The sequence below is a fragment of the Xiphophorus couchianus genome, chromosome 7 (assembly GCF_001444195.1).
Source record: "Xiphophorus couchianus chromosome 7, X_couchianus-1.0, whole genome shotgun sequence".
NCBI lineage: Eukaryota > Metazoa > Chordata > Actinopteri > Cyprinodontiformes > Poeciliidae > Xiphophorus > Xiphophorus couchianus.
In genome coordinates, this window is record NC_040234.1 from 1,821,448 (window position 1) to 1,891,622 (window position 70,175).

Genomic DNA, 70,175 nt, shown 5'->3' on the forward strand with positions numbered 1-70,175 from the left:
TCACACAAACAACAAAAATCTGGTTCTCAGTTTCTTGCTTCTGCTTTCAGAAGTTGTTACTTTCATCAACTCCTATCTTCTGACTGAACATCAAATTGCTACATTTCTACAACAGCTCTGTGTAACAACGAGAAGAAAAGACAGTACAAGAGGATGTGCTTTATGGGATTACTGTTAACATTTAGACAAACATCACTGGGCAGAACATTATACATCCTGTTAGGGTAGAGAACAGGTTCAAGGTGATCAGGTTATGGGATTTTAGCAGGCACATTCTTATGATTTGATTAAATGCAGTAGTTACTGTGTTTTGCAGGAGGGACTGCCGTCGCTCTTCATTTTAATGGCAGTCAACTAGTTTGTTGTTTCCTAGATTATCTGTCTCTTCAGACTTGATGTTCTGATTCCATGAAATGTTTGGTTTGAAACTTTTGCCCATTCTTAAAATTGTTTTGAATTTTAAACACTTCTCCAAAAGTCAAACTAACTGTAAACAAGTTTTTAGTTTATGTTCAGTTCAAAACACAGTTATTATGCTCAGTGACATTAAATCCCAGCTGCCACAATTCTTAAACACTGCTTTTAAAATGAAACCACAAGTTGGTTGTTTCAGCAATCCCTGATCTGGTAAATGTATCAGAAATTAAATCAGACCAAGTTTTTCTAGTTTTAGATCAGTTAGAATTATCAAAATTATTTGAATTTGCTAAATGCTGCAAAAATGGGAGAAGGAATAAGAAGTTTACATACACAATCATTACTTTCTGTCTAAGCAATGAGGAGACGTCCAGAAGTTGTCTAAAAAGGATTTCCATAGACAATGTTACCAAATATTGACTTTTTTTTTTAGTTTGATTATTATTATGAATTTTTTTGTTTTCTCCTTATTTATTTTTTCTGACATTTTACTTGTTCAAATAAAGAGAAGTGTTGACTGATTTAACTTCAGAAAAAATATGTATTTTTATTTGGTGTATGTAAACTTCTAGTTTCAACTGTATGGAAAAGAGAGCTTTAGAGAGTATTTGAGGCCAATTCTGTCAGAGTAGAATAGAGCCAGCAGGTTTACAGGGCTGCCAAGAGCAAAAGACCAAATATATTATCACTAAAATTACAGCCAGAACATGATATCATCTAGTAAAGTCTGAAGTTTTGATCTAATGTAAGGAATGGTTATTGGTGCACAACTGTGACAGGGAAAAGATCAGACTGCTTACATCACTCATGATACTGAAAACACACACATGAAAAATATACTAACTGCTTAGGTTGTAGTGGATTTCTTTAAAATTTTAATCAAGGCAGGGCTGGAAGTGAACAGTCGTCAACTGCAGTAAAAGCAGAAATATCCAACACCAACCCAAACTGATCCATAGACGGTTCCAGCCATGATAATTTCTGCTGCTGTTTGAAGGTCATTGTTCTTCATCTGTGCATTTGGGGTTCTAAGAAGTCTGATTGTGGTCACATCAAGCAGTAGCAGGAACGACCATGCAAATAAAATCAGATTTCAAGAAAAAAATTACTGAGCGTCAAAACATGCTGTGTAGACATAGCCTTAGTGTTCTATCTACAGCCCAGATCACATTACTGATATTTAGCTTGTATACCTGAGTGTATAATGTTATTATTAATTCTATCAGAGCCAATAAATACCTGTGACTTCTAGATACTCATTTCACTGAACTCACATTAGTCAGACTAATATTTAATTCAAAATGTTCATATTATTGTGTGAAAGTTGTTTTCTGGTGTAAATACCAATATACAGTATATACTGTATATAAAGCTCTGTGAAAAAATTAAGACATCACTTAAAATGATCAGTTTCTCGGATTTTGCTTTTTATAGGTATATTTTTTGAGCAAAATGAACATTGTTTTTTATTCTATGAACTACTGACAACATGTCTCCAAAATCCCAAGCAAAAATCTAGTATTTATTTGCAGAAAAAGAGAAATGGTCAAAATAACAGGAAATACACAGTGCTTTCAGACCTCAAATAAGGCCTGCACAAACAGTTCATGTCCATTTAGAAACAACAATAATGTTTTAACTCAGGAAGAGTTCAGAAATTAATATTTGGTGGAATAACCATGAGGTTTTCATTGGGCTTCAGTGCAGTGGTCTCTTAATTTTTTCCAGTGCTGTATATAGGGAACTGAAATTACTGTAAAACCTCTGTAAAGAATAAAACTAATAATGTTTTTGTTTTATTAATTGTCCACAGTCACTATGTAAATACATATAGTTTAGTTTTTTTTACTTTGTCTGTCTTTTTAAGAGAAGAAATTCTGAGCAATCAGAAGAAAGTCATGGTGGTCAGCTGACACAACAATTTAAAAGTTAGATTTAAAAAGATGTGAACAGGATTCAGAGGCAGATTAAAATAAGATCATGAGAGGACACCGGTGTTCGGATAAAAATAGGCCGATGATTGGATCTAAAATGTTAAAGTGCCTATGAGACGTGTTGTACACAAACACACACTCTGACCATAATGTAAGCTGGTGCTGGCCCTTGAGATAGGCTGTCCTTTTGCTGAACTCGTGAACACACACTCACACACACACACACACAGATCACATGGTGTTCAGAGCTTCCCACTGAGATGACTAGACTCATGTCATAAAATGAACACACAGCAGTGTCTAACACAGTTAAACTGAAGTTTTAACAAGCATAAGCCTCCCAAACCAAAATACACAGACACACCCCGTGGCAAACATACACTGGAGATAAAACATCCATGCCTGTCCTGTTTGGATAAGTCTGTTGGTGTCTCTCAGTTGGTCCTCCCATGCTTCTGATACCACAGAGCAGTCGGCAGGTTCTGGCAGCCCTGATACTCTCGCTGCAGCTCACTGTCTGTAAGAGGGGGGGTCGCATTACACGGAGCTCCTGCCAACGTCACGTTTAACAGGCCGGCCCACGGCTCCAAGAGCCGAGACATCCCATCAACCTGAAAATAACAGTACCAGTTTAAGATCAGATCAGTGGAATACCAGAGAAACAAAAAATAAAGCAAATGCATGAAAACTTGCCTTCTGCAGGTGGTCTAACAGGCAAGTGGCAGCACTGATAGAAGACCAGCTGTTATCATCCCAGCCTGGGAACAGCCTCTGGGTCTGGTGGGACTGATGCTGGATCAACACCACATTATGGTGTTTCTGGGAACTTCTTAGCCTTTTGGACAAGACCCCACTGTAGCTCTGATCTACAAACAGGAGAACACGAGTGGCCCTGCAGCCGGCCAGGTCAGCCAGCAGTTCGCTCACTGAGTAGCGCTCCTTCAGGTCAGCCTGCTCGGGAAGAGGACAGGTAGAGCCATCAAAGCAACAAAACTGAAACGTCTGTACTGTAGCATGCTCTGTCAGTAGCATTAGTTTCAGAATAATGACTAAAAACAGCAAGTACATAAGTAAATGTGGGTTTGACGTGTCAGAGTCCATAAACAGAGGGAATATTTGACTAGAACTCTTATTTGACTGAAAACACAATTTTCCTGTTCAGGTTCAGCATAAAGTTGATCACCTTAGATGTAAAAATAAATTTTCTGTCTCCAACAGACTGTAAACTGTTTTAAATTATAAGACACCTGTCGCAGTAAACCTCAGTGTAAGGCTGGATTGAAGTATTAGATTTGGTGCACAGGTTAGCTCAGTTGTCAAATCCAGCTTTTTTTTATTTAAAGACAACCAACCAAAGTAAAACCTTTTCTTTCTCTGCATCACTATTCATGCTTTTATCTGAATTTGCTTAGATCATGCTAAACTGAGCTTTATATCGGCCTCAGTCACAAGTCACTTTCTAGCCTCCAGTTGGTTTAAAATGCTGCTGCTCAGTTTTTAACCAGTACTGGGAATCAAGAGCACATTACTCCTGTTTTAGCATCTCCTCTCTGACTTCCAGAACATTTTAGGGTTGATTTAAATTTTTTTAAATCTCTGCATGTGTCTGTATGTATGTGTCTGACGTGCACCAGCTGCATGTACCCTCACTGGCTTAGGTCATATCAGTTGATGTTAGTTGTCCCGAAAGTTGAGAGGTGACAGGTTCTGTTACTGTGGAACGGTAACAGAACTGTTCCACAGTAACAGAACCGTTCTACAGTTCTGTTACTGCCCCAGAACTGTGGAATGAGTTAACATCACATATCAGACAAACTGAGTCTCTTCATGTTTTTAAGTCTTCTTTAAAGATTGTTGGTTTTTTTCTCCCTGGCTTTTAACTCAGCTTGAAGTGTAGGTGTTTACAGTTATTGTCATTGTATTTGTATTCTTTGTCTTCATTTCCAGTTGTGGAAATCAACTCAATCAGTTGACCAAAGTCAATCAGTTGACCAAAGTAGACTTTGGCTCAAAGTCTAGACCAACTGTGGTCACAGTAGACTTTGGTCAACTGTGTTGTTTTTAAATGCTTTATAAATAAAGCTGGAATGGAATGAATGGAAAATGACATTTTAAATTATGTAGGTTATGTAAAGGATCTTTGTCTCTTTTGATTTAATGGAATTTGAGGTTTTCAATATGTTTCTTTGAATTTCATGCATGGATGCAGGAGCCAGGAAGAGTGTGCCTTGTAAAAGCTTGCAGTAATTAGTTCTGACATGAACAGCTAGAAAACAGCTAGTCAGCAGGATTCAGATGTTTGATAGTGTGTATTTTCCTGGTACATAGTGCCACTTTATACCACAATCAGATAACTATGCTACTTTCCAGAGGTGGGGACTCGAGTCGTTAAAATCACGACTTGAGACTTGACTTGAAAAAATGCTCAAAGACTCGGACTTGACTTTGACTTTCATGCCATTGACTTGGGACTTGACTCGACTTGAAGCTGTTTACTTGAAAAGACTTGATATTTTTTACTCAAAGTCTTAAAATTTAAAACACATTATTTATAAAGTGGCGTCATTAATTAATGTCACTCATTCCGCATCAATATGCGCAGACCGTCACTATGGTTTTCCTCTCTCCTTATGTATGTTTGTGTACGTAGCTGCAGCACAACCAATCAAATTAACAGGATTTGGACGTTTAAAAAAACGCGGCAAAGCTACAGAGCTCAGGGAACGAAATACGAAATAACCGCTCGAATATGCTTCCGCGAGTAATTTCTTTTGGCTACGTAGGTTATGAACTTTCGACTAAAAAACGAACTGCAACTTGTAAAACATGCAAGAAGAGAATATCGGATGGAGATGCCACGACGTCCAACTTTGTCCGGCATTTGAAGCTTCACAAAGATCGGTAGGTGGCGCTTTTCTTTTGCTGTAAGATAGTTGACTTTAGCTAACTTTGTGTTAGCATGTGTACTCCGGGTTAAATTGGTGATTGTTTACCATAAATCCGGTCCTTCAAATGCCTCCACAAATAATGTGCACCGTGTTAGCTCAGGAAGCCGGTGGATAGTGAGTGGGGCTCCGGAACAGAAAGCAGATTCTGGACCTGAACACAGGGAACAGAGTCTCTCTGTCCCATCATGATGATGAGCCGGGTCTAGTATCATCTAAGGATGGTTGGTGTATTTGAAGACATCTACGTTGGGAAATTATATTGACAATATATTGTTTTGACAGGTCAGAGAAAAGAGGAAAAAAACTGCTGTTATGGTTCTTTGTATTGTGCTGTGGAAATGTCAGCATTTTCCTCTTTTTTTATTGAATATCAAGTTTAACAGAACTGGGCAATAAAGTGGTCCAATTTAAAAATGTTTTTTAATACTTTGTGTTCAGCTACACATGTTCTATCATTTGAGATAAATACATATTTTAAAACGAACAAATGGTATTTGAATTTTTTGTATAATTGCAAATTATAAAAATAAAATAAAATAAAAACGACTCGAAATGACTTGAAATTAAAAGTTCCTGACTTGAGACTTGACTCGACTTTTGCCTGTCTTTACTTGAGACTTGACTCGGACTTGAGGACAAAGACTTGAGACTTACTTGAGACTTGCAACACAGTGACTTGGTCACACCTCTGCTACTTTCTATTATTATAGAATTGCTATATGTATCAAATATGACTTAAAAGAAATGAGACTTTATGATTTAACGCTTTTATATTGGGCCTCTCTCTTTAAAAACTCCTGCTCTTTCTGAAACTCCACCTTCAGGAAGTCATCACAACATGGCTCCTCTATTAACCCTTTAACAACGTTTTTACCAGCGTTTCACTGAGAAGTAGCTAATATAATGAGCTCAGCAGATGCTCAGTTCCACCAGGTGCTTGCTAACTGCTGCTGGCTAGTCTGAAGGAGCTGAGTGAGTAAAAAGAAATATTTTAGATAATAGTACTGCCCCTCAGAAACATATATTTCTGTATTACATTGCCCTGAAAGCAATACAGTATGTTTTATTTTAATTTCATTTGTATTACAATCCCCTGTTCTTTTATAAGAATATGTTTGTATGTGTATTTTCAGTTTTCACAGTGATCCAGAAGATCTATTGCATGTGATGCAATCTGCTGTAATAAAGAACTTTACAATCACTTGTCGAGGCTGAACTTTCTTAAAAAGCTGCTGGGCTGCTTCATTTTTGATTTAGGAGCAGAAATGCTTATTTAATAACAGAACACAATAATCTTGTACAATAATCAGCAGCAAAGTAAAAGGCAAGAGCAGCACTCAGGTACTACGAACTGTTACATGTTGCAGTAATAAGCTCATATCCTTGCATTCAGCTGTCAGTAAATCCTGGGATGTCAAAACAGATTAAAACTTGGACAGCGCACATCATCCCATAGCAGACCAGTCTGTTTGATATCTGAAGCAGCCAAATCATTCAATGTAGAGGGTCAAAGTGGCTCTCACCACAGTAACATTTACATTAATATTTATGTGTCTCCTTCTAATGATGTTTTTTTTTCTTATTATTGGCAGCAACCATTGGCTGCTCACAATCCTCCCTCACTATAGTGAGCAATGTGTGTGTTTTGTTTCAGTGTTTCTCTTACGATGCCGTTCAGGTTGGCGTCCCACAGCAGCATGGTTCCATCAGTGCGTGTTGGTGAGTTCAGATACAGAACCAGAGTGTCGGCACAATGCTGCTTCCGGCAAATGTATGACACATGGTTACGGATCACTGCCTTCTCTGTTGCTGAGTAGACGCCCTCTACATCTTCGGTGCACATAGAAAAGAAAGAAGAGGTTCAGCTCTAGTACAATTTTATGAGGTTTTGCTGTGCATTGTGTAATTTATTGCATTTAGTAGAATCTTTATCAGAGATTCTTCCTGTTTCCATCCAGACAGGGTGAAAAGAAAATACATCTTCTGTTTTTGAACTGCTTCGTTGCTGAAATGTCCTACGCAAATAAACTTGATTTCTATGAGTTCTAGTATTTTAACATATGATTCTAGAATTCTTTTTCAGAATATTTTTCTAGAATTATACCGCTAATGACTGCAGGATGTTGGAGTAGCTCTGTTGCCCTATTTCTGATTTATTCTTTTGTAGACTTTTGTTCAGGATTTCTTTGTCATGGACACAGCAACACCAACCACGACTCTTTGCAGATACTCAGGTATGAGTTGTGACAACATTTATTTTCCATTTAAGGTAAATAAACTATTTTTGAATTGAATTACTTTGAATATAAAAGACAAATGGAAATATACAGGTTTGAATGCTCTTGGGCCTAAATCCATCCCAGAATTTCTTTCAGCTATCAACAGTAGGCGAGCGGTGTACAAACTTTTCTCATGTGGGCCAAAATTGTCAAGTCAAAAGTGCTTGCAGATCAAAAAAATGTTGTTCTGTTTAGTGCTGCAGGATCAGCACTAAACATTTAGATTCTCTGTTTCCAGGTTCTGGAAGAGCTTCCTGAAAACATACGAGGTGCAGAAATTGTTCAGTCAATTAAATCAGGATTGAAATTTTTATTGTTCACGGATGCTTCCAAGAAAAGGCAAAAGCCTACTTAATCAGATTGTCACTTTTCTTATTTATATTATTACTATTTTGTGATAAAGTATTATTTGTCCCTGTTTTGTGCTGCGTAACTTTTACTGTAATTCCTGACTAGTTCTACAACCATTAAACTTTTAATTACAGGATTCTGAGTCTCTGCATAAACTTTGACATAGCTTTCTGTATCATAGAGCTTGTTCATTTCCTACCTAGAAGCTGTCCACTGCTGGCGAAGAAAGTGTTGATGTGATTTTTATGGAAACCATTGTTTCTGAGCATTTTGTAAAACTTCTGAAGATTCTGAGCGTGATGCTGAAAGGTCATCTGAGGCTGCCAACCGCCTGTACACACACACACCCATGCACACACATATATAGATACATAAATACACAGGCAGGTGATTAGAGTTACACTTCTCCTGTAAATAACACATTTATGACATTGAAAAAAATGAGCAGAATCCAATTTGCCTTTGGTGTCCGTTTCAGGTTTTGTCTTGTGTGAAACAGTCCATTGATGTCTTTATCTAATGTATGTTGATACTTTTTTGTAATGTTTTGATACTTTATAGTTTGTGATGTTTTGTTCAAGATAAACTATGAACTAAACTGTTATTAACATGGTGTAAGTCTATGATTGTGAAGTCCTTGAAGGTACTGAACAGCTTCCTCTGCTGTCACTGCTAAAACAGGCCGACTACAATTCTAAAACAGTGCAGAAAAGCAACGTTGTCGTTCCGAATTTCTCCTCCTGTCCACTGATTGGCCCAGTTGAATGTTTACCAGACAGAATCCGAGCAAGGGGGAGAAACCCCAGACTGTGTTGGATACCAGACGGTTTTTGAGTGGAATTGCATGGCTACTTTTTAATGTGCCTCTCAGTGAAAGTTGTCTTTGCATCTTGACTTTGACTCCAACCTGTGTTTGTGCCCAAAATGCTGAAATAAGTTAAAAATACATAAGAACTTAATCAAAACTCGAACAACTTCAGTACCCAGAAGTTGTTGAAGTTATTTCCGATTGTGTCTAAAGATGTTTTAATCATCTGACATATTGATGACTGGGACAGAAGAAACATATAAATGGTCCAACCTGAGATGAGAACAGCATGGTCACAGGTCTGATAGAGGCGACAGGACAGGTGAGTGGCCAGTGGCTGCTGGTGGCAGCGCCTGGTGTTTTTATTGAGCTCACAGCTTGATACGGGCAGACTGGGAGAGCTCATGGGAAGCTGCTGGGGACACCTGGCAAACTCTGGGTTGTCTGTCGGAGGAGAAAGAAGAAAAGCTCAGAACAGGAAAACCATCACAGGGAAAGGTTGTCAAGCTCCAAAACAACTGGGCTCCCCATGAGGTCAGATCAGGTTTAACGTGCCCAGCTACAAACTTTTATTTCTTTGAATCTTTAACAACTGCTTTGGGAGCCAATGGCCAGCTTGTTATATATAAATGCAATCATTTCATATAAATTGAAATCATTTCATATAAATTGAAATGATTGCATTAAAGTATAATTTTGTGCTTTCTATTTAATAAGTGTTATTGGTTTATAAATGTTGTGTTGTTATATGTTGACATAAACATTCCTAAAAATATTTTCCTAAAATAACTGATTATTAACAAAACCAAATAAACAAACAATTACTTATTTCAATGGGAAGTCAAACTTACAGTACTTTGACTTACCATTCAAAGTAAGTTTGAGGCTGGAAAAATACAGAAAAACAAAAATACAAAAAATGACAAACAAATATGCAAAACTTTAACAGAACAGAAAGTGACTACAAAAAAATAAAAAAAATATTTGAAAAACTACAGAACTTGGAAGAGTTTAAGCAATAGTGTTGGTTGCTTAAATGTTTCCATACATTGACAATGAACATGTGGATTTGGTCATTGTAATATCTTAAGACCTATTAATAATACAATGCTGTGGATAAAATAGAGATCATATCGAAATCAAGTGTTAGTTTTTATTCTCTTTGCTTTAAAGTTATAGTTCAGCTATAAAATCTAACCTCAAGTGTACACACAGCATCTATTCCACACAGAAATTATATATTAGTCCTTGGATGTGCTGTGGTGGTGCAGGAGTTAAGCACAACCCACATATGGAGGCCTTGGTCCTCGGCGCGGCTGTCACAGGTTGGATTACCGGCCTGGCAACCTTTGCCGCATGTCTTCCCCTTCTCTCATTACCCACTTTCCTGTCAATTAACTGTCCAATAAAGGCCACAAGAGCCAATAAAACCTTTTAAAAACAATAAACTATATATTAATCCAAAATGAAGCAATGTGGACAACATGTGGAAAATCTCAGCTCAACCCATCTGCATTCTTTGAATTTAAGAGAGAAAGTAGAATCTTTATTTAAATGCACTTGATCACCAGAACCTCATCAGCGTGAAGTGAGAGGTCAAAACCTTTCCTATGAAAACCAAAGTTTTGTCAGTTCTGTGTTAATACCAGGGAAGAAAGGCATCAGTAATGAAAGCAGCTGTTGTTTCTCGTCAGTCTAAAAGAGTTGAAAATCCACGTCTAAAATAAAACAGAGGTCAAACTGAATGGGGAGACACATCCGAGGAAAATCTCCCTGATGTCAGATTGTATAAGGCTCAGAGAAACTGCAAAAAAAATAATGAGCTCCATCTAAGCCTCTGCTGGACTCAGTTAGCACCTCTGCTAACTGAGTTAACATTCATGGCAATAAAATTCAAATGAATTACATGAATTCCTCTGTATCTAAAATAATTCTTGAGCCAAACGTGAGCCCATTTGTCCAAGAGTGGTAGCTTGACTTTAATTGTCATCAACAGGACCATGAGCCCAAACGCTGCAGCAAGTCTGGAACAGAAAGGCTCTGTTTTTATACATTATGTGAAAGGCAGACACAGTGGAATCTGTTGGCTGTTTGTGTAAACTTAAAGTTAGTTTATAATATTTACAACTTGATGACCATTTTATTATATGCACACTGTATTTTGCTGCATATGTATCTTCTTAATGAAGTTTGACAAACACTAACAAGTCTGTGATACATCAGACAGGGTTGTCATTAAATCTGAGTCTTAGCCTTTTTATTACACTGGGACAAAATGAAGCAAAGTGATAGCATGCTGATTACAGACATACATATTGAAACTGAGCGCATGTTTCCTCTGGTGCTTCACTTCCCAGGGCTCAGTTGGTTTTGAGAACATGTGGTGTACTTTTTCAATGCCAGGGTGCAATGTGACGAAGGAACAAGGTGATCCAGAAACCCCTCAGAAAGTAAAGTCAGTTTACCAAAACCAGGAGCAACATTTTAGAAAAGACATAAGTGGTATTTGGTTTCAGAATTCCCATAATGCATTCCATGCTATCAGACTACATAAAACAGAAAAACATAAATGCTGATATGAACAAACGAAAACACAACAAGGAGAAACTAAGTAGAAAAAGCCATTAGAAATGTGTTGGCTGTATGGCGGAGTGCAGACCTACCAACACATTTGAGTTTCTGCGTCCAACTGCTGTCTCCGACGGCAACCACCAGTGGCAGAAAGTGAACCTCACAGAAACCTCCGATGGTTCGTTCCAGCAGGCGGCTGCCAGCGGTGCTTCCACCCAGCGTCCCACCTGCCACCCGTCTGCTGCCAAACAGCCTCTGTGGACCCGTCTGGCGGCGCTTCAGCTGGTTCTGGCAGCGACCCTTCAAAGCCAGAGTCAAACACTCATCTCCTACAGGTGGGGAAACATCTTCCAGACTGAATAGTTTCTCACTGATTCCTGCAGTCAAAAAATATGATTTGAACCTTCCAAAGATTTGAGTAACAGGGATCTATCCTTGATGGAAGGGTTACAAGAGTGTTGAACGGTTCTAAGAAATCCATCCAGTATGCCGTATCGTTGGCATCATAGCCCTGATGAAACTGGAACATTTTGGCCCACTATAAACGAGAAAATAATTTTGTGCTGATGAAATTCACATTCAAATCTTTCCATATTTTTTGTAAATTGCAACCACAAATTTCTACAATTTATATGTTTTAGAAACAAAAATCTGAAAACTGTGCCATGCATTTGTAAGCATAAATATACTGTACATATAAATTGCAGAAATTTGTGGTTGCAATTTACAAAAAATTTGGAAAGATTTGAATGTGAATTTCATCAGCACAAAATTATTTTCTCGTTTATAGTTCTATATTTTTCAGTAAATTTATGTGGCGTTTTGTCAGATATTGTGAAAGTCATGCAAACTCATTCACCGCAGCCAGCCCAGCAGGAGGTACTTTGCAGCATGAGCAGACATGAATAATTGACAGAAGAATGTTCGTGTGACACTGGGGCAAAGTGACCTTAACATCTGGCCTTAACGTTTCTCACAGCAGGAGCTCAGAATCTTTGACACACCTCTGTGTCCCTTCAGATATCTTCTACAGGAATGGGTCCATAGTTTGTCTTCTGTTAACTCTCAAGTTTTCTGCATAGATCAGCTGGTTTCTATGGGAAAAAAAACTGAGCCTAGAAATATCAAGAAGATTATTACTACTATACCATATGTTGGAAAGATCTGTAATGCATCTTTCTGGGAGGCCATCTGCATAGAACTTTTACTTTCTTTTCCATGTAACTAAAGCAGGGCTTTACAATTTGATTAGGAATTTATTCATACTACGTACACAAAGCATGTAGTTTTGCAAAATTAGCAACAATTGAATGTCATGCTGGAACAGTCACAGCTACACTTACACCTTTCAGATGCTTTGAGTGCTCTCACTTGCTGTTGACCTTGAATGTTCAATCAAAACATTCTTTTACCTCACTGAACTGTGTACCTTCACAAGGAGGTATGTCTACAGTCTGGTCTTTATAAACTGGCTTTTTGTGGCTGGCAGAATACTGAAGGCTCACCTCTCAGCTTAAATGTGTATGAGACCATCTATAAAGAACCCTTACAGGCGTCACTAGAAAAAAAAATTGCTGAATTATGAAAAAAGCTCAACCACAGATCTATGAAGACATGATATCTGGATTTAGGGTCTAAACTGGAAGTGATTGTGTTTTAGGATAGACAACTATGCAACTTTTAGATGCAGTCCCTGGTCCAACCCACCTAAATTAAATGACTGAATTAGCTAGTCACCACGTAGTTAACTTCTATATTACTGACATCAGACTTCATTTAGAATGTTTTTCTGGACACACCACAAAAACATTATATCAGCCATTCCCATTCACGTTCACACACAGTGTCAAGCTGCAGAACCGTCTGCCCTTTCTACCACCATCAGCAGGCGAAGTGTGTGATGTGTCTTTACACAAGCACAGAAATGGACAGAGCAGGGGCTCAAACCGGCAACCACCGAATACAAGACAAACTCCTACCACCACTGAGTGACTGAACACAAATGCACATTTTTAAGATTTTGATTTGAAAACATATTTGAAAACCTTTTATAGTTTCCTTCCACTTTGAAGTTCTGCATAACTTTGTGTCGCTCAAGCACACAAAAGCTCAATAAAACACAATTAACTTTTAGAATTTAATGCAACCAGATGTGGAAAAAAAAAGAAAAAAACTTTTTGCAGGGCATTGTACTGAAACACAAGTTAAATTCTGTCACAGCTTTAATTGCACAGTATGTCTAACTGTTCAACTAAAGCTGCGCTAAAACACGTTTCACCACAGGACTTAATACAGTAGGTATTAAGTCCTGTATTAACACCAAAATACCAAAGGTATTAACACCAAAATATGCTACAAACAGAAAACAACAACATTTTATTGTCAGAGAAGAAGACCAGGATATTCAACACTCACCCAAGTAAATCCCATCCAGGTGGGAACATTTCTTCTTCGTCACGTTCATGTCCACATAAAAGAGGACCACAGGGTGTCCAAAGTTCTCCTCTGGTGATGGATCCAGAACCAGAACAACATCATGGGCAGAGGAACTGTAGAGGGGCTGGTGATGTCTGTTCAGCATCCGCCCAACACTGAAGCTTCCCCTCAGCTTGGAGCTCAGCATGCCACTGGAAAAGTCAGGCAGGATAGCCAGGACTTTGTTTGAGGGACCTGGAAGAGCAGAACGTTGCTACTGAGTTGTCTGACTTATTGAAAAGGAGTCAGTCATATGAGGATCAGTGAAATATGTGGAAGAAGAAAATACAAAACAAGTCCATTACATCGGATCTTTAAATGCAGCAGACAAATCAGACTGAGGTTCACTGTGCATAACATGGCCACCATCCATAAAGATTAAATAAATATGATATGAATATATGTATTGGAATTCTTAATGCATCTGTTATTATCTCATGGGAGTACACAGCTCCGGTCCTGCTCCAATGTCCAAATAGCTGCTGCACCTGCTGCTTTACAATAAAAGGAGTACAGCTTTCCAAAATAAGACTCAGGTCAGATAAATAAATCTGCCAGTAGAAAGTAGAAGCTCCCTGTTCTCTGGCTCTGGAGGGCTGAACTGGAGCCATGAATACTTTTACAAACCAATTAAAATCTCTCAAAATCAGTTCTAAAGCGTAGTATTGCTTTACTCTGCTCAGATAGACCAAGAATTTGAATAGTGAACTATAATCAGTTCAACATGTTAAAAAACACATACTACAGTCTCTGCATTGGACTGGAAGAAAAACAGTAAAGGTTGGTGATGTTCTTAAGATGATGAACTATATTACCGGTATTTGTAACAATTGTAGCATCATGTTAAAAAATCAGATTAGGATAATAAAAAAAATCCAGATTTTTCACTTTTTTTCTTTAGACTTTTTTTTCTTTATTGGCACAAACACTGTGCCAATAAATAAATCAGTTTGATTGGTAGATTGAATTGATGTATTTTCTACATAGACAACAACATAGCATTTAAAATACATTTAACAAGTTTATAAATTGTCTTATGGCATCAGGAGGCAGAAAATACAAGCATAACAGAAGAGATAAAAAGGATGGTCAAATTTCATTGGCCAACATTAAATCATAAATTTGTATAACTTTTTTTATTCAAAAATGTTGTCTTTTAATTATTTTGTTGTCCAAATATCCAAACTCTTAACATTTTTTGCACAGACGTAAATGTAGTTTTTGGCTTTACAGTTTTACAAATTCTTTAAAAGTTGTTTTTTATTTAAAACAAAAAAACAAAAAAGAAAGCAATTGATATAAATGAAAAGACTTACCACTGTGTTCAAATACACTGATAAATAAATTTTTTTTTTACTTTTTTTTTTTTTGCTCAGCTCCCCTATTTTGAGCAGCAGTTTCTTGTATATCCATTATGGATGATAAAAAGATCATTTTAATTTGTTAACACAGATAGAACTACTGCCAAACATTCCGCTTCTCAGATTGACAAGAGTGTTTTCAATTGGAGTTTGCTTCACTTAATATATTAACTGTAATTAAATTAAGTTAGTTGATCATTTCTGAAATAAACTTTCAAAACTAATATCTGGTTTACCGTAAGGGCAGTAAATACACATCTGATCACTCTGCAGAATGCTGTAAACGTGAGCAGCTGTTTGAACGATGCCAGCTGTCTGGTACAGTGCGATGCTTCCATCTGGTCCTACCTGCAGCGCTGCGCTGCTCCGACATGTACACGGCCACAGAGGACAGCGGCAGGTGGCTGAGCCGTCTGCAGTCTGCCTCAGACATGGAGGACATGCGCAGGCAGCGCTCCAGCTGGTCCCACTGCAGCACCTGGAGCCCCGAGCGGACCCAGCGGTCCAGCCGGCTGAGGGCCACGCTGGCCGCAGGGGCCAGAGAGGGAGCAGGGTGGAGGATGGAGGAGAGAGCAGCAAGGAGCGTGAGGAGCTGCATGATCAGGCTCAACTGTTTCTGTTTATCCTTAATGGGTTTTCTTCTTTTTTTTGCTTTGTTTTTTTCACTAATGCTTTGCTTCTGTCATTTCTTCATTTTTTTACAATTTCTTCTTAAGCAGTTCCAGAGAAATTTTTTTCACTTGTTGTGGAATCTTCTCTTTTCTTCTTTATGTTTTCTCTTTTCACGTTCTGTTCCTTCAGCTTCTGAATTCTGATCTTTTATTTCCTTCTTGTTTTTTTATTAAGAAAATCTCAAATGAGAAATGGATTTGGATTCTCTTCTAAGTTGAAATTCTTCCTTTGCTACTCGCTTGTTTTATTTTTACCTTTATTTCATCAGATCTGATCTGAATTACAAATGTCCAGCAGCATGGTTGGGTGGCAGTAACTGTCCTTCTCCTGTTGTGTCTTTGTTTAAGCCTTCTGTTCTTAGCTTTTATTCATTCTTGAAAAAAAAATGTTTTGTAGTTTGTGACCAGATTTCTTCTCTCAGTTGTGTTGTATTTGGTTTGGAACCAAAGACAACCAAAGAATTGTTCCTCTTTTCCCCTTCAATGCTGTTTTCTTCTTGTTGTTTAAAAGAAAAAAGATCCCAGATTGCCTGCAAATGTCAAAATGAAAACTTTTTTGGTTTGGTCCACTGGTTCTGTACCTCCTGGTCTTTCTTTGGACTTGGAGAAGCTTCAGGACCAGAGCTAGTTCAGAAGAAGTCAGAAAGTCCTTGGCTTTTAGAAAGGAGAGTTGTCTGTCCTGCAGGTTGTCCACAGCTGCCTCTACTGCTCACAGTAAGTTTGTCTATAGTTTGCTGCTCTCTTTAGCTCTCTCTCTTTGTCCCTCTCTTTCAAAAACACACACACATACACGCACTTCTCTCCTCCTCTGTCTGTGAGGTTTGACATGCGACAAAGATGGGAAGGAGGACTGATGAGATAACACGATGAAAAAGTCAGAGGGAGGGAGGAATAGGAAAGAGGAGGAAGGGTTAGACAGAGGGCTGGAAAATAGGTTAAAACATGAGGTAAGTAACCCAAGTGACATGAAGATGTGCAAAGACAGGAAAGATGGGGAGGAAGAGGGGATGGGTGAAGAATTAAGTTGAAAGATGGACAATGAAACAAGGTTTTGACAAAGAGGGAGAAAAATCATTTACTGAAAGTTTGACAATCAGTGCAAGTAATGAGAAAGGCAAGCATAAAGAAATGAAGAAAAGTCTTTAACCATGAACGAAATAACAATAACCAAGGAGTACAAAGGATTAAAATGATGCTAAGTATCAGTACTATTAATAATTTGAAAAGAAAACAGAATCATCAGGTTCCTTCTGTCAGCTATATTAATGATTTGGATCTCAGTTGGTGATAGACTGATACCTGAAAAATGGGAAAGGACCTGCTGAGAATAAACAAGATGCATAAAATAAATATAATTAAAATATCCATTCATACCCATATATGGCCTGTGACATCACCGAATGAAGAATGACAGAGGCTGGCAGACAGAAACACACAAGAACAAATAATTACTAGTTTTTCAGGAAATAACATTAATAGACTACGGTGTGTCAACACTGAAAGTCATCACACTTCATTTTCCAGATGTTGTTATGTCTAAGGAATGGCTTCCATGATGTTTGGAAGACATAGCAAAGCAAACATGGTGATTGAATGATGGAATGAGAAAAATAAACCAAGTGTGCTTGAATGCTTTTGTGCCGTCATTGTTAACAGTAAACTAAAGAGACAGAGGAAAAGGAAAATAATCAAGGAGTGAAAAAAACACACACGATGGAAAGAAACAAGAGAACAAACAAGAAACACAACTCAGTGAAAGGAAGGTAAAAAGTTCATATGAAAAAAGGGAGAGATAAGGGAAAGGATGCTTTAAATAAAATAGTGACTAGAACTAAAGAAAGCTAAAAATATGAGAAAGTTAAACAAAGATTTGGGGAATGAAACCTGGGTACAAGAGGAAGGAGAGGGTAGATTTTTTATAAAAATAAAATAGTGAGATGAAAAGAAAGAGCAAGAAAAAAACAGGAACGTTAAAATGAGGAATGTTCATATGCAGTACTGCCATCTAGTGGTGGAATCTAAGAATTACAAAAGCAGAAAAAAGTCTTTGATGTTTGGTATCTGCCCAGCACAGAAAAGCGTCGTGTTTAGTGGCCAAAAAGCTCCATTGGTCTCTTCAGACCAAGGATTTTTTTCCCCCACTTGTAATGGAGTCTCCCGTATGCCTTCTGGTAGACTCTAGTTGCACCTTGATCTGAGTGGTTATCAAATTTTCCATTTTGCATTTTAAAAGAAAATTAAACGTTCACATTTTTTTTTTTTTTTTTTTGGTTTTTCATTTAGGCTTTCAAATTACCACTCTTTACCAGTGGGTGGCAGTATTGTAACATTTCAGAACGAAGAAGGAGCGGGTGTTTTTTAAGCACAATAAACGATCTTTGGCTGCGGTGCTGCACTCACAGCTCTTTTATGCTGTTAAGCGAACTCCAGCTAGTTACCTCTTGCCAAAGAAACGAACCAAAATGCCGGGAAACACCGCTGGACATAAAGTCGGTAAGGAGGGGATTTTGTTAACCACCTGAAACGCTGTTGTTTTATATTTTTGAGAAGCCGAGCAATAATTGGAATATCTCGTCTCTGCGTTCAATTGTTGCTAAGCTAACTTCCCGGCGAAGCGGTAAACACAGCCAGATATCGAAGCTGCTCTGTTAACCGATAATGACTCGGTGGTTGAGTCGTCGTCTTAGTTTATTTTATTAAGAGGTAAGGCCTCACTGACTTGGGCTTGTGTTATTTCAACGTGGGAAGTGTTGTTTACTAGCTCATTTGAAACTAGCGGTGAGGACGCACGTGAGAGTGTTCCCTCCCTCGACACGAGTCGGTGACAGCTGAGAGACAAACGAGAGGTCTGAACATGGGAGATGGATCATAGACTTTAGGACCCGGGCTCAGCCATCTGCAACCACTAGCAGTGAGCTCTAGGCTGGTCTCTGTGTACTACAAGGGGAAAGGGAAGGTACACGACATATTTTGGAGTTGGTGGTAAAATAAAGAAAGTAGAGCTGAAGATGTGAGAATTCCTGTCGAGGAGGATAAAGAGTTGCATGATTAGTGGTGAGGAAATCACAGGAGCAGCTTGGAGATAAAAAATCAGAAGGAACGGTTGACTAAAAGCAAATATCCCTCGATATATTGGAGAATATACAGATTGTTGATGAGGCAGAGGAAGACACTATAATAATTCTTACTTGAAGAACTATAATAATTCTTCTTACTTGAAGAATTATTATAGTTGTTAAACAACCATTGGTAAGTTGTTAAACAATGGCCATTGGAGCTCAGATCCTCTGTCTAACTCTATTCAGTAGTTTCTCTGTGTTTTGCAGTGAAAGTTATCTATTCATAGTTCACTTTGTGGCCATGTGTCCATTTCATCTGCATCATTTCATACTACTTTCTTATCCTTTGGATTGTTTCAGGGCAGAAGCTGTGCATCTAAATGCCTCCCTGGCTTCTATAAACTTACCGGTCAACTATTGATAACCCACACACCACTTCCAGTTTGCAGTCTAACACTCTCGACAGGATTTGAGAAGATTTGTCTCGATTCAGCCTGTGTGAGAGCTTAGACTTTGCTCTGAATCCTGGGTGAAATTTTGGTGCCAGTGATGAGTGCCGTTGGTGAGGGTTCATCAAGAAATTGTTGGAGCTGACGTTGCCAAGTTCTTTCAGCTGAAGAAGACTCTGATCAGGGAGTCCTCGGCATCTACCTGTGCTTCTAACGGCGCGTAGAACATCTGGAGGCGCTTTGCAACACGCCGCCATGCCCACCAACCAGTCATCGCCGTGGGGCGGAGGGAATCTCAGGGCATGTTCCAACACTCATAATGCCCCCACTGCTGCCTTGGTTTCAGGTGCAACCTTTAAATCATCTTTCAGGCACACTCCACCGGAGCTCCCCAAGTCTACCAGCATCTACAAACATCTGCCATCTACCGGTGCTTTATCCATGATGTCATCTGTGTGTTCTGTGTGGGAGAAAGACAGTGGAAACAGTTCAAACACCAGAAGTCACCACCTTGGATCAGAGAAGTCAGTGAAGCAGTCAGAACACCAGAACTGGACTCAGAGACCAAATCAGAACCTGGCAGCGTCAGAACCGAATCGACCTAACGGCAGGATCATGGCACAGGAGGTCCAGCTGAGAGGAGTCACTGAGGGCTGTTTACCAACCCAGATCCTTCAGTCTGGAGACGGATTGGTACGTAGTCAGGATTCCACTGACCATGTGCCACTAGAGTCTTCACCAGGTTGTCATGGAGACCTGTTCATCAAAGGACATGCCACTGTGCCACGAAGCGCCAAGCTGATGGTGAGTGGGTTCATCTCCTGCACTGAGGCCAGAGCAGCAGATATACAGCAGATGTACAGAAAATATACAACAGGGGCCAGTAGTGCTTGCTTCCCCTCTGGCTGAAAGCATGACTAGTGGTGTTCCTATTCTCCATTGTTACTGCTCAACCAACAGAACAGCAGTTTTATGGTGGCAACACAACCGGAGATTACATCCACTTTATCACTCAGGAATCCATGCAGACTGTCTGCCATGGCTGCACTTGTCTATTACCCATGAAATGAATAACAAGCATTGAAACATTAGTGAATACAACTCCAAAAATTCAGTTAGACACTGTATGGTAGTCAGACATTTTCATATTTTGTCATGCTAGAAATATCAATTTATTCATTTTTATTTTAGATTTTATGCAAGGAAGACTCTTTAGTTTTCTTTCTTTTTTTAATAAAAAATGTGGCAAGCATAATTCACTCCCTTATTAATTGAAGGTCTAGACTTTGACTAGGAAAGTGGTACCCAAAGTCAGTCCTCAGGTGTCGGCTTCCTGCACATTCTAGTTCTCTCCCTGGATGTAGCAACAAGCGTTTCAGAATGTCAATGTTCTTCTTAGGGCCTCTAATGAGCCATCATTTGATCCAGTTGTGTTAAACCAGAGCTAAAACATGCAGGATGCCGACCCTGGAGGACCCACTTTGGGCACCACTGAAGTGGGTCCCTGAAGTGGGTTTAAATCGGAACATAAAAATGTTCCGATTTAAACCATATCATTGCAACTCTGGCTGAATGTTTGGGGTTGTTGTCTTTCAAGATGAATATCAGCCTGTAATAGTTTTCTTGCCCTTTATTTAGGTCCTGCCATCACCTCTAACTCACGTTTTTGACCCTGATGGGGAGAATCTTTCCCACAGCATGATGCTGGCACATCTATATATTTTTTTCTTTCCTTTTATTGCATGTAAGCCGGAAATGTTCCTGACCTGTCTGCCGTGGTCCTTGGGATCTTCATGTTCTCTAACAAACCTCTGAGGCCTTCATAGAGCAGCTGCCTTTACACTGAGATTTAATCCCACACACTTAGATTCTATTCAAGTCTATCTTTAAAATCTCAATGAAATACAAAAAGTTTAAGCAGTATAAATACTTTCATGTCACATGTTTTGTGACTGCGGTTATCTGGTGACACTTTTTCTGTTTTATTCCTCAGCCTAAGACTATAGACTGTTCCTCTTCACCACCAGTGCCTCACCTGAGCTTGAAGCTGTCCAAACATCAGGGAACAAAGTTATGGAAGAATACCTCTGGCCACAACAGCACAAAGCAAGAAACGAGAAGCACAAAGTGGCAGCTGAACGCTCCACGAAGGGGCCATTCGACTAAGGCGCCAACAAAACACACTAAGACTCAAAATGGCCGTGCAACACGGTCGCCTTCAAGGAATCAGCAGCTAGATAAATTTGGTCCTGCAGGTGTTCTGGTTGCAGCTGCGAACCGCAAATCCCACAGTGCACCATTGCCCCGGCTATCTACATGCAGAGGACTGGATTCATCTCTCTGCAGCAATGTGCCAGCTGTTCAGTGTGGCGATCAGCGTCTGCAGCCCACAGGGCTCCATGCTGGTGAAGGTGTAGCTCCATGTCTTGCTGGAGCTTTGGTGGGCTCAGTGACCAATCAGATTTCAGCCATTCACCTCACCAAGGAACAACAGTCTTCCTCCACTTCAACTCAGTCCCTGTACTCATCCTCATCAGTGACAGAGGAGCATTTGATGAGGTGAGTCAGTGGTTTTAATCATTGTTTTTTTTTATCCACTTAACTTGGAGTGTCTCATTCTCACCTTGTTTTCCAGCTTGGAATGTGTGATGCAGGTGGATGGAATGGAGGAGGAACTTCTAGATGAGCTGGAAAATGCCTTCAGTGATGATGGTGAGTTCATTAAAAGTATATTTTATTACCTGATTTATTGTTTAGACAGTTAAGCAGGGTTTACCCCAAAAAACTTCCTAAGCCCGGTGGTCGGGGTGCCGAGGTGGTCCATCGTGTTTTTGTATTAAAGATGTTAAGTTGACAGGAAATGTAAAAGTATTACTGGGTAATTATATGTTATGGGAAAACATCTCCAGTGAAACGCTATTGAAACCCACAACTATAGAGTCTTAAAACAACAAATCAAAAAATACAACTAAAATGAATATCAATTATTTGCACTTCTGTTTAATCCAAATTAAGTCAGCGCCTCCATAAGGTCCCATAAATGCTAATATTTTAACACAGACCACAGATACATAAATGTAACATTTGTTTATTGAGATGATCAATGGCTTTAGCATACTAAAATTAAAATATTTTAAATTGTTTCACATCTAAATGTAAGATTTTAAGGAGCTGGCAAGTTAACTTGGTGAAAGTTCAAAGAACAATATTTATAGTTAGATTGTTTTGTTACCATAGCTACAATCTGATGCTATGAGTTTAATCTTTGAGTTTGAGCTCTGTTTGTTCACAAATACAAATTAGTAAACTGCAGTTATAACTGATTGCTTTTTAGGCTGGCCATTTAAACTGCTCCCCTTCTCCCAGATTTCACTAAATCTAACAAAGAAGCTGTTAGAGGTGCTGATGTTTTTAGCAGCAAGAGGGGCCCCTAAGTCAGATTCTGCTCAAGGCGTAAAACAGCCTTGGACCGGCCCTACATGATGAGTTAAATCCACTGCACTGCACAGAAATGTGCAACAAACGGGAGATTTAATTTAATGCTGCTGATGTGGCTTTAGTAGCTCTTCCATTTTGTGACTGTTGAGTTTTTAATAAGCGTCACAGAAACTACGTGGCCATGCACACTGACTCTGGCTGACTAAGTGGACAAAGCATTTGGTAACCGGTATAACCGGAAAAATAATGCTTAAAATAATATAAAATCAGCGTGATGCCTGACTACAAGGTGAGCGCGAAAGCTGCTCCGTGGGCTGAACCTGCATGATGAGGTTAGCGCTAGTTCGTTAAACACTAGTGCACCGGCCAACCGGGAACTCATACATAAACTTTACAGGGAAGACAGAGCCACACGCTGGGCAGCGTGTTGAAATGGAAAACACTGATGGTAAATCCAGATTTTTTTATTCAACTGGAACTCTGGACAATATGGAGATGAGACATAATAATTCTCTCTGTTTCCATTTTCAGATGATTCAGAATGTTATTCCATCATTCGTTCTTCTTCTTCTGATGCATCAATTCCTTGCATCTCTAGGTAACACACACCCCCACAGCACACACACACAGCAATGTTATAAGCCTGGTGGACCACCAGGCTTATAATACACTGAAGACTATTGCTTTCAGGCCCTACTCCTAACTATAACCCTAACCCTAATCCTGCTTCATGCTTCTCCACACCGTTCTGCCTGACCTGTCTGCTGGGGTACTTGGTTTCATGACGCTGGTTGCTCTATAAAAGGCTCCTGCATACTTCATCTGAAGCCGAACAGCTGACTGCTGGTGGTTTTGGCACGTTCGTATTTGCACACACCTTTCATAAAACGGCGCAGACCACCTGGGCGACACCCTTCCTCCATCTACACCCTTCCTCCGCCTCTACCAGCAACGCTCTCTCTCCCTGAATCCTCAGTTTTGCTTTTCGGCCAATGTCACAAACAGAGCGCCACAATTTTCTGCAGGCAGCCTCCTTCGTGAACGACGACATTACAGTTTCCATCCAGGAGTTATTAACCATTTACCAGTTATTTAGTGAAGAATCTTAAAAATGTACATAAGAATAGAATAGAATAGATAGCATTTATTGTCATTGAACAGAATTCAACGAAATTTCCATTGCAGCTCCCGTGCAAAAGGTCAAATATATACAGTATAAATAAGCAAACACACAATAATAATAATAACAATACATACAACTAAATTAACTAAAGGCACTCAACCACACCAAAGAAGTAACAGCAGGTCCAATTATGGCAAAGTACAGATAATGTGACAGTGCAAAGTGCAGAACAATATGGCTGTGTGGGGGTGGGGGATAATTCCTCATTGCGCAAGTTAAATGTTCCTCAAAGGTATCCATGTCGCCTGTGAATGCAGAAACCGGATAGTGGAAGTAGACTAGTTGAAGAGAAATATCAACATTGCTGTCTGAGCGCATAAAGCACAGCAACAAACTTCTGACCAAGCAGACAATACTTCATACAGAGCTCTGTAGAAATAGTTTAACTAGGGTCTGGAGTCAAGTTTGCAATTTTCATCATGCATCTGCGTCAATGAGAACCGATTTTAGTACTTTAAATGAGGTATGTTGGGGTCATAAGGGTCTAACACACCTGTTAGAGAGCATGGTGTCAGTTAAGTGTTGGTTAAGATTGGGAATGTACTAGTTAGGGTTAGGTTTTTAAAGAATCTGTAGTCAGGAAAATGATTGGTCGTGCACGCCACAGGTCTGGCCTTACTGGAAGTGTGACAAGAAGATAACAATAAAAAGTCCTGTTAGTTGTTTACTCTGCTCAGATGAGCCCAAGCAGAGCTTTTAAGCCTGAAAGTAAAACACTGTGTTTTTTAAAAAGAACCACACTGCACTTTACTCTGAACACGTCGTCCCCTTGGTGACACATGCCAGATGGTGGCAACAGCATTCTGTGTGGATGCTTTTCTTTAGCTGAACAGGTAATCTGGTCAGAGTTGATGAATATAAGGAGGAAAGAGAAACACTTACGGACGATGAAAGACATGAATATATTTTATCTCATTAAAATACTTTGCTTGTAATGTAACAAATATCTGAAAAAGTTTAAAGGTACTGATCCCTGATAATAAATCCAAATCCATATGTGCTCACAAAGGTTTTAGTTTTTTCAGAAACAAAATATTCAACATCTTCCTTTTGCCTTCACTTAGAAAGGAAGCTGCAACCCAGACTCCCTTCCTGATTGGTCCTCCTGGCCCTCAATCAAACATCTTCCCAGCTGATCTGGTCTCCCTGTTGTCCTCTCAGTTTGTTGTTGGACAGGCTGAAAGCAGCAGATGATGGTGGAAAGCTCTGCTGTATTGTCTCTGGACAGCTGATTCTCTGCTAAAACAACCCAGATCAGGAGCACTATTGTTTCCTTCCCCAACTGGTTTGTTCCTCAGCTCTTTCACTGAGCTCACTGACACCCTGAACTCTCCACATCTCCACCTGAGAGCTCCACCTGTTTATATTCCATATAGTTAGAAACCTGTGTGTAATTCCAAAGTAACCTGTCAGAAGTTTAGCTGAATCTGGAAATCTCAACTTGTCTTCTATATGACTGTCATGTGAGTATGTCTGAGCTTCTGTTGTTCTTAAAGAAATGAAGTTTAGCCGGTATCAATCCTCCACTAAATGACCGTAGAACAGTCGGATCAGAATTGCTGTCCTTTGTGTGTAAAGGCCTCTGCCACCTAATCCTACCTGGCATCATGTTACGCACATGTAGAGCACCTTGTGTTACAAAATGAATCTGTGACCTGATGCCAAATGGTGTTAGTTAAATGTCACTGAGTTCGCCTGTGGCTGCATTACTTTTTAATTTGCTCAGGTTGTGGTTTGCTGTGTTAATTACAAGCTCTACTGTTTAGATCCCATTGATAAATCTACATTTAAAATGTTAAATAATGCTGGCCAGTGTGCTGTTTGTTTTCTTTGGCTGCACATATCGAATCAGAGGTTTTTCTAAAGCTCTGAGTTACACTGTTGTCTCTCTGTGGATCACTGGAAATCTACAATTACAAGAAAATATTTGCTTATTTTCATTCATGGTTTCTGTTGATTTTGATCAAATTTTCTTCCACTCTTCTCTGTTAGATAGCTCGGCTTTCTCCCTAGGCTGGAGGATATGGCTGAAAAACACATCTTAATATAAGTTGATATAGATAGTTATTGATGTTTTTTTTTTTTCTTTTAATATTTGAAATACCACCAGCTGGTGATGTGACCTTTTCTGTTTTATCCACACGCTATTGTTGATTTTTAACCAGTTATGAGCCACGGTGGGGAAACCTCAAGCTGCTGCGCAACTAACAGGTTGTTGCTAGTTAACCAAAGAGTGAGTTAGTTGATGTCACACACCTTGCTTCCCTGGCTGTGAGGGGTTGAGCAGTCCTACCTACATCCCCCAGGATGCTGTGTGGTTCTAGATTAGAGAACCACACAGCATTCTGGTGCTGTGTGGGTTTTCAGTAAAATTATTGAATATTTGGTCAATAGTATTATCTATTGATATTGATCACATGTCTATCGTGATGTATTGTTTCATTGTCCTTCTACTCGAGTCCTGGATTATTCCACAAAAATGAAGCAACAATTCTCAGAAAACAGAAATGTAATCATCATCAGCGATGCCAGTCATTTAAAAATAACTCTCTGTTAACACTGTTGACAGAAGTCCTGGGTCAACCATCCAAAGCACTAAATTCAGGTGCTGTGATTATGTCCATGGTCACATTTGTGTAAAACCCACATAGGCATACAGACTAGTAACAATTTAGGAACGCTCCTTCTCTATTCCAACATGGCTGTGCTCAGGTTTGCAGACCAAGGTCCATAAAAACATGGATGAATGAGTTTCATGTAGAAGAATCTGACTAGTCTTGCATAAATACCTGATCTGGAGTGAATTAGAGCAGGGTCGTCTTATCCAGCATCATTCTCTGATCTTACAAATGTTGATTGGTCAAAAACTGCCATCAGCTCCCTCCACTCCTCGACCCTGTGGATAGCCTTCCTAGAAGAGCTGAAGCTGTGTCGCTGTAAAGAGTGAAACCTTGTGGATTAAGAACGGGAAGTCTCAAGTTCATGCGAGTGTGAGGGCAGATGAGTGAATCTGTTGTGAATATTTATCAACATTCCTGCAGTCAGTGGATTTTTTTTCCTTTTATTACTTTAGCATTTGATCACATCCAAACTTTTTTGGAATTATGGTTGGATTCTTTAGTCTTTCTGTGGAGAGCAGTGAAGAGCAGTCAGACCAAACCTGTGAATCATCAACCTGTTCAACTCTTCTTATTCCTCCTATCATCCCTTCCTGGTCAGTATTGAAGAGCCGATGGTGTTGGGGGCAGAGGATGATCGAGAGGAGCAACCGGCGCTCGTACCCAGCTTGTTTCCCCTCATGCGCCCCACACTCTACTTCAGCACAGCCAATGAGAAAGGTCAGGAGTGACTCCTCTGTAGTTTAGAACCAGTAGATGCTCTTTACCAGCTGATCTCATGTCTGATGTTCTGCAGTGGAGCTGCTGCCTGCCGAACAGAGACGCCTACTCAAATGGAAGATGAGCTCCGTTACCCCCAACATCGTCAAGCACACCATTGCTAGGTCACACTTCAAAGCTACCAAGAGTGAGTCACCACACACCAAAACCTGCACACCTTTCAGACAGTGAGATGGGAATCTGTTTAGTCACCCTAAGTGAGTGAATTGTGTTGTTAATGCAGAGAGCAACAACTGGCTGGGCTGCTGGGGACACCACATGAAATCTCCTGGCTTTAAGGCCATCGGGGAGCACCAGAAGGCGAGTATCTGCACGTACACACTCCTGCCAATGTACCTGCAGTCTCCAGATTGAACGTGTGGTTGTTCTTTTTTATTTTTTGCAGTTGAACCACTTTCCAGGAACCTTTCAAATTGGCAGGAAGGACCGACTTTGGAGGAATCTGTCCAAGATGCAGCATCGCTTTGGCAAGCAGGAGTTTAACTTCTTCCCAAAGACGTTCATCCTTCCTCAGGATATCAAACTGCTGCGGAAGGCATGGGAAGATAGTGGCTCCAGGAAGAAGTGGATCATCAAACCTGTACGTTCTGCACTTTTCTGATTTTGTGTGAACTACTTATTTTTCTTTTCTTTTGTTTTTAAGTAGAGATTTATTTTACATTGGAGTACATGGTGCAGTACATTACATCAATGGCGTAAAAGACCACGAAACAAACAGAAAAAGAAGCTGAACATGTTGTGTTTTACTGAATGACTATGTGAACTACTTCTAAATGTCGTGTAAAGAAGGACTTACACAGTTAAAACCAGAAGTTTGCACACGTCAAGTAAAAAGACACAAAGGCCTGTTTTGTTCCTCACTGAACTTAAATATGACCAAATGTCTTTTGCCTCAGTTTGGTTAAAATCACCAAACTAAATGCCAGAATAAAGAATGAAAAATATGTCGGTGATTTATATATTTTTGTCAGTTTTCACTTTGGTGAATCAGGAAATTTGATCAGAGACCGGATGTGTCAACTTAAACACTGAGTCTGTTATAGATGAAAAAAAAGTTTCTTTTTCCTTAATGTTGTTCTTCTGTCTCCCAGCCTGCGTCAGCCAGAGGAATGGGGATCCAGGTCATCCACAAATGGAGTCAGCTGCCCCGCAAGAGACCATTGCTGGTGCAGAAGTAAGCAGCACAGATCTGACCAAAGCTCACTGTCACTATGTGTATGGAAACATTTCCCTCTGCTTCCTTATCTGCAGGTACCTTCACAAACCCTACCTCATTGGCGGGAACAAGTTTGACTTGCGGATCTACGTCTATGTGACATCCTACGAGCCGCTCCGAATTTACCTGTTCTCTGACGGATTGGTCCGCTTTGCCAGCTGCAAGTGAGAATGAACAATATCCTGTTGGGTTATGTGGGCTGGAACTGATCCACACTGAGGCAGCGGTTCTGTTTCTCTGCAGGTATTCGTCTTCCATGAAGACTCTAAACAACAAGTTCATGCACCTGACCAACTACAGCGTGAACAAGATGAACTCTGAGTACCAGACAAACAGCGATGACAAGGCCTGCCAGGGACACAAATGGTAACTCACAGGACATTTGGAGAGTGTGTGGGGGTAGAACCAGACCTCATAGTGTGCAGCATTACAATCACAGAGGATACTTGAATGAAGTATTTGGTGGGATTTTTTATTCTTTTTGCAAGTTATGCATAATAATTCTGCGTGTCAGTTATGTACAGTACAGACCAAAAGTTTGGACACACCTTTCTAATTCAATGGGTTTTCTTTATTTTCATGACTATTTATAAGGCAAGAAATCCCACTTATTAACCAGACAGGGCAGGTTGACCTATGAAGTGAAAACCATTTCAGGTGACGACCTCTTGAAGCTCATCAAGAAAATGCAGAGTGTGTGCAAAGCAGTAATCACAGCAAAAGGTTGCTACTTTGAAGAAACTAGAATATAAGGGCTATTTTCAGTTGTTTTACACTTTTTTGTTTAGTGCATATTTCCACATGTTATTCATAGTTTTGATGCCTTCAGTGTGAATCTACAATGTCAATAGTCATGAAAATAAAGGAAACTCATTGAATTAAAAGGTGTGTTCAAACCTTTGGTCTGTACTGTATGTGTCCTGTGGGCTGGATTCTCTCTGCCCTCGATGCTCACATACGATGAATATTTTAATAATCGCAAAGATGCCAGAGCTCAGAAATGGTGCAGTATACATTTTGATGAAGCCGTGTCAAAACATTATCATCGGATTATTTAGCAACACGATCCCTGCTCCATGTTTTCCTGATCTACTGTCCCCCTACTGTAACGTTCAGCCAATAAAACACAGCTTCTTTTCCATTTTGTTAATATTAAAGTCAAATATTTTTCTGTTGTGTCTTTTCAGGGCTTTGAAGGCTCTGTGGCATTTCCTTGGCTCTAAAGGCATCAACACCAACCTGATACGGGAGAAGATTAAAGACATTGTGATCAAAACTATTATAGCGTAAGTTCACTGTTCCATTTACTGAGAACTTTCTTTACAGATTATGGTGTTCTGTCACAAACACACTTATCAAGGTCTAATGACACATTTAGTTCAGGAGGCAATATGTTTTATAGGATTTATGAGAATGATACAATATTTTAGTAATGTTTTAGGGAAAAAAACTACAAAATTTTCACAAAGTTAGCAAATGTTTCAAAGATCAAACTCGTTTCCTCATTTGATTCTAAATTGTTTAATGAATAAAAAAACATTAACATCACATATCAATAAAAACTAGGTTTAGTTTTTAGTTGTGTTTAAAATAAGTGCAGGCCATCAATACTAACTAGAGCAGCTTTAGAAGAAGTGACATTTCTACATAGCTAATAATTTAGCAGTAGGTGTAGTAGAGTACTGCGACAGACTGGCGACCTGTCCAGGTGTACCCCGCCTCTCGTCCGAAACATTCACTGGAGATCAGCACCGGCACCCCTCCCAACCTCACCAGGTACAAAGCTGTACAGAAAATGGATGGATGGATTTAGTAGAGTAACAGGAAACCCACAATGACGTGCATCATGCTGATACAACATAGTTGAATCATGGGTTGAATAGAGTGTGTTCCAAATAAACCCAGGGCTCATTCATTGTGGGAGCAAACAGAATTCAAGCAGGTGGTTCCTGTATAAGGAGAAGGGCATCATATGTTGGACATGTTGGTTAGAGAACGTCAGAGTGAAATAACTTGTAGACATTCAGGAGTTAAGCATAGCTTTTAAAGTTGGTAAAGGGAAAACACAAAGAATGCAGAGAATGAGAAAACCTTCTGTTCCAAATGAAGAAGAATGAATAAACTCATAAAGAATCAGCCAAATATCTTTTTTTTAACACATTGCTGTGTTAAAAAAACACAACTGTATCTGAAAACTGTTTTTAAAGAACCTCAGCCAGTTCTGAGTTCTGACCTGTAAAACTGTTTTACACTTTGAACTAGAAATGGAGTCCAGGTCCAACACAGAGCATTGTTCTTACATCACTTTGGCTTCATCAGTCAAAGCCACAGTAGCTGTTCCAGACATGTTCATAGACCAAACACCTTGTTTGTGTGAAAAGCTAAAACAATACCAGAATCAAGCAAGTTTCCTCATTTCTGTTTGCTTCTCAGTTCTGAGCCATATGTGAACACCCTGCTGAAGATGCACGTGAAAACACCTCACAGCTGCCACGAGCTGTTTGGCTTTGACATCATGCTGGACGAGAACCTAAAACCCTGGATCCTGGAGGTCAACATATCACCCAGGTGACACACAGACCGCTGCACCTGCTGTCAGATGGAAGGCTGTAGAAACGCATCTGTAGCTCTGCTCTCTGTCCTTCAGCCTCCACTCCAACTCTGCCCTGGACGTTTCCATTAAAGGCCAGATGATCAGAGACCTCCTGAACCTGGCCGGCTTCAGGATTCCCCCGAGAGAAGAAGTGGTGTCCTCCTGCAGCAGTGCCTCCAGCTCCACCAGCAGGTAGGGAGGACCTTCTACACCTTGGTTTCTATCGCTGGGATTCTGTGTCCAAGATGAAAAAAGGGATTGCCTCGGTGACCTTTTATTTTTTTTATGTGTTTTGGGGGGGTTTATGCAACTCTGAGGAAAAATATTAAAATTAGTGTCTCTGTTTTGTAGTTTGCATGGAGGGAACAAAGAAAAGAGAAAATCTGACCTGTCTGCTGATGAGAAAGTAAAACGAGCATTTTACCTTGCACAGCGCTATGCCGACCAGGTAAACAAACGCATGCACACAGCTCTGTTACAGCAGGTGAGTCTACTGATAAAATAATATCATCTGCTTTCAATAAGTGCTTTTATTAGATGACATTTGAAAGAAACTACATGCACAATGTTGCTAGTTTTTCTATTTTCTCTCCTCACAAAGAGAAAAATAAGTTTTTAACTTGTTTGTCTCCTCCTGCCTCATAAAGGACTTCCTATCATCAGTGTTGGACATTTTGACTCCTGAGGACGTCCGCGTGCTGGCCGAGAGCGAAGATGAACTGAATCGACGAGGAGAGTTTGAGCGCATTTTCCCATCACATACTTCATCACGCTACCTTCGCTTCTTTGAGTGTCCCAGATACCTCAACATCCTGCTGGATCAGTGGGAACAGAAGCACTGCAATGACCGGACCAAATGTGAGAGCCAAGGCAAAATAAGCTCCGTTTTCCAGCAGGAAGCTTAGTGCCATATGGTGAAGAAACATTCGATTAGAATTGTTTGAACTGCATCTGTTTTGCTACATGAGAAAACCTGCAATCTTTTTTAGAATTTTTTTCAAGTAGTGGCCCAGTGATCATTGTTTCTCTCCATGATCTAACTAAAGTACCTGCATGGAAAAAAAGTTATTTTTGGCAGCGACGTAACCTGTTGAAATTTTTTTGTGTCTTGTGTGCAGGCATCAGTTTGCTGAGGCTTCTCTGTCATAAAGGAATCCATCTGGGGAGCAGTGACCCCGCTCACATGGTGAGATGCTCCAGGGCCAGAGGCCATCACAACCCCGTTAGGTTATCCAGGCAGGACAGCTGCTTTCTTAAAGAAGAGGAAATAGAAAAGAGAAACAAGAGCCTTAAACACATGATCACAAAAGTTAGATTTTCGGTACAATTATTTGATGATTGAATTTTTTTTCTCGTCATATTTATCATCGTCTAACTTCATTAGAGACCCACAGAGAAGTCAAGCAGTCGTTCACACAGAGGCCCTGATCAGAAATCATCCAGTTAGAAAAAAGAAATCCTGTCTAGGAAACATAAACATCCATGGCGTTAGCACTGTACTCCTTAGTGTAGACGAGGGAAGACCAGTTTTTTTTTATTTAATTTTTTTAAGAAAGATATAAGAAGCTGAGAAGGTGGAACCAAGAGGGAAGAAGCCTCCCTGAGAGCTGCAGATGTTTAACGTCCGTCTCTTTTTCTGGTTGTTTGTGTGCAGTGGTCCAAGTATAGCTACAAGTCGAGGTTGGAACCCCTGAAGCCAGGTGTGGTGAGTCCATCCAGATCCAGGTAAACAGCCACAGCGCCATGGAAACCAATCCAAGCAATGCAGCTCCTCTACCATGAAGTTGTCAAAAATATTTTCAAAATAAGAACACTGACATTTAACCTTTTGGAGATAAAAAGAAAAACTTGCTCACTTCAGTTATTGTCTTCCTGATTGGCCATTATGACTTTAGACACGCAGTTTAACATTTGCTTTACTGGTAGAAACATTTCCAGCATGTTTCCGACATTGACCAGGTCTGATGGTGACCCTGTAGTGTCTCATAGAGGACACAGTCAGCATCTAGACCTTCATGATGCACCTCAAGGCTGCAGTTATCCATGCAGCCTTGAGGTGCTGCACTTTTTCTGTACACTCAATTTTACATTAATGTGCCTGCATACAGTGGTACTCAGACATACCTGTGAAATAAAACCTTTTAGTAAAACCAGCAATTATTAGAGACATGTTTGATTTATGTGATGTAACCTGACAGAATCATGTTTATAGAAGTGGATTGGGGCCACAGAGTGGAAAACAAGCTGACCTGAATCTCAGAATTCTGACTTTTGGTCTCAGAAGATTAAAGTCAGAATTTTGAGTAAAGAAGTAGGGGTTTGACTTGCAGACATTCCTGACACCAGTGTCTCTCTGTGTGTGTTGTGTTTCAGGGTGGTGGTCAGCCACCGTAATGCCTCTGATGACGACTGTTCAGACCCAGAGTCGCCGTCTGTGTCCAGTCTGCCCAGCTCCCAGAGTACGGGGTCCAGTGTAAGCAGTAGTGCCCGTGCCAGCCCTCAGCCCACCCCCGTTCAGAACCTGCTGCCTCAGCACTTTTCCTCCTTCTGAGGACTCTGTGGTACCAGAACTGACACAGAACCTGGGTACCACAGAGTCCTCCAAAGTCTCTGGAGTAGAAAGAACGAAGGACTCTGTTCAGGTTTACTTTAACTGGACCATCAGAGGGATGAGCAGCAGCTGCTTCTGTGGCCTTTAGAAAATCGATCTTGAAATTTCTACTAAATTGAAGCAGAGAAGCTTTTACATAATTCTTTTTTGGATATTTTTCCAGGGGACCCCAAAGAGTGGCCCCTGCCCCCGATTGCTCTGGTGATGAAAGGATGTTCTGACTGTGTCTTGTCCTGAAAGCTGGACACACCCAGATGTCCTGATGTGTCCCTTCTGTCTGCACCTTTCTGACACGCCTGGGCCTGTCCGGTTGCCATGGTCTCAATCTGTTGCAGTGCTGGCGTTTGCGGCTATGGTGAAACTTTGATAGCAGAATGGGATGTAATGTGAGATTTATTTCAGTAGGCATGTCGAACATCGGCATGGAAACAAGCTTATTAGGCTGTGTTGAGGTCTGTGTAGAATCAGTGGGCCAAGTAGAGAATTCTGTGCAGATCTGTCGGTTCAGAACAAGAATTCACTGTGATAAGTCAGAGCTGCTGCATGCATCACACCAGCTGACACTTTATCCTCCAGGCTGATGCGGTGCTGATCCTCACTGCCTCTCCAGGAGTCAGGCTGCAGGGTCCTGCAGAATCAAAGTGTTCAATGCTTTTTGAAGGGCTGCTCTCAGCTGAAGCCTAACTGAAGCTGTTGCTTTATGCTTTCATTTCCCATGTTTCCAAGTTGCTTGAGTTTGTTTGAGCTTCATGTATTTCTTCTTAACAAGTTTCAGTTGGACTAACGTTCTACCTCTGTTATGGTGATGAGAGCAAGTAAATGCTGTAGTTCAAGTATTTCAGGGTCATACCCAGCTGCTGTGGGAGGCAGCTGGGATTTTGTGATGCAAAAGACAGAAGTGGGCTTCCTGCAACACAAAACCAAGGATGCACAAAGCTGAAAGGCGCTCAGTGTTTCTGTAACAGTGTTTGCTGATTTAATATTTAGTATTTTCCAGAAGTTTGTTTTTAACCCGGTGTATACACAGCTGCTAAACTAATGTTCCTGTTTTCACTGTTCTCTTCAGTAGAACAGTGTTTAATAAGCATAGTTTGACATCTCAGAACAAAAACCAATTGGCAGTGATTAGACTAGGATATTTGATGTTGTTTGGGGGTCCTGCTGCACAGAGCAGCATCGATTTTGACAGGTTTTTATGGAGCAGAATGCTAACATCACATGCCTTAGAGTTGTGCCTTGTGTGTCATAACAGAAACATGAGAAAGATGATGAAACATGAGTGAATTGTTGCTTAATTAATAGTTACTTGCTTATTTTGAAACTGCTTGCTGAAATCTGATGGGTAAAATCAGTGTTTCCCCAGACTGGGACCAGGACCACACGTTTCAATAAGTGTGGCACCCTGACTTCCTCAGAAAAAAATAGAATAAAAAATTAGAAGGCGGAGCATATTTATGATAGAAACAGCTGTGTTTTTGTGAACATAGCTGACTTGGTTAGAAATTCTGCTAGCAGGTACATTGTAAAGTTTGACTAGTGTAATAAATATCATTGAAAACATGTCCATCTCCAGCTGTCTGCAGAGAAGCTGCTGCTGGTTTACTGAACATGCCTTAAGCCTCTGTGTGACAGCAGTGACCCCATACTGAGGCATTCTCTGTTTGCTTTCACAGATGGGAATCTTTTTATGGATCTTTTTATCCACTGATCTTTGTTCTAGGATGTTTTAAATGCTCAGGTTGATATGGAGGAAATAAAAGTTATTTGCTATACAATTGTAATATGTGGATCATTTATTTAAAATTGTTTAAAAATATCTTTCACTGTAACCTAATGTTCTGTTTTGTTTAGAATTTGGCATTATAAAACTAAAAGAAAAATTTATTTGAACACTCCCTTAAAAAATGTAAAATGACCTTCTCGTAATTTGAACTTAAGAAATGTTGAGGAAGAAAAGAAATGATTAATTTAACTCAGGAATTACAGTTTTGCAACAAAACCCCTGCCAAACTATTTCTGTACATGCAGTTAAGGGATCTGTCTTGGTCTGCTTTTCTTCATATCTATCTGACAGAATGTTTTTTGTTTTTTTTTGTAGCTATAATTATTTCATGCTTTCGTTTCATCACACCACACCCATCTTAGCAAAACCTCCATGGAGTGGTTGCAAGCTGTTCAGAATCCTGCTGCTGCCTGGCTTCTGACAAAATTCCTCTAGTTTTCACGTGTTACTCCGATCTTGATGAAGCTACACTGTTTTCTTTAGTATGAAATTTAAGGTTATTGTATTAATTCTAGAGCTCTTCATGGACAGGCACCAGGCTGTATCAGTGGGTCCCTGACTAGTCCCTGACTGGTCCCTTTGATCAGGGTCTGCTGATGGTTCCCTGTGCTGTGCAAGGCAGTTTTTACCTCTACGGGAAATCCACTGCTGGACACTGAAGTTTAGAGTATTTTTCTAATGTTATCAAGCTAAAGTGAAGTAAATAATTAAGTATTTGTTTCAGGTGCTGATGCATCTTCCCAAGCAAAAAGATTTTTTTTTTTTATATATATATATATAGAAATTGCGATCGACTCGATGACTTGACCAGCAGTCAACATCTCGATCCATTTCAAAGTGTTCTAATATGAATTCCAGGTTTTGCTTTCTGTCAGCTGCAGAATATTGTTCTGCCTCAAATAACCAAATCTGAGGAGCTGTAGTTAAGTCCTGATTCACAATGCAATAATGTTTTCCAACAACACAGATTCATTCCCAAATTATTTACTCAAAAACTTTACAAGGTATTGATCAGTTTCAATGCTAAATAAAACAATACAATAGAAAAACAGATACAATAAAATCAGTAAACTTAAATTATAACTTAGAAATTAAGATATCCATTTATTTATAACAATGTCACAATTTTTTTTGAGCAGTGTTTTCCAAAGCCAGAATATTGAGCTAATAAATTACTTTGTGTCAGATGTTTTATTACAAAGCAAATCAACTGACTGCATTCTTCAAGTGCAGCAGTAGCTAGTATCCAATTGTTTGGTTGACCAACAAGATTAGTGAAGAGATTTTCCTGACCAAGCATGTGAACTAGTTTTGTGACATCATCTGAAGGAAGACAAAAGCTGCTGGATTTACTAAATATTAAGAATTGTTAATTCACAAATGATAGATTATTGGAAATGTACATGAGATATCAGAGAGATATCTAAAGATACCTCTGATCATGAGGTAGATCAGAAGCATGATTTATCTCATGCTTCTGATAGATCATGAGAGGTTACTTTATGTCATTAATTTAGTAATTCTTGTTTATAGTGTTATCAAGAGGGATTCTTCCACATGAACAAACTTTTTGAACAATTATATCTTTACAAGAAGCAAAAACAACCAGAAAATATGATTTAATCAGAAATAGATGAGCAGAGCCAGAATAAGAGACCAAGACAGATTTGCATTACATCAATCAGACTCTTTGCAAGTTTCTGCTGGTTTAAACTGAAATCTTCCAGAGGATGAATAATGTACTGGGCTGTAAGCTTGGGAATTTATAGTCAGTTTTTTCCTGCACAGTGGATATAGTTGCAGTTAAAATAGCTTTAGTAAAAAAAATTAAATAAAGCACAAATCTGTTGCAAAGGGCAGTATATCATTTAACTGAAACCGGATGTTTACCTTCTCTGTATAAAAAGACACATGACCTTTTTTATTTCTCACTGTCCGACAATAAATTGGGCTAAATGTTTCTGCTTTAGATCATTTAGGATTACAAACATAATTTCTATTTGCTAAATGGCCTCTGATTAATGAGACCGACTATATTCTACAAAATAAACTTCTAAATATGAGAAAAAAAAGTTGAAGCTGAATATAAACTGATATCTGTGAAGAGAATGAGTTGTTCTCTTGCAGCAGCTCAGTGCTGCTATAAATAGTTAATGCTCAGTGTAACCTGAACGCCTCACAGCAGGGGCCTTAAAGCTGCACTGCAACTGTTTCTGTTTCTTTTATGGTGGAATTGGTTTACAATGAACTCAGTTCAGCGGTTATAATGCATTCATTTTTTTAAGTAAATCATACTAAACACCAACTCAGACATGCTGAATGAGTGCTACATGTTTTCTGCAGTAGTTCTAAGCAGCTGTGCAGGATTTTACTGCTCACATCTCAGCTTGTTTAGATGGAAGAGCCTGTAACTTTCTTGGTTCACATCCTGTTTGCAGTTCATATTAGCTTTAGTCTTTTCAAGCTGCAGCAGCTGATGAGCGCAGCAGTTCAAACCAAAAGCCTCAGCAGTTCAACAAGCTTCAGAGCTTCAAACAGTTTACAGATAAAGTCCATCTCCTCTCATGAAAATCCACCACCATTCCTCCTGAGACGTGGCAGAGAAACGTTCCTGCACGGCTTGCTCAGCATTGGGTGTGAGGACAAGGCTGAAACGTTGTCCCACTGACACACAAATTGTCTGGTGAGGCTCTGAGTTTTCCAGCATGGTGCATCACAGTGACACATGGATAAGTGATGACAAACTGCTCAAAAATCACTGATAGGTTTTCAGTCCCACTCAGAACAGAACCAGTAAACTGATCAACTCAAAGTCCCAACAAGACGAGAACAGAACATCTGTCTGGGTTTGTTCCTCAGGTTCTCCAACACGTAAGACTGAACTGGAAGAAGTTTTTCACACTGTAAATATTACCTCCGTGTGCATACGTTAGATGTACAAAACATTTCATTGCTCATAAAGCTAAGGTTTGGTTTGCTTCAGAACTCAGGTCCTAATAATGCATAAATGTTCATATTACATTTAGAAATCATAGCTGAATAAAACTATTTGTATTTATAAAACACATTATTATAGTTAAGCTTTAGTTTTGGTATCATCTCAGTCTGCATCATGACTGTTTAGTAAACTCTGTTTAGAGCGGCTGTGTACCTGCAGACATTCTGCACATTACACCTCCAGCTCAATGAGGGTCTTCTGTCCATTTAGGCAAACAAACCCAAAACATGTGTATGCGTGGGCGTGTGTGGGTGTGGGGTGTGTGTGTGTGTGATCTCTGTGCCACCAGCGTTCCTCATGGGACCATAGGACCACCCAGCCATCCACCAGCCTGTTCTCTGTTTAAAGCCACATCCTGTTCATTCAGATGCATTTCAATGGTTTAACTTACAACAAGCAAATGATTCCCACTGACAGATGAAGATGTCCCATCTGATTTGCAATTAAATGAGTGTGTAGAATCTCTGTCAGCCCTTGCTTACACACTCCTACTTCCCCTCCCTCTCCCTCTGTAAATGCCACAGGTCTCCCACCCCTCAGTCCAGATTTAGACCCCAGTCTCTCCCAGGCACTCGGTCCCAGCTGTCCAGAGGACAGGAAATCCTTACCAGACTCTCCCTCTCCCTTCTCCTGGCCGTCTTCACCTTCTCTTTACACTTTTATCTTCATCACTTCATGGTCTAACATGGTCGCCAGGCATCTCTGGCCTCTCTGTGCAGCCTGCTGTGCAATCTGATGCTCCTTCACCCATCGCCTTGTCTCCACAGAGGCAGATCTCCCAGTCTTGCTGGCCATGGATTCCTTTGCAGAGGTGAGTCTCCTTGGTGATTTGTCTGGGTATGTTGGTATCTGTGTTTGGACACGACTCTGTAACTGAGAAGCTGTAAAGGAAAACATGCCGGCTACTATTGCAGGTCCAGTTCTAAATGCTCCTTCCTCACCTTCTATCTGCATGATCAGTAAAGTTTGTCAATTCAAGATCAACATGTGAAGATAAATACACTCAGGGCAAACTGTAGGAACCAGCTGACTAGTTGATGACCAGCAGACATGAAAAGGTTTTAATGTTGGTGCATGGTCCATGGTCCTATAGCGGACAGTTACTCAGGATGTGTTGTACTGCAAAGGATATTCTTCCTTTTGGAACTTTACTCATTTTATCACATTACAACCACATGTAATGTGGGATGGTATGTAACAGGAAAAACACCGAGTAATGCATGGTTGCTAATTCAAAACTATTAGAATTCTTTAGAAATGGTTGGGGTCTTTCTGGAAGGCGACTCCCCCCTCCTTCACTCTCAGGTCTTTTGCATTCCTTTTGGGGTAGGCTTTAAATTGTGAAGTCAAATTTCTTTCAAGCCATATTTAATACATATAGCATTTTTTAACAACAGAAGGTAACTTGATTGTACTATAAAATAATTTGATGTGAATGGAAAATACATAATTCTGTCTATTTAAATGGCTGTGATGAAGGCCACAAGTCGAAATACTTTGGTCTACATATAAAGTTGTTTCTTAGGACTTCAGTGTTGCTGGAATTTATATAACAGGGGATTTTTGTACCCTCTCTAAGCACCTTGGGAGTCAGTGAAGTTATCCAGAAATGTTTTAGATTTAAACAGAAGTTTTCTGCCACACAAAGAGATTTTCATGTTTGGTCAGAGCCCCTTCCACCCTGCAGGGTTTGTAGTGACTGACATCCCAAAGTTTCTCTCCATAGAGGCTTTCTTCTTGATGCTTTTCATTTCAGGCTTTGAATTGTGAAAAGCACAACTAGTTGGACATAGTTCTCCCACCTTAGCTGTGGATTTCCTCCGGCTGTTATGCAATGCTGTCTGACACTGGACATAAACACATGCCACACTTTTCAGATTCTTATATTATTTTATATATTTTGAAAGCCATGTATTTTTTCCTTCTATAGCAGGATTGGGGTGATTTATAAGCTTGTTGTGGTGATAAAAACATTTATTGGTATGCATGCTTCACTATGGTGTGACTAATGATAGCAGCGTCTATATGTAGTCATGTTTGTTTCTGTCACATAACAGATGTCATGTTGTTCTGATCTCTTTGCCCCATTTCTAATGCCATTCTTACTGGAACTCAATACACAATCTGTCTTCTATCAAATAAAACATGGCAGTTTATTTTTTTAACCATTCACTGAATGACTGTGATAAAAGTTGAAGAATTCAAGATTTACTTTATATTTTGGGTAATTTTACTCCCCTGGATGTTTCAGAGAACATTGACCTTCCAGTAATTCAGCATTTCAGTTGCTTATGAAGTGAGAATTTTGAGCTAAAAATGTCTTCTTATGTAAGAACATACTGGTTTAGAATTATGACAATCGAATGTTATACGATTCACGAGTCGTATAACAAGAAAATCAGTTAATCACAGAAACTATCACCAGTTTCAAGGAGAGTGGCAGCAAAATTATTTTTAGTGACCTATGATCTATTTTTTAAGGTTTGTGGTGAGTTTTTCTTGGTGAACATAGAAACTGTGACTCCTAAGGTCAAACGAAGAGAAGCAAAACAATTACAGTAGTTTTCCTCCATATCAGTGTGCTTTCCTACAAGCCTATGGAAATGCCATATGTTCCCTCTTCCAGGTCCCCTTGTTTGAGATGGATGAGTATGAGGAAGAAGATGTTCTCTCGGTGAGGAGCAGAGGTATCTGATCCTTTTCAAAGAGACAATAAAACCAAAAGGTGTTGATTTGCCTTTTAAATTTGATTGATCTCACTCAATAGAGCAACTTTTAGGACTCAAATGTGCATAAAAATATATAATTCATATATGATTGAAAATATTTGCCCTCCGGTACAAAGCAAATTGATGTATTGCAATGTTCTAAAATATCCACAAAATGAAAAGAACAAGGTTAGCTAATTGTGTCTTGCTGACAAACAGACATCACTGAGGCTAAGTGTAGCGCTCATGAGTCAGTGTGCAGTTTCTGTGTGTCCTAATCAAACGTCTAAACAGTCCATCGCCCAGTCAGGGGGTGACCAGTGGACTGCTCTGCCCCTCTCTTCACAAGTGTCCTGGACAGAATGATGCAGGTCTGATGATAAAATTACAAAATCAATCATTGACCTTTGGCCCAAGGCAGCCTGGACCAAAGTACATTTACAAATCACCGTGTGCTTGAACATGGTGTTTGTTCTGTGACAATCTGTGTCTTACACGGAAGTCCAACATCAAAACATTACTTAAGGTCAGATGGAAGAGGTGGTTCCTTCCAGTCACATCTCTGCTGCATTATGATTGTCTATGGGCATCATTTCTATCTACAACTGCTCCACTCTCAGCAGCACTTCTGTAGCCAAACTGTTTGTAACAAAGAGTTAATGTTGCACTGACAGAATGCCCCTGAGGCTGTTCAGGAAGTTTGAATTTCTGTAAAACATGAGCAATGGGGATCATTAAAACCACACTGCAGCTTGACATGCACCTACATTCTATAAACCCAACATAAGAATGTATTACCCTCACACAAGCTCTCAGTTTTGTTACAAGCTCACTTTGTGTTTTTCATAGGTGTCTGTACATATGCCACATACCCCATGGCGCCCCCTGCAGGAGCAGATCCTGACACCTACATTTACATGAATTTCATGAAGAGTCACAGTTGCTATGATGCCATGCCCAGAAGCTCCAAACTGGTCATCTTTGATACAACGCTGCAGGTGCAATTTTTTTAGCAGCAAAAGCTCAAATTGCTTTCATAGGTTTGGATTTTATTAATCAAGTTTTTGTTTCACTCAGGTGAAGAAGGCTTTCTTTGCTCTGGTGGCGAACGGCGTGCGGGCGGCACCGCTGTGGGACAGCAAGCTGCAGTGTTTTGTAGGTGGGAACAGGAACATCTCAATATTTATTCATGATTCCTGAACTGGTTTAGCCTGAGTGGACACGTTAGGTTTTTCAGCAAACCTTTGCAGCTGTTCTGCTACGATGAAGCTATGATCCACTCCTACTCTGAAGCATTATTGCTGCCTCTCTGTTTCCACTGAGATCAGATGTTCTCAGCTGCTGCTTCTCTGTCCAGTTCTGCTGAAGTATCACTGCAGCTTCAAAATGATGAAACCAGCAACCAATAAATCCACGAGCGTCAAGTCCTCCAGTCTGTAGATCAGTTGACATCCATGTTATTACATGAGTTACAGAATAAAAGGTCACAGATGATGTGAGTTCATTATGAAGTGCATGGCTTTGCAAGCAATATTAGTTATTGCTGCTGTCATTGTTGTTGCCTCAAAATCTTCGGCATGTTATAAACTGCATCATAATCAGCCGATCAGCATATTTCTGTGATCAGACATCCAGTGGAGGATAATGGGACGTGTCCACTCTGTGTGAAGAAGTGGCCGGAACCATTTGCTGCTGTCTTTACCTTTTCCTACTTCCCCACTTGTTCCACAATCCTGTATCAACCTTTACCCGCCTTGAGGTGACATTTAATAAGTGGAGTGACTTTAACCCACTGCTCTGTTGGGGCCTATCAGTTGTGATCGACCAACTCAAATGACTCCAAAACATCAGTGATTCATCCAACAGACCCCAAAACACTTACTGAAGCATCAGGAGTCTCACTTACCTAAGTAAAGGTCAGAGTTCATGATTCAGCAATAAGAGAGGGACTGGGCCAGACCAGAGAGCCTCTAACCTAACCCACTTCAGAAAAGTCTTTGACATTTCAGTGTTTGACCCACAAACTAACCATGGAAGGGAAACATTAGCCCAATTATTGGTTGAGTATGCATGCTACTGTCTTAACCAATGACGTAACAAACCATAACAATATAAACTCTGTTACTTTTTAAAATTTCTAACTAGGGTTTTTTATATTCCTTGTGTCGCTTACAATACAGTATGTTTAACTATTATCATTATTTGACTTCTGAGATGATCTTTATCACATACAGTTGGGAACCGCTGCTTTAAAAATGTGCACAAAGTAATTGTTTTTATTATCGTGCTAAAAATAGAAAGGACAGGCCCGGAAAAAGACTCATCATTGAAGGAAGTGTACAGTATTTTGTTCCTTGATCTCTGCTGCAGTTTTCCATGTTAATGCTGAACTTTGCCAGGGAGCTGATCCCAGAGCCTGGAGTTTGGATTTACATTATGATTTTGTTCTGGACCAATGCTTTCAGTTTTTTCCATTGTAATTTTCTAGTGGTTTTGGTGAATATAATGCATAGCAATGCTAAGAAAGACTTTCCATAGTGATTCTCTTGTCCATGTGGTTCTACTGAATCATGAATGATGGTTGCTGATGCAGTTCTGCCTGAGATCAGATTCACAAGGTGTTTGGCTTCCCACTGGTACTTTGCCCCTTTTTGCACTGAAATTTATCCAGATTCCATGAACAGAGCTTTATAGAAGGCGGACAAGAACAAACACCCAAATATTAGTGGAACAAAGTTGATGATACAAAAATAAAGTCTCTTGGTTTCTAACAGCAGTAAAAAGTCAATAATTTATGCTAATTCTTTGTTTGTGTAATCATTACTGTGAAAAGAATTTAGGCTCCTTTGTCCAGTGAGCCTCCGGTGGAACACATGAGCCTTTTAGGCTCACTGGTTTCAAATGAAAGTGGGTCAGCAGTTAGCAGTGTTGTATTACAATCAGGAGGATATGCTCTCATCCTCATCATGACTATTGTAATTAAAATGCCAGCAGCTTTAAAAATGCATGCTAAGCTTCCAGGCAGTAACAGGTTAAGGAGACACTTGGGTTCATGATCACCATTAACTCTAACATCTCTTTTTACACACTAACATCATTGAAAGGTCAAAAAATTAAACAGAAAAAATCTGGGTGTGAAGTCAAGAGGAAGCTTTGTAATCTAAGAGATGGAAACAAACTTTTAGTTCAGGTTGTGCTGCTGCACTTAGATTATTTCACTGTTTGCTTCATATTTCTCAGACTCAGTGGTCTTAAAGTTCCAGACACTGACGGTGGCTTCAGCTCTCAATGTTTTGATCTCACTTACAATAGTACATTTAAAGCAACTTTACTAAATTGTCCCATGGAATAGATGCATATCAATCAGTGGTAGGCGATGGTGATTGGATAAAAAAAGGAATGATCAGATAACTCCTCTGATCACACATGGAGATTTCCTTCTCTCAGCTACAACAGGGCCATCCAACAGAACATCTATTGGAGTTACATATTTATCTGACCTCTGGAGTCACTTTACTAATCTCACCAACTCCAGATCCAGAATTCTAATTCTGGATCATACAACACTGCTGCATCTGTCTGTTAGCTGTTTCTTCTTCTGACAAAAGATCATTGTTTGCAGCAGTGTTTCAGTTCTACGGTTCTGTCAATGTGTGAGCTTCAAAGACTTTGTTGTGGTTGTTATGCTCTAACGCTTTTAGTACTTTTAACTGCCAAAGTAGGTTAAAAGTTCCAGCAACACAGGACTGAAAGGGAGCACCACACCTTAGTAGATTTAATGTATCTTTTCTACCCTTAACCTCTGACCTTAGAGGAAACATGGCTGATCATGGCAGTATCAGCCAGTATCAAAATAAATTCTCATGCAAAAGTTCTCAGTAACTGAATAGTTAAATACAAGCAAAGGTACCACTTATACACCCTGTGATTTTTTCCTCATCATGCAAATGTCTAAACATTTGCGACATGTAATTTATTGTTTGGTAACTATAGAAATTCTGTTCGTCTGTGCAGGTATGCTAACCATTACGGACTTTATTAACATCCTTCATCGTTACTACAAGTCTCCCTTGGTGAGCTTCAGAATTAAATTGAGTGATCTTTAATCTGACTGAAGTTTCTCTGTGGCAGGACTAATGGATGCCTGTTCTGTCTGCAGGTTCAGATCTACGAACTGGAAGAACACAAAATAGAGACATGGAGAGGTCTGAAAGGAATACCCTGCTAGTTTATAACTTCTGCTCAATTTCTAAATCCATTCATGGATTTCCTATGAAACATTTAGATATCTCTTATTGATGGTTCTTTTCTTTACATTCATACTAAAGCTGAGGAAAAACATTGCTATTACATGCAAACTATTTATAGTAGCCTATGACCAAATGTATCTTTAAATAGACCATAACTAATTCATTTTGTGTTTCAACAGAAATGATTACTTTCATCAAGCAAGTCAGTTGAGTGTGTCTCTTCAGTAACAGCTGCACAGTGACGTTAACAGGCAGCTGTGTAGAGAAGCTTAGCTTTACACTGCAGAGTCCCACAAAAATCTGATACTTTTAAGAACCAGCTGCACTGCATCAAGCACTGACAGGATCACAGCTGGAACTTTTGAATGAGTGAATACTGAATCCTTGTCAAGTCTTTTCTCATACTTGTAGAGCCTATATAACCTTTTCTGGCTAGCTTTGATTCTTTTTTAACTGTTTGCTATTGGCTGGAATGAGGGTGAGGCTGTAGGTGCAGGTGTAGTACAGATAAATGATCAGAGGATTTATTGAGTTATTTTATAAGAACTTTGTTCAAAAATAATTACTGATTAACGATCTCTGACGATGAATTCAGGCCATTCCAGTCTACTCTGCTATCATCTGATAATCAATGTAATGTGTGCTTATATGTCAGCTTATACATTGATTGCATTGTGTTTATGAAGCTAAAGAAAATAAGTGGAACTGATTGAAAAGAACAATCTCACAAAATTCTGGTTATTTTTTGTTTAAAATTTGCTTCTCTGTGTTTTTTTGGTACAGAAATCTATCTGCAGTATTCAGTCAACAGACTCATCAGCATCAAACCTGAGTCCAGGTAAAGGAACACTTGTTCTTTAAATTTCCTGCCTTACTTTATTTGTATTTATTTCCACATTGCACGACTATTTAAATTCTATTTTCCCAGATTTTACAAAGAACTGAATGTAAAAGAAAAACCAGTTTTAAAACTTCACTTCACCGTGATAACATTGTCTTTAATAAATGAATGTTTTACATTAAATAGTTTTATTAGTCTACAGATATACAGCTGTATGTGTCTCGTTTAACTGAGAACAAACTGTAAACTGTATCTTCCAATTACACAAAGACTGATGTTTCTGTTACTTATGAGGATTTTCTGCTTGCATCACATTTGCAATTAGAATATTAATCATAAACATGTTTAATACAGAAAACTGGTCTTAATGAAAAGTGTGTTTAACACTTGCATAACGCCTCACTGCAATGGATATTTGAATTTATTAAAAATGACTTGCTGCAAGGCAACAGTGCTACCTACTGCTCCACTGTGTAGCCCTGCTCTATACTCAAATTATTCAGTAGCCATTTTTAAATTTGTTGAAGAGATTTCCAAAGTGCAATGAAAGTCTGACACTGATTTTTCTGAATCTAACAACTGAGCTAGTGTTCAGCCACTACTTTATGGTAAATATTGGAAATAAGCCATAAAACTTCCTACAATATTATTTCTTGTTAACGCCTCAAAGGCTGAATTTTATTCTAGTGTTTTTTTTGTTTGTTAATAAAACCATCTGTAAAAAAACAACAAAAAAAAGCAGAATGAATGGACAAATGCCTGGCTTTTATTTCTTACACTGCATTTGACAGAATTTTGTTTTCAGGCTTTTTGAAGTTTGCTCTTAAAATCAAGAGTTAGCTAGAAAGGAGCTGACACAGACAGATCCCACACCAATGGTAGCTTTACAGTCCATGGGATGTATACAGGCAGTAGCATTGTCTGGACTTAGAAACACCAAACACAGGAACGCGTTGATCTGACTGACCCAATCAAGAATGGCAAAACATGAGGCGTTGAGAAAAGTCTAATAGAACCCAAATAGCTTGCTTTTAGAGTCTTTAGATTTCACAATGTTGTAGTAAAAAAAAAATCTAACGAGTTTATTGGTCAGAAGAGAAGGGGTCACGCCGCTAGCTTAAGCAAATAGTGAGCCTGTGAGAATATGTATTTTTCTGTTAATTTAGTTCCTGTGTAGTCTCGTCTTCCCCTTGATCGTCTGTGTTACCTGCTCCCCGTCGGGTCCTTGTCACTGCTGTCATAGTCTTTATCATTAGTCCTGTGTCCTCTCATCGCTACCAGAGTTCCCATCATTTTTCACCAGTGCAGCCTGGATTTCTGTTCTCTCGTGTTTGTCATTAAAACCATCATTATCGCACATCAGCCTGGGTCTACTGCGTCCATCCTCACCTCCTCAACCAAGCCACATCATGACAGAGCCAGTATTTACCTAAAGAAACTATTTTTGTCTCTTCAGTTTGTTTGATGCCATCTACTCACTGTTAAAGAATAAGATCCACCGGCTCCCAGTTATTGACCCAGCTTCTGGAAATGTCCTCCACATCCTGACTCACAAGCGGATCCTCAAATTCCTTCACATCTTTGTAAGAAAAGACTCATGTTTGTAATTCCAGATTGCACTCTGTGCTCTAGAAATGCCCATGCTTCATCAAATTAATGAGTCTATTCTTCTAGGGATCCATGATTCCTAAACCCAGGTTTCTTCAAAAGCAGATCAATGAGGTGCCGATTGGTACCTTTAGGGAGATTGCAACAATCCAGGAATCTGCTTCTGTCTATGAAGCTCTGGCTATTTTTGTGGAAAGAAGAGTGTCAGCCCTGCCTGTGGTTAATGAGCAAGGTATACCAAAACAATTCTAAGATTTGGGCTTAACTGCACAACATAATCCTGGTGAATCCACATCAGTGCTACTTCACATTTGAGGGTTTTCCAGCATTAACCAGCAAGCCACAACCTCTCAGTTCAGTGTAAGTTACTAAACCTTTACAGGTGGACTTGTTCATGTTCTTAGGATCATTGTCCAAATGAGCTTGAGCTCATGCACTGTTGGGCAGACAATCTGCTCAAGGATTTTCTGCTAGAATTCTAAATCCATATTTTAATTAGCAGTAAGTCATGTAGACTGATTCCCAGATCACGATGCCTTGTTTGACTGTCTTTACTATAAGACTTAATCACGTTATCTTTCTCTGATGTTAATATTTGTTTAATGATTTCAAATATTTCAGTTAGTAAAATTTCAAATACTTTTTCATTTATGTTTTTCTACACCTGTTTCAGGTAAAGTTTTGGCACTATACTCCAGATTTGATGTCATTGTAAGTGAATTTAAAATTCAGTCTCTTTTATCTTTAAGTAAACAAAGGGAAACTTAGCTTTGTGACATTTTTTTTCTCCCCTCAAGAACCTTGCTGCTCAAAAAAATTACAACAATTTAAACATGACAATGAAAGAGGCCCTCACGTCAAGATCCTGCTGGGTTGAAGGAGTCCTTAAATGTTATCCACACGAAACACTGGAGGCCATCATCGACCGCATAGCTAAAGCTGAGGTAACTCCCAACTCTGTCACATATTCTGTCACAAGATGACATAAAACTGATAAAACCATTCTTCCATCAAATTGTAAAAATGCTAAAGAAATCTGGTTTATGTGAAGCAGATGTGTCGTCTGTTACATCCCCTCCCCGCGACCACTAAGGGTAAATTCTGGCACTGAGTGTAACACAAAAAAGGATTTACCATGCCAGGGAAAAAGAAAAAAGGATGACCCTTAGAGAAGGATTATGGATGTAGTGGCTGCAGAGAGTTGAAGTGACGAAGGATGGTGCTAGGGTTGAGTAAAGTAGAAGCAAGATAATCTGATAGTCCTGAAAAGAGCGATTGAAAAAAGGTGTCATTCTAGTGGATACTAGAAAGACTCTAACACCACAATGGAGAAAGCCAGCTTGCACACTTAATTTGTGATTGAAAAGATTATAACCAAATGGTTTCATATTTTCCTTTCAGGTTCATCGACTAGTTTTGGTCGACAAAGAAGATGTGGTGAGAGGGATTGTCTCTCTGTCTGATATTCTGCAAGCCCTGGTTCTCTCTCCTGCAGGTATTGATGCTCTGTACTCCTAACAACAACACTTCCATCATCTTCCTGTCCTTCCGTCCTTTCTCTTCCTATTTACCTTCCTGCCTTCCAATTTCAAAAGCCTCCTGCTCCTTCTGACACAACTGATCTTTGTTTGAACACAACAAGGGACTTCCATCTTCTTTTTCAATCCCTGGCTTATCCCATGGAATCTCTTTTTAGCTTTCTTCTTGTTTTCCGTCCAACCAACAAAACTCTTTCCTAAATTATTTTACTCCACCTCATTGGGAGAACCTTAACTTGGAACCATGTCAACATGTATGTGCCTGCATCCTTCACTTCCTTCATGTTAGACAGATGGAATCATCCATCTAACATCTTCCATTCTTCTATGTTTGCCAATTTTTCCACATCTACCCAAACAGCCCAGACATGTTTACTACATTTGTACAAAATGTCTCACCTAGCAGCCTCTCCAGTTTCACATGAACTGTTGACACCCTTACCTTCAAAGTCCATCTCTCCTTTTTCGAGCCAGTGTCATCACTTCCTTCTCCTAAAGTTCCAGCCAGCATTTCCCAGGTAAGATTCCCTTCTAAGCTATCAGTGGCTGGTTGTCTGAGCTTGAATCTGAAGCTTGGCACTGCCTGTTGAGGTCCCCCAAATCAATAGTAACAAGAAAACTGTTTTTATTACATGTAGGTTTGCATACCTTCATCTTGTGCTAAGCAAACAGGTTTTAATCCATTGTTGTGCCTCACCTCCACATCCTATCTGGCAAGTCTAGGGGTACTTCTTCATTTCCATGACATGACATCAGTGATGGAAGTAGTAACAAAGTGTCCCCAATGATGTAAGAAGCTTTACAGTTATTAATAGGAGAAACTTCAGTAATGGTCTTGTAATAGTGCGGCTGGATTTTGCCATACATGTAGCCTGTGGTCTGGTGAATGCAGTGACTGAGTTTAGATTGTGAAGAAGTAAATACTACCTTTTTAAATTAGTAGTTGGCACTTTGGTAGGTGTTAAAACCAGGACAAATTTACCAAATCATTAAAAGTAACACATTGCATATCTAATTTTAACAGAAAAATAAAGCAAGATTGCAAAAAAAAAAACTTTGTGGGAATAAAATACACAAGCAACAGTAATGACAAAACAATTTAGTCGGGTAACTTATCATTTGCAGCTTATCAAAGGCATCAATTAGCTAATCCCAAGTCAGTATGAGTTGTGTTATAAAAGTAAAGGCTTTTTTTCAGTTTGCTGACCAGCTCCTGGTTCTCACACACAACAGCAAGAAAGAAATGGATCATTGGTCTTTGAGAAGTAGTTGTTGCTGCCCATCAATCAAATAAAGGTAAGACTTTATTTGAAGGTGTATGCATAAAACTGACATGACTTGTCAGGAATATGAAGGAGTCTTTATTAATGTTTATGACTATTGTCACAGAGTGTCATTTGGTAAATAATGACATTTTAAGTTGACACTTTTAATGCAACTTTTAGTGTAACAGTGTCATATCAGTTGTATGCACACCCCTTGAAATAAAGTGTTACTGAAATGAATTTCCAAACTTTTCCAGTCCCTTTTCAACATAAAATTGGTATTCAGTGATAAACATCTAAGAAAATTGACAAAATTATAAGGAGTGAACAATACTGAGAGAAAGTTTGGCTCGTTTAAACCATATCAGACTCTATAAGACTCAGTCAGTCCTTTATTGTTCTGCTCTTGAGAGAACAATAAAAGAGACTGAAAACTGCTTTGTTTCCCATAATTTAGGTTTGCAAAAGTTGCATTAGCATTAATGACAGGACAACTAGAAGAATGTACTTAGGACACACTGGACTAAAGTATGAATTCTGCCATAACCTAGCACTACATATCAACTCACATCAACTATGTTGCAGGGTGGTGGAGGGTTGAGAGTTTAGGCCTTACTAATATACTAACTGTGTTTCCATTGGCCATATAATTGTGCAAATTGGAATTCCAAAAATAAAGTATTGCAAGTAAAAAGGCTGGTGCTTCCTTTTGCACAGCTGTATGAAATCAATATCCAATACTGAAGAAGACTCTGCTGATGTGTTAGACAATGTACATTTCATTTGTGCAATAGCTTTAATTTATTTTTCAAACTTTGAGGAGAACAAGCTCTTGACACTTCTCAATTACTAACACAAGGCTTTTGTAGATCTACAGTGGCCATTGAGCCCATGAAGTATTTATTTAGATAGTGCCAGGATAGAACTATGTCTCAACAATACTATCAGTGATTTTCACTGGGACTCTGTAGAGTAAAAGAGAGACTCCAGAAATCAGTGACGTCCAGCGCTGATGCTAACAGAGCTTCAGAAGGGATCCAAGTTCTACTCCAATGACATCAACCAGCTGCACCGAGAACTCGGAGTACAAAGCGCTAAAAGACAGTTTGCAGTTGTTAAATTACATTTAAAACCAAGAGGAAAATCTTTCTTTGATCTTATAACTCAGAAACTGAACGCTGCATTTTTATTGTTTGTATCTGAAAACTAATCTGTACTAATCTTTGTAGACAACAAAGTCTGAAGGGCTAAGGGTCTGAATCAGCTACAGTACACAATATCTCCAACTTCTGTCGTGACAAACAGAAGTTTAACTTTATTGAAGTTTATAAACTTAAATAGACATTAGTCTGAATTCAGACTGAGTTAACTTTAAGATTTCTAGATTTTATGCTACTCATTAGTTTTCTCACTGCAACTACTTTCAGATATTTACAAGTGACCAACCTTTCAAGTTTGAAGAAAACAAGATGGCGGCTGACGATGTAAAACAGGACGATAACATAGTGAAGAATAGAGCTTAACAACAGCCAACGGGAGGGATGTGTAAAGGGAAGACAGACAAATTGGACTTTGACACAAGGTTGAAGGTTGTCCCTTTCTCAGATAAAACCTCCTGATGGGGAACAGAAGAAAAGCAGGAAAAATGAAACTGAAGACATGAAAACACAATTAAACTGCCTTTGAATTGAGACACATTTGCAGCTAAATGGTGGGTACGACATTGTGACAGAAAACAATTATTTCTTATTCAAAAATTGAATGTTGGAACTGTGATAATGCTTACTGAAATGTACTTACAGTCTTATCACTGTGTAAAATAAATGTATAACTTGTGTTTTGGTTTCTAAGTATTGCATCATTTATAATTTATATCTTTCAGTTAAACTAAAGGTTTCAGGAAGTGAAATCAAATTAAGTAAATATGGGAATAACGTAGACCAAATATAGTTTGACGGACCAATTGATGTGTGGGTTCATAGTGCATTTTCCATTGTTTATGAGTGAAAACAGAAATACTGCTGGTTTGAAAATATTTGTCACTGATTTGTCACATCATTCATCCTCACAAATTCTACAAATTAAGATATGATTCCTAAGAACCATAAAGTCAATTACTGCTTTCAACGTATTAGAAATTGTTTAGCTACCTAATAAACCACAGCTCGACAGCAACAGTTACACTGTACATAATTTATTAATATATACATGTTATTAAGTATATGAATGAGAATAATCTTTACTGGTCAAGATTGTGCATAAAGAGGGGATTTTTTTTTGTTGTTATGAGTGCTTTATATAAGAACTCTTTGAAGAACCTTACATAATATGAGCTACAACATTTAATTTCCCTCTGGGATCAATAAAGTATGTTTGAATTTGAACTGTTTTTCACCACAGAAACAGTTGTGGATTTTTTCCAAGCCATTTTTGTTGAGCAGTGAATCTCCATTTTATCTTATTGACATTTTGGACCTGGAAAACCATCTCATAGTATACATTTTTTAAATATGGTGAATTACTTTAATCTAATTGTACTTTATCTTTGTAAAAAAAAAATCTCAAAATGTTTCACTTTTCAAACAACATAGGTGCTCATAAATCTTGTGGAGGCCCAGGGATATGAACCTCCCGCCCCCCAAAAAAATCATTTTTCTTAACAAAATAATATAGTGATGTTAGATAAAAGCACAGCTGAAGCAATGTATTTCTGCTAAAACACACATTTCAGTTAGTTGTGTCCCTGACTAAGCTCTGCTACCATAACATATAACCCCACTGGAAAAATCTGGAGCATTCCAGAAGTCACATGGTCAACACGAAATTTCATCAGTTTGACCCTCTAAAACTTTTAGAAAGACCAAAAGTAAGTTCTTTCATTTATTTTTCGGTAAATTTTATAATTCTTCAACTTTGGCTGAAAAGATACGTAAATCTCAATATACTCTGCTGCTAAAAAATGATATTCTAGTTTTAATTTGATAATTTTAAAAAGGTAATTTTCTCAGCTGCTTTGTGTTATTAGCAAGGATGCCATATATATTTATTATTACAAATATTCAGTATTAGACTATTTATATGATTACTAAGTAGTATTGTTGAAATTAGCTAATTTGTTTAGATTTGTGTTCAGTTTAATGATAACAGTAAATACTGACAGGGAGCCAAGCCATTACTTAGTCCTCAGAAAAGCAGCAGTTCTATCATACAAGACGTGATACCGACCCAGAGAGGAGGGGAAAATATCTAGAGATATTTTTATCTGCCTGCAATTTTAATGAGAAAATTACAGAAAATGCCTTGATTTCTGCAAAATAAATTTATGCTTTTTAATGACCTGCAGAAAACATTTTCCCTCCATGCGATCCTCCTGCAATTGCACGTTGCACATCACTTAGGCAAACAAACAATTTTCTGAAAATTTTTAACAAAATAATTTTTAAGATATTTGACCTGGAAAATTTTCACCCGATTCATTCAGCAAACAGAATAAGTTGTGAACAATGACATTGATTTTCGGCATTCCAGCAAACAATTGCTTCCTAATAGCTGAGAGACCAGACCTTACGAAGAAGAGCGTAGAACGAAGGGCTGAGGTTTAAGACGGGGGGGAGAAAAACCCATTTTATAAAACAAGTTTGTGTGCTTTACCTTTCCTGGTCAGTTTGCAGACTTTGTATGTGGTCCTCTTGTATGAAGTGAACATCACTCTTGTAAATCCAATAGGCAACATTATGAAAACATTATATTGTGATTGATAGTAATTTTCTGGTATGAAAGTCCTAAAGACAAAAGCTCACATCAACAAGATCAGGTGCTACACTTCATAATATCTTCTACTTCCACTAAGTCTGCATCAGGAGATTCATGTACGGCCTGAAAAACATGCTTAGTGTCATATTATGATGTTAACAATCACTTGTCTTAACATTTAAAGATAACTTGTAGATGTTCACTCTTGACAGAAGGGCATCTTTTCCCATAAATGCATCCTGCACCTCTGATTGCCCAGAACCCTACAAAGACGTTTTCGGGAACTTCAGAAGATTACCATGCCTCTCTTCCCAACCATCATAGGGGGAGTACTGGGTAATTATTTGCTTCTTTTTCAAAGTCCAAATAACACAGCATCCACGTACTCATCCCAGGTATTTGGTTGGCCATCTACAACTTTGCTACAAAATTCTCTTTGTGGTTTCAAACTGATGCACAAATGTTCCAATGCAATCTGTCACTTCTGGAGCAGACTTTGTCTTCAGTGTGTAAGCCTGTGGCTACTTGGTGAAATAGTCAATGATGACTATTCAGGACACATATTGGTGTCCTGACTTTGTTTGAGCCAATTTTTCAACGAGGTCCATTCCAACCAATTCAAAAGCATGAGAAACCTTAAATGAAAGAATTAGTTAATTATGTTATCAATCAATAAATAAGAAAAGACGGGTACATTTTTGAGAGTACAGGTTTGTTAGCAAAAAATTATAGCCTTTTGACTTAGTGTGAATCTTCTTGTATCAATAAAAATCCATCAACTCATTTTTTACCTCAAATGAGTAGAAACTGAGTAACCCTAACCTATAATCTAAGGTTTTAATCATTTAAGTTTGAATCTGATCATTTTTGCTCCAGAACTGGAAATTAGGGTTTATTTTCTTTATCTCAGCGTTGCTATCACACAATCTAATAAATTGAAATACAGACATCAGTATGTGTTAGATCGGCATATAAATGCACTAACTCTCAAATCAATCTCACAGCACGTAAACTTTGGCTCTTCATAAAAATCAGCTGTATGTCTGCTGGATGTCCACAGTGTACATAAGGAGAAGATTTTTCAGTTTGAGGTGACTGTGATCCACCTGGCTGCTGCTGATCTCTACCTGCAGGCTGCAAGCTGCTCTGTTTACCTGGGGTGGAGTTGTTAGCTCTGCCAGTTTCAAACATCCTGGTCACAAGAATACCAGTCTACCTATACACACACACACAGGGTAAACACTCCTATCATCTGTTAAGTCTGTTGAACAGATGGCAGTTGATGAGCTTTGTTGTTATTGAAGAACTTCGGGAACAATAAAATCTCTTTAAATACTCATGAGTTAAGTCTTTATGATGAGAAATGACCGTTTAAATAATGATTTGACCAATAGCTTTGCCCCGAGCTTTAACGAAATAAAAGAAAGAAGCTGAAATGCAAAACAGAGTGCATGGGCCAACCACATGTTCCTGCAGTTTCACATCATCAGCATCATCATTCCCTGAACAAATACTTCAGCCAATCAGCTGATCTGACTGTTTTTCAGTTAAACTTTATGTCAAACTGGAGCAGGTCTGAAAATCTTCATATAATCTGTCCTGAGAGTAACAATGGATCCCAAAACAAGGTAGGAGATTTGGCTCTCAGCAATCATATTTTCTATTAATTGTTAATATAAGCAAAAGTTCCTTTAAGTTTTACACTAAGCTGTTTTAGATTTATGATGTTTATTTTCTACTTAGCCAAAATTTATTTTATTGTACATTTTGGAATTTTATTTACATTTCTTTAGATTTCCCCATTTACGTCTCAAATTCAAGCATGGATAACAATAATATTGCAGAACATAATGGAGACATTGGATGTTGTGTAGTTCATTCCATCCCACAACACTTATGAAATATTTGAGAATTTCTGAAGAAATTTCACATTTCTAAAGTTATTTCGTCCCATTTTTCTTGCATGTATGTCTGAAAGTCTGACTTTAAAAGTCTTACATTTAATCAACTGTTTGAGCTGTTGAGTCTTTAATAAGTTCAGATTCCCTGTTCAGTGTTGCATTTAAAGTTAGTTAAATCTTAAAGTTGTACATTTGTTCATGGCTTCTTTAAAAAAATGACAAAAGCTTTTATATGGGTCAGGAAGGTATTGAAATATTCTTGTGAAACCCTGGAAACAATTATTTAAAAAAAAACCTATAATAGTTTATGTAAAAAAGTAAAATCAAATATAAATACTTACACATTTCTTTAAAACTAACAATTAGTTTGTCTTGTTTTGTCTGGAGAAACTATTGACAATTTAAAAAAAAGTTTTGAGAATTTTACAAATTTACTAAAAATAAGAAACCAATGGTACTGTAATATAAAATCTAAGAACACTTGAAATGAAAACGGAGAGAAAGACATTTTAAACAGTTGGGTAAAATAATAAATAAAACTGCTAGTGATAAATAGGTAGGTTAGGATCACCTCCATTTATTCTCATTTAAAATGAATAAATCATTCAGGCATATCATATCAGCTGCACATCATGCATCTTGAAGATGTTTTTTCTTAGTTTAAACCTCATATATTATTATGGTCAGCCAACATTATTATTATTAATAATAGTTTCAAGGAAGATTGGAGCCACTTGTGAATCTTATGAAAGGCTCAAATAAGTGCCAAAGGAATCAGAAATCAGCCTTTCCACTCTAGATTGCATTCAGAACTTGTCAACATGTCCAGGTCTGACTGAAAAAAGCAAGAAGTCAGACTACAAGATGCTAAAAGAAGTTTACAAAATCCTTAAAATATCATCAGAGAACAGACAAACTAGGGTTTTTTGCATGTTGGTTTACAATCAGAAAGAGACTGAGTTTAAGCCTTATGCTGTTTGCATAGAGGAAAGCTTTGCTTTGGGGTCTGATGCCTTTCTCCAGTGGCCAATGGGAGAGAGGCAGTGAACACCCTGAACAAGTCCTAAGTATTTACTCAGCTAGAACATTTATCCCATTTACATATTTTGCTTAATGAGGTAAATACTGTCAATGTTGTCTAATTAAATCTATTACTTTTGCAGAGTTAAAATAATGAGATTAGATAAGAAGCTAACATTTCATATTGAATGAGGCATTGTAAGTGTTAAATAGTTAAACTCTGAATGTACTGCCATGCTAGAGTCGAACCAATTCAGCACATTAAATATGTAAAAGTATTTATATATGGACAGTGGTAGACTTTCCTGTTATCTGACAAGAGAAGGGCTGCTCCCTTTCACCAATCACAAACCGCAAAATATTTGTGACAGCCTGATTAACAGAAACCACAGCTGGTTAAACAGAGAAATATCGTCTTAAAGTGAAGCCAAGTGACAGAAGAGCCAGTATATTTAAGGCTCTGCAGTGATCAGTTTTATTTTTACATATGAAGCAACAAGTAAAATTTGTAAATTGCTTCAGGATGTTAGAGAAATAAGGAAGCTTTTAGCGGAAGACGTCAGGTGAGGAATATGTTCTGGAAATAATGATTCTGCTGTGGACAAAAGTCACAACAATTGACAGCAGATAGATTATTGTGTCTTTCTTCTGATTTGCAAAAGAGGAAACAATGGTTAGAGTAGAGTAATCTGGCAGAGAAGAGCAAACCTGCTGAAAAAATTCTTTCCTTCCTCAATCTATGTGCAATACAAGAAAGGAGAAATGTTCCTTTCAGGAACATGTTAGATTTTTTAGAAATTATGTTTATCTGACTTATCTGTTTGATTTATGCTTTTCAAATAAAGAAAACAACAAGAAGACATTTATGTGGGATACCACTTGTTTTCTTTTTTGTCCATTGAGTAAAAATTTTAGTTTGCTTTTTCTTTCCATATTTCATGTTTTATTGTATTTGAACTCTCAGAACCTGAGCTTAAACTAGCAGCACAGGTTTCACCTGATGGCCTCAATAATTGGACCTTTTTTGACATCAGGCTTGCAATGTGACGCAAAAGTTCAACAAAGGTTTTTTTAATCCTAACCAGAGCTAATTATTATTTGCTACTGTGAATCTACATCTGTTTAGTGGTGAAAACACATGTGGGACGACACGTTCAGGATGGACGTTCAGTGCATCCCACATGTTCACAGAATTCGGAACCTGTCTGGAAAAATGAAAATAAAATTAAAAACCTGGACTATTTGAAACATAATAAGGAAATAAAACAAACAGAAATATCGGTTTCTGTCTTTGGCCATAAAAATTCAAATTTGCCTATGTTCTGCTTGAATAGTTTCAATTTTAAAACAAAAATCTAATTTACACTTTGAGTTTAACTTTATTGAACGTAGTGTAATAAAAGAATAAACAAAGTTATATCCACAGAAAATATATTTAGATCAGGTTCAATAGGTTTTGTGATTACTGGTTTCTAAAGAGAGCATTTAATTACCAGTTACATTCACACAGACTGAACTTTAGACTGTTTTCAGTTCATAACAACTTGTCCATATTTTATACTAATGTTTTTCACCAAACGTTTGGGATTTTTTTCTTAATGGCTCAGTTGTAAAATAATCCATAAAGTGAAAATGATTGAATACCAAACTTGCTGTTTCTTTAGCAGGAAGGAAAAGAACATATTTGGCCTGAAAGTGAAGAAGAAGAAGAAAGACATCACTGACCTGGTCCTGGCAAACAAAGGAGCTGTGGGTAAGGCATGGAAAACAAACATCACGGAGTCTCAGCTGTGATCATAAGCAGAGGAGTTGTCCCTGTTTTCATGGGAGTGAGACTAACCCTGGTCAAATAAGCATGTGTCAGTACAGCTCTGACACTGTGTGCAGTCCTGGTTGCCATGGGTGATTTCAGTTTTCTAGGAAAACAGATTGTTACTGCCATTCCCATGAAACTGAAGTATTATCTGTAACGTTTACTGATACGGAACAAAAAGGTCTTTCAGTTCTTAGAGTTTCTGAGTACTTTGGTCCTACTTGTTTTGTGTGTTTGTGTGTGTGCAGACAGTGAAGTCGAGGCTTCCTCTGAAGCATCTCTCCTACAGGAAGGGGAAACCCCAGAAGACCAGCCTCTCATTAGACGAGCAATAAAACCAAACACAAAGAGGTAGCACTGTTATCAAACTGTGGAACTGATGAGTACAATAGCTGAGTGTATTTATTTTGTAATATATTGTTCAGTTATGGTGGAGTCAAAATGGTTTCAAACTGTTAGAGATTTTTTGGTATTATCATTTTATTCTTACTTTAGTTCACATTAAGCCTATAGATCTTTGTGATTTTCTGTTTAAAGTGTTCTCTTCTTTAAATGACCTGGAGGTCACTACTGTCGGTTCAACTTTATGAGAAATAGATAACACTGAGTTTCTCAGACTTTAAACCCTTTTACAAGAACACCTCCTAATTAAGTAACCACCTGTGAGCAGTCTTATTTTGTTTTCTTGACAGTATTGACCGAGATTTGAACCGGGCTCAGACCTTTGATCAGATATCACATCTGGACCTGGGTTGTTAGATGTTTGGGTTAGAAGCTTTACGACCTCTGTTGTTTTCCTGACTGCCCCCTTGCCTGTCCTTCTTAGACAATAAAAACAGGAGCTCATGTGAGAGCCGATCAGAATGCTCTGTGGATTGTTCGGAGGAAGAATGGGCAAAGCCTTCTCCTTTTGCAAAAGCTCTACGTAAAATTCATATACGTTGTCTGTGGTTCTTTCTTTTATTTAGGTTCGAAAGGAAAAATACCTATCACAAACCATCATGCATCCTCTTACAACTAGCAGAAAGAAAGCAAAAGGACTCAGTTCTGGTGTATTAAAGTGAAAGTTATTGTCAGGTCTATGAAATGAAATGTTTCAAATAATTCACACAGAAGCTATAAAGAAGATATTGTTTTGGTCAAAAGCTGCATTTGGACTATGTCTATCTATATCTGTAAACTGACACAACATCTAAAACATTGGCTTTTTGGTTTAAATTATACAGGCTTTAATATCAAAATAAAACAACAGCAACATTCATTTAGACACAATGACTCAAAACAAATACTAGAATTACAACATAATAATTTTAAAAATTGTGTTTCATTCTTTCATAAGTTTATGAGTCAGTGCCATGCATTTTCTGCTGCTGCTTCAGCTTCAGGTAACAAGATGTCACCATGTAGCTGCAATAAAAAAACACAAGTCTTCACACTCATGTGCCTTTTACATTGGCATGCTCCAGGTTCACCGCTGGAGCATACCAGTGGTTAAGCACACACACACCTCCAAATTGCACTCAGGTGGAACGTTGTCAGGTTGAAAGTTACTGTACAGAAAACCCTCCTCAACTTCATTTTTTTAAAGTTGCAGCTAAGCTGATCAAAACATTGACAGTGATGCTTTTCTCCACAGTAAGACTGGAACTCATAGTGGAAATCTAAAATCTCACTTAAAGATTGTAACAAGATAAAAGAAACATCCTGCTGCAAAGGTGATACCAGCAACTGTAGCGTTATAAGATGACTGAGAAGAACCTCTTTGGAGAGTACTAACAACATGGAAGTGTGATTATATATTTTTCAAATTATTACTCACAGGTTTTAAAAGATGCCATGTAAATCGGATGCCATTTACCTAGTTTACTTCTTCATTGTGAGAACTCAAATAGGATGAATGTTTTCTGTTCTGTCAATTTTCCTGTTTGTCCACAAGATGACAAAAAAGGTTTTTCCATGAATTTGACATTCTTGTGGATTCCCACAGGGCCAAACTTCAAACTCGCATTCAGGACAGCGAAGGAAAACCTGAGAGCTTCCAGGTAATAACAATAACGGCTTAAATAGAACAGAAAAACAAAACCTTTATGATTAAAACAGATCAACTCCGCCTTACATGGACCCTGATGAATGACTTATTCTTGTTCTGTTTCGCAGATTGGCATTAATGTCACAGAAGCCAGACAGCTTGTGGGGGAAAACATAGACCCCAGTGTGGTGATTGAGATTGGAGACGAGAAGAAACAGACATCCGTCAAGGAAGGAACAAACGCTCCATTTTACAATGAGGTGAAATGAAACTGCTGGAGCTGAGAAACACATTTCCAAAAACTGTGTGGGGCGAGCAGTGGTCAGATTGAGCATCAATATTGTTTCATAACCTGCCAACACAAACGCCACATTAATACAACATATTACTTAACATCAAGTAGGCAATATGTTACTGGTAAGATTACATCACTGCAATCCTATTGTTCCTGACACATTAAATACATTTACCAGAAAGAGTCTTTATTTCATTGTGTGTGGGCGTGTCCTTGGGTGTTATGGAATGCTATGCTGAATGTGATTGGTTTAGTAAAGAGGTTATATTAAATTCTAAAATGTGCATCTTAAAAATCAATGCTGAAGACTTCATCTCAAGCAATTCAAGATCTCTGCTTAATGTTGGCATTTTGGAAGCTGAACTCTGTCTTTTTTTCTTGTCATTTTGTCTCATCTGTTGGTGGGACTTCTTTTTATAATTTTTTTCCCTGCTCTGCTGCTATATTTATATACATGCACATGAGTGGGTATGTTCATCAAGAGCTGTTTAAAAAAGCTGCTAAAAAAACGTCATAAGGGCTTTAAGTAAGTCATTAATAGTTTTACTTTATAATTTAAACTTTTTTGCTTTATCTCATTTCTCCTCTTTCCATCAGTATTTCGTCTTTGATTTCTTTGCCCATAAAGAGATCTTCCTTGATAAAGTCATCAAGCTGACGGTTGGTAATAACATGAGAATAAATGCAACTTCCCACTTTAATGCTGATGTATTTGGGGTACAGTTTTTATTTCTGCATTTATAGGTTGATTTTGTGGTGTTTTTATTTTGGTCCTCTGCAGGTTGTTCACTCAAAGTTGCTGAAGACATTCTCTGTGGGGTCCTTTAAACTGGACGTTTGGACAGTCTACAAACAGCCAGGTCAATCATGTTTTATGATTTAGAGAAAGTCTGAAGCAGAGAGTCACAAAACTTCCTCATTGGTTCCTTCTGATGGAAAGTAGAGATATAAATTGAATAATTGTGTTTATGCCTTACTTTCTCAGGTCACCAGTTTCTCAATAAGTGGGCAATGTTGACCAATCCTGGTGACATTAGCACTGGTGTCAAAGGATATGTTAAATGTGACATCAGTGTCTCAGCTAAAGGTGATGCCGTGCAACCGGGACAAAAAGCAAGTGATGCTGAAGAGCAGATAGAAAAGTATGAAGCACCTCTGACTTAATGTGCAGTTTTAGACACACTCATCACACTGCAGGCTGAATACTACATGTTGCCTTTGCAGATTAACTGGTTTGACTGGTTTGGAATAATGTTGTCTGTCATCAGGAACCTCCTGATCCCTGAGGGGCTTCCCTCTGAACGGCCATGGGCCCGTTTCTGTGTGAAGGTGTATCGAGCCGAAGGCCTCCCTAAGAACAACTCCAGCATTATGGCCAACGTCACAAAGGCTTTTATAGGAGACAACACAGCACTCATTGATCCATATGTTGTCGTCAGCTTCTTCAAACAAGTGGTGAGCTGAATGTTGCTTCCATTTAAGAGTTTATCTGGAGCCACCTTGAACCGAGACATGAGTCTGAGTTAAGGTCCATGTTTTGGGGAGTTGGATGCAGAGCCACTGCTTCTCTTTATTGAAAGGCCTCAGTAGAGACGGTTCAGGCTTCTGAGGTCAGCTGTTACCTTAGCTACCAGACCTCAGATTAGTGGAAGAAAACGTTTTTACGGTTTCTGTCTGCAGATGGTCAGGTCCCAGTCAACTTCACAACATAGACGCTTTGACTCTATAAAACAGGGTCAATACAACTCAGCCTTATAGAGCAAAGTGTGTGGAAGATCGAATGTAGAAATTTAAGACATTTTGTACTTAATTTCATAACTAAGTTACACACAGCTCTCACATATTATCTGTAAAGCAAGATTCAGAATGAAGGATGGTTGCATATATACATGTACATGAGTGTATACATACTGTATGTACACATACTGTATGAGTACATGTATATACAGACTGTACTGTACATATACAGAGTATATATACAGAGTATATGTACTGTATGTCTCAATGAAAAACAGTGATCACTATTGTCATGTTTGTCTCAGGGTCGCACATCCACCCAGAAATCTTCAGCAGACCCCATGTGGAACGAGCAGATTGTCTTCACTGAGATGTTTCCTCCTTTGTGTCAGAGATTAAAGATCCAGGTCTGAAAGCTTGATACCACTAATTGATTTAGAGTTCTGAAAAAAGAATTTAAATAGGTGCAGGTAGAAATTCCATATAATCTTATATTCATTTTCCTCTAAGGTCTGGGATGAGGGGAGCATGAATGATGTTGCCATAGGAACCCATTACTTTGACCTACGACGTATCTCCAATGAACAAGATGGAGACAAAGGTGAGAAGAAATGAAGGTCTAAAGCAGGTCTGAAGGTTGAAAGGAAATGCCCGTGTTTAATCGTGAAAAGGTTTTTTCTTGTTTATTTCATGTTTTTAGGGTTTTTACCAACTTTCGGTCCTGCTTGGATTAATCTGTACGGCTCAGCTCGAAACTTCTCTTTGGGTGATGACACAGGGGAACTCAATGAGGGCATTGGCGAGGGAGTTTCCTTCAGGTTCATAGAAAGATATGATACTTCTTCATATTGCAACTAAAAGAAAGTGCCTTCTTTTGCCTGATTTATATGCCCTGGACTGTGTGCTTGTGATTTTAGGGGTAGAGTCTACTTAGAACTGACAGTAGAGATCCTGTCTGGGGGCACAGGCTCAGACTCCAAACTCAGTCGGATGATTAAACCTGTCAAAGACACAAAAGCAGGAAAAGCTGGTGGGAAGGATGCTAAGTCTTCTGCTGGAGGCGGAGCAGGAGGAGGTACAGGGGGAGCTGATGATGACAAAGGAAAAGCAGGAGCAGCGGAGGTCCTGCCTGTTGATCCTCCTCCGGTGGTAAGAAAAAACCTTTTGCTTGTTCCAAAAAAGATATGTATTTAAAAGCAGCAAAATGAAATTGTACCAAAGTAGTACTGCAATTAATTACTGTAAGTTAATTGATGAAGATCCATATTGAGTGCTTCGGCCTATTAGTCAGACCAGGTTCTATAGCTTAAAAACCTTTTTAGATAAAAAAGGCAGTTAATTAGGGTCAAACCCAGATAATATAATAATCTTTCGTCTTGCTTAGATTTACTTCATCATGCATCAATGTAAATATTATTATTTAAACTGAGCAACTACTTCTGATTATATGTCCAGCCAACTGTAGATGATGAGACCTTCCTGCTTTTTGGAGCTTTGTTTGAGGCCACCATGATTGACCGTAAGATTGGAGACAAGCCCATCAGCTTTGAGTTCTCCCTCGGTGAGTCACAACAAAACCCCTTAGAAAATAAAATCCAAGTCTTTCTTCTCCATTGTAAAATATACTTGAGGCAAAAACAAAATAAACTGGTTGATTATTTGATTATTTCTTAATTGTAACACTGTTGGGGTGATCATTGACATGTCGGGTCACTGGTAACCAGCAATAGGTCCCTTCTTTACTTGTGCATCTTGTTTCAGGTAACCATGGCAATGTCTTGGAGTCTTCCGTTCAACCAAGTACTGCCAGTCCTGCAGTGACTCGGAGGAGAAAGGTGCTGGACTTCCCGGACAGCAGTGACATTTTTGGCTCCTCCCTCACCGTCCCTTCCTCACCCCTCCTCCCCAAAGATCCCTCTGATTCATGTGGAGCCTCAAAATCTGCTACACCTCCGGAGAAACCACTCATCGTCGAGGGAAACAGGTGGGTTTCATTGAATATGCTGCTCAACAGTTGAGATTGTCATCTGCAGTTCATCCACACTGCTTGAAAACTTAAGAGACTGCTTCTTAAATGAGCTTTCATTGGGGTTCTTGCTTAAATCATATTAAGAGACTTATTTGCTTCTTCTTCTACTGAAGCTTTTTAACACAATTTCAATCTCCCCTCTCATACACACGGGTCTCTTAAAGAATTAGAAAATCTTCTCAAGATTTTTCTTCATCCTTGACATGATGAAAAACTGATCAGGACAAATAAGAAGTTGATTTGTGGCTGACCATCATTTGTTATTTGTTATACCATGTAGAATATGTATTCAGTGGACTGTACATCAATCAAATGTTCATCTTAGTGCTGCATTATGCCTGTGTGTGGTTATGTTCAGACACTACATGTATTTACCTCTGGAGAAGAAGAAGCCCTGTGCTAGTGTTGTGAGCTCCTGGGAGGACAGAACCTACCGGCTCTACAACTCCAATATGCTGGAAAATATCGCCGTGCAGTTTGTAAGCAGAAACACATACACATGCGCATGCCTACACACTCACAGGAACACACACACATAGAATGTTTTTACAGCTTCACAAGGACTTTTCTTTGACTTCCATTCATTTTTCATTTATTTCTACAGCCCAGCCCTGATCCTTACCGTAAACCTAACTACTACCCGTAAACCCTAAACCTAAACCAGACCTAAACTCAAACCACACTTTACACAAGGGAGGCAATGCAACAACAATCATTTGCTTTTCTCCAGCCAAACAACCCGCAAAATTCACACATGAAATATTGAGCTCATACATGTGACACGACACAAAAAAGTAGAAACATTTTCAGCTTTATTTGCTGCCATCACTGTCATGTCCCTTGTGTTGGGATCACCCCAACTGAAAACTGAAGGAAAATGGACACTTTTTGCTTTGTTTGTCCCTCCCTGTGAGTGGAAACCTAACCGCTGATCCAAAAACATGACTGCTCCTTACGGGACCAGGGACCCATAAGGAGCAGTGGCTCCTGCTAACATACAATCTGCTGGAAAAATTTACCTTACAACCTGAGAAATGCTTAAACATACACACACACACACACACACACACACACACACACGCACACACACACACACACCGTCTCACATGTGTGTCATCTTGTTTATATCAGAGCCCATTTCTAAGTTTCTTTAATTTTTTTTGTCATACTGAAGATGCATCACTTTAGTGGCCCAAAGATAAATCAATCTGTGGGACTAGACGTTTTAATAACAACCCAAATAATAAACATACATCTGTTTTTACACATATCTTAATTTGATAAGTACACCTGAAATAAAGAAACAAGTGCATCATCTGTTCTGAAAGGATTATCAATTTCTGAAAACCGCAGTGTTTTAAATTCAACAGTCTCCTTGTTGTGATTATTCTCTGCCGTTGTGTCCTACAGGACGAGGGTGTGTGTGTTGCTGCTGACCTTCATAAGAAGTTGGAGCCAGCGGCTGAGGCAGTTTTAAGAACTGAGCTCAGAGAGTTTTGTTTGAATGCCAGGTAATTCCAGCAGAGCTCTCACTGCTCCTTTGGAAAGCAGCAGCAGAGCATCTGAGGCTTGCAGCAATGAATCATTTCATTATGTTTATCCACCATGTTGGATAGCAGAGTTTACATATTCATTTATTGTTCAATATACTCTCTACTAAATCTAAATCTTTCTAAAATTATGCTCAGAGATTTAATTTTCCACATCTGTCAGGTATCAAAGAAAAAGTATCAGCTGTTTGTGATATTTTACAGTCTTGTCCAAAAAAGTCACCTCAAATTATAATGGAACCAATGTGTAAAAATACTGACTTTCTGTAGTACAGAAATGACAGTGAGGAGAGGAGCAACTTAAATACACATTTTATTCCCACGTTACAATTCTTATAACATCAAATCCACTTCCAACCTTTCAATTTAGGCAAACCATCACCAGATAAGTTTGTATTTTTACCCATTTTAGGACTTTGTATTGACATCAATTCATTTATGCTACTGCATTTTTCAACCCTAGTCATTACCAGTGGCAATAATTTGGGTTAATGTAACTCTAACTCTTTATTCACTAACATTGTTGCTTTTTCTTCACTGCTTACTGCTGTTGCTCCACCACTAATTAAAACACGACAACCAGACGCCCTTCTTACAACATTCATTCAGCTAATCAACAAGCAATCCACCTGTAGCTGTCACAACCAAAAGGTTTTTAATGGGTTTCTAGTATTATCATGGAGGAATTTCGTTCTGCTCTTTAAGATGTGTTGTGTGTTTTACAGGAATTTTATTGCCGCTGCAGAGGCCAAACTGAAGGCAGAGCTGAAGAGCAGCTACCTGACAACCCTGGACAAGAAACGTTTGACCATGTGCAAACAAGAGCTGGTGAGGCTGGCAGCACCTGCTGAGGGAAGGTTCATCTAGATATCTAGAATATAATGAAATATCTTTGAGTTTTAATCAACTGATCCCAGAATCATACCTTTTAATTTAATATCTGATTAATAATTAGGATTTAACACATGGAAAACAGTCACCCCCGCTTACAGATTTCTTCAAGTCTTGTTTTTATTTTAATTGTTAAATATTTCAGGTCTTCAAATAAATGTTAACATCAGACATATTGTCTCTATAGGGCAAAAACCTGCTGATTGGGCCTTTGTGTTGCTTGTGGTCAGCAGTGGGTTTGGTCTCAGAACTCCCCCATGGATGTCACTGTTTACTAAGAATGTTCACAAACTTCTATCTAAGACTTAATGATATTGCAACTATTACCAGTCCATAACATGATTTTTCCTTTTATGAAGAATAGACAAATAATGGACTGAATCAAAATACATTTTACAACATTTTGCTTACATTAAACGTATAAGCATAAAAATTAATCTAAGTAGACTGAGAAAGTAATTCATTTAGAATACATTTAGAGTATTGGTTGTTTAATTACTTTTGCAGCCCAGTTAGAAAGTAGTGTCTCTAGTGTGCAGATAACAGGCTCAGTTGAATGCCCCTCCTGGTAGAGGCAATAAATAAACTATTATGCATGTAGAGGTGCTGATTTCAGAAAGAAATTTGCAGTGGCCTTTTTATTTTTTTCCAGAGCTGTAGTTGCAGTACAGTAACATGAATATTTGATATGGTATGTCTCTGCTCAAGTTCAAATAGTTGGCCATTTTCAAACCATTTTCCAATATTGTTTTCAAAAACTTATGTTGCAGAAAATCACCTGAAGTGCCAATTTGATCAACTAATCAATACTGCCTCCAGCTACAATAATCAATAAAAAGGTCACTTTATGCTGGCTCTTTGTATATATTTCAGAATAGCCTCCATGTCTAAAGTTTATCAAGACCATTTATAATGGGCCTTTTGGCACCTAAACAGGAGTTCATCTAAATAGCAATGTAGAGGGTCTAATAATTTGTTCTTCTATTGGAGTCAGACTAAATACGTATGACTGTAATAGCTCTAAAGTAATGTTTCATTGGACAACAGGTCAATATGGACTTACTGTGTGTTCTTCAGCAAAGTATTTTGGCAAAGCATTAGTAGAACACAGCACATACATGCATGTTGCAGGAGAGTATGATTGGAGAGGCTGAGATGCTGGGAGAGAGGAAAACATCAGCAAGAGGAGTGAAAGAAATGCTACAAGAAGCAACTAAACTAGCACAAAAACTACGTTTTCTTGTGGAGGAGGTGAGAAAAGTTTTAACGTCTGACTGATATGTTTACTACAGTATCCAAACTTTTCTTTATCACATACACATCCTCACATTGCAGCCCCAGCACACAGTCCCAGACATGTTTGTGTGGTTGCTAAGCAATAACAAACGTGTTGCATATGCCAGACTTCGAACCAGAGACCTGCTTTACTCCAGCAACCGGGAGGCCAGAGGACTTCTCTGTGGGAAGATAGTAACACTGTACCTGAAGGTTAGAACATGCATAGCACACTGCTCCTTTAATTGCTGCACAACTGGTAGGAAAAAAAAAAGTTCTGTATTTGTGTGTGTAATTGTGTGTGCAGCCACCAGGGAAGCGACCTGCAGCATTGTCAGTTCAAGCCAAGCTGGATGCGTATCTGTGGTTTGGAACTTGCTCAGACTCCAGCCATATGCTGGATGACCTGCCTGCAGGATACAGACCAGCCACAGGGGACGCCGACACCAACAGCCCTCCTTCTTACCTGCTTTGCATGGGTGAGGAAGAAGCACCTCTATGTACACTCTTGGCAGTATGTCCATTGTTTAATAGATTGATCAGAATTTCTTCTAGCTGAATGCAGCAGACAGAAGTCAGAGTTTTTGGTCCCATTAAGCAAGCTTGGAGAAAAATACAGAGAATGCCAGAAACCTTGCTGTAGTTCTGGTTTGTCGCAGCCCTTCGGTTTAGGTTGGAGTTTTTACTTTCCTTTACTAATTTGGGACACCTGAATTGAGGACCTAGTAAGGCTTTCAAACCACTGATTACCAACTAACCCCTCTCTGCTCTGCTCAACAAATATCTGTTTTTTACTCACACATTCCAACACTTTCACTTAAATCCTCCACTCAATACACACCATATGCCACTGATATCACTTCCACACATCATGTTTGAAATTTTAATTCGAACCTTAATTTGTGCTGAATAAACCCTTACACATGGTGTGACCAGCAGATAAAAAAGACTAAGATATGAATTTTTATTATCTTAAAATCATTGTTAGAATTGATTGATTTCTGCATCATCTAAATGATTATTGCTTTTTGAGGACTTTGACTAGTCTAGACTAGTCTAGACTTTGACTAGACTGTTAGATGCCATAGAGCTGGTAAGATCAACACCTGCAACGGTCAAACTATTTAGT

General features: G+C 38.8%; 4 protein-coding genes across 18 annotated transcripts in view; 3 read left to right on the plus strand and 1 right to left on the minus strand.

Annotated features, from left to right (window-relative positions):
- Positions 1-1,919: 1,919 nt before the first annotated feature.
- On the minus strand, positions 1,920-16,653 carry LOC114148426 (uncharacterized). Its single transcript, XM_028023725.1, has 8 exons — positions 15,493-16,653; positions 13,724-13,978; positions 11,401-11,637; positions 9,011-9,181; positions 8,129-8,260; positions 6,966-7,129; positions 3,045-3,302; positions 1,920-2,962 (listed from the first exon to the last, which is right to left on the minus strand). Exons 1-8 carry the CDS (start codon positions 15,740-15,742, stop codon positions 2,786-2,788), a joined length of 1,644 nt encoding a protein of 547 aa, XP_027879526.1. The 5' UTR covers positions 15,743-16,653; the 3' UTR covers positions 1,920-2,785.
- Positions 16,654-18,152: 1,499 nt separating this feature from the next.
- On the plus strand, positions 18,153-35,543 carry ttll4 (tubulin tyrosine ligase-like family, member 4). Of its 5 annotated transcripts, none has more exons than XM_028023701.1 (21): positions 18,198-18,308; positions 19,235-20,127; positions 21,317-21,882; positions 21,959-22,035; positions 23,159-23,209; positions 23,293-23,359; positions 27,164-27,282; positions 27,359-27,469; positions 27,566-27,642; positions 27,728-27,922; positions 28,434-28,516; positions 28,594-28,722; positions 28,802-28,924; positions 29,746-29,844; positions 30,992-31,126; positions 31,206-31,343; positions 31,503-31,635; positions 31,799-32,009; positions 32,270-32,337; positions 32,806-32,876; positions 33,525-35,543. In XM_028023701.1, exons 2-21 carry the CDS (start codon positions 19,579-19,581, stop codon positions 33,700-33,702), a joined length of 3,180 nt encoding a protein of 1,059 aa, XP_027879502.1. In that variant the 5' UTR covers positions 18,198-18,308; positions 19,235-19,578; the 3' UTR covers positions 33,703-35,543. The 5 variants fall into 5 exon arrangements, with proteins under 5 accessions (XP_027879507.1, XP_027879502.1, XP_027879503.1 ...); XM_028023702.1 differs by having other exon boundaries at positions 31,503-31,599; XM_028023705.1 differs by having other exon boundaries at positions 19,695-20,127.
- A 3,543-nt stretch (positions 35,544-39,086) lies between these two features.
- prkag3b (protein kinase, AMP-activated, gamma 3b non-catalytic subunit) lies at positions 39,087-52,590 on the plus strand. Of its 9 annotated transcripts, none has more exons than XM_028023734.1 (15): positions 39,087-39,354; positions 41,170-41,230; positions 42,101-42,249; positions 42,329-42,410; positions 45,266-45,324; positions 45,411-45,456; positions 46,285-46,339; positions 47,799-47,925; positions 48,017-48,182; positions 48,624-48,661; positions 48,748-48,894; positions 49,352-49,445; positions 49,892-50,006; positions 50,207-50,277; positions 52,181-52,285. In XM_028023734.1, the coding sequence occupies exons 1-14, from the start codon at positions 39,337-39,339 to the stop codon at positions 50,274-50,276; spliced, it is 1,227 nt and encodes a 408-aa protein (XP_027879535.1). In that variant the 5' UTR covers positions 39,087-39,336; the 3' UTR covers position 50,277; positions 52,181-52,285. The 9 variants fall into 9 exon arrangements, with proteins under 9 accessions (XP_027879535.1, XP_027879539.1, XP_027879536.1 ...); XM_028023738.1 differs by having other exon boundaries at positions 50,212-50,277; XM_028023735.1 differs by having other exon boundaries at positions 49,895-50,006.
- Positions 52,591-56,022: 3,432 nt separating this feature from the next.
- Positions 56,023-70,175, plus strand: part of fer1l6 (fer-1 like family member 6) — a 32,003-nt gene continuing 17,850 nt past the window's right edge. For 2 of the 3 annotated variants that reach the window (XM_028023694.1, XM_028023696.1), the window contains exons 1-21: positions 56,023-56,134; positions 59,092-59,180; positions 59,489-59,591; positions 61,228-61,282; positions 61,398-61,529; positions 62,162-62,224; positions 62,346-62,424; positions 62,550-62,706; positions 62,833-63,019; positions 63,607-63,708; positions 63,812-63,902; positions 64,002-64,119; positions 64,219-64,450; positions 64,757-64,862; positions 65,063-65,285; positions 65,689-65,809; positions 66,741-66,841; positions 67,606-67,708; positions 68,903-69,022; positions 69,107-69,259; positions 69,354-69,525. In XM_028023694.1, the coding sequence (XP_027879495.1) occupies positions 56,118-56,134; positions 59,092-59,180; positions 59,489-59,591; positions 61,228-61,282; positions 61,398-61,529; positions 62,162-62,224; positions 62,346-62,424; positions 62,550-62,706; positions 62,833-63,019; positions 63,607-63,708; positions 63,812-63,902; positions 64,002-64,119; positions 64,219-64,450; positions 64,757-64,862; positions 65,063-65,285; positions 65,689-65,809; positions 66,741-66,841; positions 67,606-67,708; positions 68,903-69,022; positions 69,107-69,259; positions 69,354-69,525 (2,524 nt within the window). In that variant the 5' untranslated portion in view covers positions 56,023-56,117. The remainder of the gene's footprint in view (positions 56,135-59,091; positions 59,181-59,488; positions 59,592-61,227; positions 61,283-61,397; positions 61,530-62,161; positions 62,225-62,345; positions 62,425-62,549; positions 62,707-62,832; positions 63,020-63,606; positions 63,709-63,811; positions 63,903-64,001; positions 64,120-64,218; positions 64,451-64,756; positions 64,863-65,062; positions 65,286-65,688; positions 65,810-66,740; positions 66,842-67,605; positions 67,709-68,902; positions 69,023-69,106; positions 69,260-69,353; positions 69,526-70,175) is intronic. The other variant, XM_028023695.1, reaches the window with a different exon arrangement.

What these genes read in the sequence shown, in the direction of transcription:
- prkag3b (XM_028023734.1), top strand. An exon ending in GTTACTACAAGTCTCCCTTG is followed by an intron (nt 45,325 to 45,410) that starts GTGAGCTTCAGA and finishes TTCTGTCTGCAG; the next exon opens with GTTCAGATCTACGAACTGGA. An exon ending in CAAAATAGAGACATGGAGAG is followed by an intron (nt 45,457 to 46,284) that starts GTCTGAAAGGAA and finishes TTTTTGGTACAG; the next exon opens with AAATCTATCTGCAGTATTCA.
- LOC114148426 (XM_028023725.1), bottom strand. Translation starts at nt 15,742, where the DNA reads ATGCAGCTCCTCACGCTCCTTGCTGCTCTCTCCTCCATCCTCCACCCT. An exon ending in CCTGGATGGGATTTACTTGG is followed by an intron (nt 11,638 to 13,723) that starts GTGAGTGTTGAA and finishes CCCCACCTGTAG; the next exon opens with GAGATGAGTGTTTGACTCTG. An exon ending in CAGCAGTGGACAGCTTCTAG is followed by an intron (nt 7,130 to 8,128) that starts GTAGGAAATGAA and finishes TGTGCACCGAAG; the next exon opens with ATGTAGAGGGCGTCTACTCA.
- ttll4 (XM_028023701.1), top strand. Translation starts at nt 19,579, where the DNA reads ATGCCCACCAACCAGTCATCGCCGTGGGGCGGAGGGAATCTCAGGGCA. An exon ending in AGAAGTGGATCATCAAACCT is followed by an intron (nt 27,923 to 28,433) that starts GTACGTTCTGCA and finishes TCTGTCTCCCAG; the next exon opens with CCTGCGTCAGCCAGAGGAAT. An exon ending in AGACCATTGCTGGTGCAGAA is followed by an intron (nt 28,517 to 28,593) that starts GTAAGCAGCACA and finishes CCTTATCTGCAG; the next exon opens with GTACCTTCACAAACCCTACC.